The sequence below is a fragment of the Spermophilus citellus genome (genome assembly GCF_964194105.1).
Source record: "Spermophilus citellus genome assembly, chromosome: X".
Lineage (NCBI taxonomy): Eukaryota > Metazoa > Chordata > Mammalia > Rodentia > Sciuridae > Spermophilus > Spermophilus citellus.
Window position 1 is genome coordinate 124,580,045 of NC_138190.1, and position 72,089 is coordinate 124,652,133.

General features: G+C 32.9%; 1 protein-coding gene and 1 pseudogene across 2 annotated transcripts; one reads left to right on the plus strand and one right to left on the minus strand.

The window, feature by feature from the left end:
* Positions 1-6,338: 6,338 nt before the first annotated feature.
* LOC308639713 (actin-related protein T1-like) lies at positions 6,339-7,472 on the minus strand (the record flags this gene model as incomplete). Its single annotated transcript, XM_081277970.1, has 1 exon — positions 6,339-7,472. The coding sequence occupies one exon, from the start codon at positions 7,470-7,472 to the stop codon at positions 6,339-6,341; it is 1,134 nt and encodes a 377-aa protein (XP_081134096.1).
* Positions 7,473-16,887: 9,415 nt separating this feature from the next.
* Positions 16,888-45,670, plus strand: LOC308639541 (rab GDP dissociation inhibitor beta-like; annotated as a pseudogene). The gene is made up of 2 exons: positions 16,888-16,940; positions 44,471-45,670. The product of its transcript is annotated as a rab GDP dissociation inhibitor beta-like (transcript).
* The last annotated feature ends 26,419 nt before the right edge of the window (positions 45,671-72,089 follow it).

Here is a 72,089-nt window from a genome sequence, read left to right on the forward strand (position 1 = left end):
CAAATCTTATGTTTTCTGCAACAGACATACTTCAGCAGCAAAGACATTCACAAACTAAAAATGAAAGAATTGAAAATGATATTTCATGTAAAAGAATATGAAAGTAGGCAGGAGTAGCTATTCTCAAATCTGAAAAGTAGATATCAAGCCAGAATTTGTCAGAAGCAAAAAAAAGAAGTTCACTGCATAGTAATAAAGGAAATAGACCACATGCAATTTAATAAACACCAATTGACATAAAAGGACAGATAGACCCTAATACAATAAAATTGGGTGACATCAATACACCACATTCATTAATATATAGGACATCCAGACATAAAATCAGCACAGGTATGACAAAAAAATTAAACAACTCACTTAGTAAAAAGCTACAGAATATTTTATCCAACAACAAATATACTTTTGTTTCAACTACTCAAGAAACTTTCTCCAAAAGAGACCATATATTTAGCCACCAAGGAAGTCATTAAAAAAATGAAAATTTTAATAATTCCTGTACCTTGTCAAATCATAATGAAATGAAAGTAGAATTCAACAGCAAGATAAAGTACAGCAAGAAAGTACAAAAGCATGGAAATTGAATATACAGTTTTTAATGATAAGTGGATCATTGAAGAAATTGGGAGAATTTGGAAATTCTTAGATTCAAGTGAGAATAGAAGTACAGCATACAAGAACCAATGGGAAACAGTGAAGATTGTTCAAAGTGGGGAAGCTATGAGTGCTTACACATAAAAAAACCAAACCAAACCAAAACAAAACAAAAAAACCCATAAAGTTCAGGCTGGGATTGTAGCTCAATTGTCTAGTGTCCACCTTGTGTGAAAGAGGCTCTAGTTTTGATCCCCAGCACCACAAAGCTAAAATAAAGTAGAATAAAATAAAAGAAGATAAAATAAACCCATGAAGATCCAAATAAACAATGTAATGTCATATTTCAAGGTCTTAGAAAAGGGGGAATAAGCTAGTTCCAAAACTACTAAAAGATAGGAAATAATTAAGATCACAGCTGAAATTAATGGAATAGAAAAATTTAAAAAACAATACAAAGTATCAGCAAAACAAAGAGATGGTTTTTGGAAAATATACACGATTGATAACCAGTAACCAAACTGACTACAAGGAAGACCCAGATTAATAAAATTAGAGATTAAAAAATGGATATTAAAACAGACATCCTTGAAATTCACATGATAATTATGGACTATTTAGAAAAATTATATTCCAATTAATTGGACAATCTAGAAGATCTTTTTAAACTTCTAAACACATCCAACTTATCAAAATTGAACAAATGTAATATAGAAAACATAAAAAGTCCAGCAATAAACAATGAAACTGAAGAAATAACAAAGCCTTCCAACAAACAATGTTCTGAATTAACAATAAAAATATAATTAATTAGTAATAAATGTAACTGTTGAGAAGCAAGATTTGTACATGGAATAGTACAAAACACTATTGAAAAAATTCAAACATTTTAATAAATAAAAAAATAAATCCTGTCTACATGGAAGGGAATATATGGTACTTTATGATAACAATAATACTCAAAGTGAGATATAAATTCAACACATTTCTTATTAAAACCTTTGTGATGTTCATTGTATAAATGGAGAGGCCAAGAAACATGAAAAAATGTAGGTAAGGATATGGGAGAAAAGGAACGTTTATAAGCCATTTGGGGACTGTAAATTAATACAACCATTATGCTAAAACCAATACAGAAAATAAAGGCATCTGTCATATAGCCAAAAAGCAGAAAAAAATTTGTAAAAGCAGAAAAAATTTAGAGTACTCACACCTCACAACTTCAAATTGTACTATGATCTATAGTACTCCAAAGTTTGATAATAACATAAAGATAAGCATATAGACCAATGTCATGGAATTGAGAGTCCAGATATAAACCTAATATATTTTTAAAAGTTGTAAAGATAGTACCATAGGAAAAGAAGTCTCCTTGAGAAATGCTATGTTGAAAGCTGTATATCCATAGCAAAAAATAAAATAAAGCTGAACAATTATCTAATACCATTCAAAATTAATTTAAAAAATGGGTCAAAATGTAAATTTAAGAGGTTACACAAAACCACTCTTATATCAACCTTGCATTCCTGGAATAAACCAAAATTGGTCTTGAATAATACACTTTTTATTCATTAATGAAATCGTTATGCTAGTATTATATTTGTGAAATTTTTAATCTATATTCATTACTGCGACATATGAATTTTTATTTATATACTTTCTATGATTTACTAGGGTTTCAAAGTAAATTGTACTCATAATATGGGTTAATGTCTATTATTTTTTCTATTAATATCTGTTATTTTTTTCTGCCAATCATTCCAAAAAAGGGAAATTTTTGAATGATTGATAGAATGTAAGTGAACAAATATCTAGACTGAATACTTATTTTATGAAGGGGTTTTAAAATAAATTTGTATTTTTTATACTATGTAGGAAAGTTTTTAAGATATGTTTTATGTAAATTTGTATTTGTGGTATAAATTATAAAGTTACAGCATGGCCACTGTTTAATTTCTTAATGTGCATTTATGTATTTTTAATTTTTACTTCACATCATACTTAATATGCATTTATAACTTTTTCTCATGAATTTTTGCTTGCTGATTCTGTTTTTATTTTTGTGTCTGTACAAATGAGCAAGTTTTTTTATTAATTTTTTATTTATATATGACAGTGGAATGCATTAGAATTCTTATTACACATATAGAGCACAATTTTTCATATCTGTGGTTGTATACAAAGTATGTTCACACCAATTTGTGTCTTCTTACATGTGTATGTAAAGATAAGTTTTATATAAAGCAAATGAACATAACAGATTTTTTTTAAATTCAGCTTTGTGTCACTATATAGAATAAGAGTAGTAAAAAGTGAATAGCCAGCATCCCTTCCTGTGATTTAAAGCATGTTCTGATTTCAGACCGAGCCTCCCCCCACAAATTATTTTTCTGTGGCAAGGTTTGAATTATGGATAATAATACATGATGAAGCCCAGAAGAGTAAATAGTACTAAGCAATAGCTCAATTAAACCTTAGATTTTTCTGCAAGGTTACCTCCTGAGATCTTGGAGAATACCCCTGTGTGTGGATCATGTTAGACCAGGGATTTTTTTTTCCACCAGGGGACTGGGCCACACAGGAGTCTTTGGACAGTATCCAGGAGACATTTTTGCCAGATGCAATTACTGGCATCTAGTTGGTAGAGGCCAGGGATGCTGCCTAAACATCCTAGAATGCACAGGGCAGCACCCCACAACAAAGAAGTAATGAAATGTCAATGAAGCCAAGGTTGATGTAATTTCCTCTACAAAATGCAGTAAAACATAACTCCAGGAGAGTAGAGAACAATAACAGTGTGTTCATGTGACTGAGTACTTGGCTGAGCTCACTTGGCTAGTCTTAAAAATGACTAGTCCTGCACACTGATCTGAAAAATTAGAATAACAACAGCTACCATTTATGGCAGTGTGTGCCCGAAGCTTGTATACATTGTCTATTCTCTTCATTTTACAAGTGAAGAACTGGGTTCAGAGAGGTAAAGTTAATTTCCCTAGGTCTCACAGCTCTCAAGATTGGAAATAGAGATCAAAATTAAGATTACTTAGTCCTCTCAAGTTACGATTTTGAGTACAATTTCATACTGTCTCCCTTGTGGCATACACCATTCAAAATCTTACTTAAAGTGAAAATTGCTGCATGTCCTATATACCATTGAGCTTTGTTGAGAGTAATTAAAATCATGAATGTTAAATTTGATCAATCTTGGAGTAAGTGGCAGGAGAAGGGGTAAAGGGGGATCAACATTAATTGAATACCTGCTGTAGCTCCAGAAAGTATACTGGTTGAATTTACACCAATTATCTAATTTGATCCTCATAGCAACTCTGCATGGTTGTTATGTTGCACATTTTACAGATGAGAGGGAGGAAGATTAGACTGCACAATTTATAAGTGACAGAGTTGGGATTTGAATTGATGTCCCATGACTAAGTCATTGCCTTGCTATTTGCTGTAAAGATTGGTGGTGAGTTGAGGAGCCTGGTGGTGAGAGTGGAGAGTAAAAGGTAATTTCAGAGGTAATATGTAGTCAACAACGGATTTTGCTGTATTCAGATAGAGACTAGAGAGGTAAATTTCTGTACTTTTCTCAACTGATGAGAATTGTATTCACCATGGAATTTTTTTTAATTTTTATTATTGGTTGTTTAAAACATTACATAGCTCTTGACATATCATATTTCATACATTTGATTCAAGTGGGTTATGAACTCCCATTTTTACCCCGTATACAGATTGCAGAATCACATCAGTTACACATCCACTTTTTTACATACTGCCATACTAGTGTCTGATGTGTTCTGCTGCCCTTCCTATCCTCTACTATCCCCCCTCCCCTCCCTTCCCCTCCCATCTTCTCTCTACCTCATCTACTGTAATTCATTTCTCCCCCTTGTTTTTTTCCCTTCCCCCTCACTTCCTCTTATATGTAATTTTGTATAACCCTGAGGGTCCCTTTCCATTTCCATGCAATTTCCCTTCTCTCTCCCTTTCACTCCCACCTCTCATCCCTGTTTACTGTTAATCTTCTTCTCATGGTCTTCCTCCCTGCTCTGTTCTTAGTTGCTCTCATTATATCAAAGAAGACATTTGGTATTTGTTTTTTAGGGATTGGCTAGCTTCACTAAGCATAATCTGCTCTAGTGCCATCCATTTCCCTGCAAATTCCATGATTTTGTCATTTTTAGTGCTGCGTAATATTCCATGGTGTATAAATGCCACATTTTTTTATCCATTCATCTATTGAAGGGCATCTGGGTTGGTTCCACAGTCTAGCTATTGTGAATTGTGCTGCTATGAACATCGATGTGGCAGTATCCCTGTAGCATGCTCTTTTAAGGTCTTCAGGGAATAGTCCAAGAAGGGCAATAGCAGGGTCAAATGGTGGTTCCATTCCCAGCTTTCCCAGGAATCTCCATACTGCTTTCCAAATTGGCTGCACAAATTTGCAGTCCCACCAACAATGAACAAGTGTACCCTTTTCTCCACATCCAGCACTTGTTGTTGTTTGACTTCATAGTGGCTGCCAATCTTACTGGAGTGAGATGGTATCTTAGGGTGGTTTTGATTTGCATTTCTCTGACTGCTAGAGATGGAGAGCATTGAACAGACACTTCTCAGAGGAGGATATACAATCAATCAACAAGTACAGGCTGCAATTCTTAACATAATGTTTTCTTTTTGAGTTGTTCCCAGCTTTCTTTCCATTGCTACTTGCATTGCTTCCATCCTTCCTCAATAACTTGTGTAAATACTAGTGTTTATATTTGGATGCATTTTTCTAAATGTTTACAGTCATATAAAATAAAAGACATTTATATGTGTATACACAAATAAGCATAGACTTACAAATATATGAGAAAGATCATTGGTTTGTTCATCAAACAGAGTGTATTACAGAAAGTTCTTTACATTTTCCATTTGTCACAAAATAATGTTTTTGGAAAATAATACAAATTAAAGAGATGTTATATTTGTGCATAAATTTTGCAGCAACTGCTTTACTATTAATCATCAACTGTTTCCATTATTCTACTCCTAAAAAGATGCTATGCATACATCTGAAAATGAAAAGTAAAGGAAAAATAATCAAATAGTAGCAGTGATTATTAATGTTTTAATTATTAACTAGGAGCTGAGTTCCTGAAATTAGAGAGCCCTAAAGAAATAATAACCTCAGTGCCCGGCACTCTTTCTCATCTGCTTATCTGCGTGATCTCTTTGATTAAGAGCACTGTTGTCCTAACTCAATGCCAATCCAATGAAGTGGTTTGTTCACCCTAAAAACAGGGTAGCGTTTCTGCTTTGACCTGATTCCTGGCTCTCCCCACTTTCTTTGGCAAGTCTGTCTCCTGTGCACTGGTTCCCTCAGAAGCACCGGTGACACCAATTGTAGTAAAGATTGTAGGGACCCTCATCAACCCAGCTTCTAGGCATGAGGGTCAGGCACATTTGACAAGAACCCCTGAAACTGGCCAAAGCCCAAACACAAACCCCAAGGTTTTCTCTGGAGAAAGCAACTCAAAAGATCCATAGGACAAAAAAGCGGGGTGGGTGGGTGAGAACCACATAAACTTTGACCAGTGGAATGGGCAAGTACCCTGGAGCTACAGACAATAAACTGAAACTGCTACAGGGAAAGTGGTTTATTGAATATTGTACTGAAGGCCAAGGGACCATGTCACCACCAGCTGGTACTGCAGCTGGTACCCGCATTTTGAGGTGTTTGCAGCGTGCAATGTTCTTCAAAAGCATTTTCTCTGAACCACGAATTTGCCAAATTCCTTAAAGTCCTCAGAAGTGACCCACATCTGCTTGAAACTGCTCATAGAAGTCATGATGGATGCACCAATCCACGCAGAGAAACATCTGTCAGGAGAAGCAGTGATCTTGATGGGGGTCCCCCTGAAAGCCATCTCTTCCAGTTCTTTCATGAGCCTTTCCTCCAGCCCGGGGAAGAGCGTGGTGCCTCCAGAGAGCACGATGTCTGCAAAAAGGTTGCTCTGGATGTCAGCGTCGCACTTGGAGATAGTGCTGCAGACCATTTTGGAGAGCCCGGGGTCATGGATGCCCAGCTGGTCGGGCGCAAAGAGGACCTCAGGTACCTGGTATAGATGGTCCCCCATGTGGATGACATTGCCATCGGGCAGTTTGAATTCTGTGAGGACCTCCTGCCGCCTCTTGGATGGCTCTATCTCGGGCTCCAGGGAGATGTAGCAGGACTTCTCTTTGATGCCATCCACCACGGCCTTGTTGAGGATGCAAGGGAAGGTACAGCCTCGGGCTAGGAGGAGCCGTGTGAGGTGCTCTGTGATGTCTCTCCCTGCCACATAGAGCTTGGTGACTGCGTGCGGGAGGGAGTAGCCCTCAAAGACGGGGACAGTGCAAGTGATCCCATCGCCACTGTCCACCACCAGGCCGGTCACGCAGGCCGAAGCATACAGCGCTCCCGCCGCGTGGTTGAGCAGGTAGAGCGCAGGCACACTGAATTTCTCAAACAGGATCTCCGCAGTCTTCTCGCGCGTCTCTCTCGGGTTCAGGGAAGGCTCTGTCAGCAGGATGGGCTGTTCGCTGGGTTTCACCCCCAGGTCCCACTCGAAAAGATGCTTCCAGAGTTTCTCCATGTCATCCCACCTGGTCACCAGTCCACGCTCAATCGGGTAGTGCAGATATAAGGCATCATACCTGTACTGGGCTTCTTCCCCCACAAAGTACTTCTTGCGATTGGCCCTGGCAGAAGGGATGTTGAATTTGGGATGCCCCACGACAGAGTTGATGACTTGACGGGGTCCAATCTCCCCAGACAGGCCTACCTTGCAGAGTCCCGAGCCGTTGTCAAAAACCACTGCAGGGATGTCCAATGTCTGTGGATTAGACATGTCTGCGCCTGGTCTTCCGCACTTCACCAACCCAACACCTCGGCCGCTTGGTGAGATGACTCCACACTACCTCTGGAAGTCTTACAGCCGCGGGATGCTGGACTTCTCAACTTGTCACCCAGGTGAAGCCAGCGGGCTGTCCTCGATCCACCAGAACACCCCGTTCTCAACCCATGAATGTTACCTCCCTTCTGGTGGCCCAGGGCCTGCTGAGGCAGTTTCAAGGATGGTCGCCTGGAGCCAAACAATGTCACCAAGGCAACCGTCCTCAGGCAGCATGGGGGGTGGGGCCTCTGAGCTGCCAGAACTCCCTGCTTGGGGAGGAGTGAAGCAGAACAGGTGAACTGTGCCTACACACCGCTTTGATCAGATGGAGATCCCAAAGCAGGGGTCTAGCTGTAGAAAAAACTGAGGCTGCTTGTCCTGTCGAACAACCTTGCCTGTTTGGGCTTTGGTAAATTGTTAGCACAGTAAAAAGATAATACCTGTTTTACACTTAAATTTTTAAATATATATTCATGATATATATTCATTTATTAATAATACACATTTTCACTTATATTGATATACATGTGAAAATATATTATATATATATATATATATATATATACACACACACACACACACACACACACACACACACAGAGGAATTGCTTCTCAATCTACTTTGGGAAGGAATATAACTCAGACACCACACACTAAAAAAGGAAGTATAAGATGAAAATTTAAATTTATCATGAACTTAGAGACATAACAACATCAATGTGATAACAACCATGTCTGATGGTCTGCTCATACGGGAAAGGGATATGATCATAGAAATAATAGCTTTATTATTCAGCCCCTAATGAAATAACTGGGATAATGCATATCATTATCTCCCTGGAAAACCACTATAAAAATGACAATATATATGAAAAATAAGGTTTTAGGCAATTATAGGAATCCCTATTTAAGCAGAAACAAATAATACTAGTTTTATGACTGTCTAAGCTTACTACCATAAATGAGTCTACAGGCCCCATATTAGAGAAAGGAAGTCATGTTAGAGCCCTATAGTCTTGATAACTTAAGTAGAGAGTTTGGAGCTGAGATGCATAGAGTGTATAAGATCCATGGGGAAAACAATAGATTGATAAAAGCTACATAATTAGAAAGCTCTGAAGAATCATACAAAGGTTTGAATGAAGGTCAAACTGTCCTTGTATGTGAATTAAATTTAAAGGACAGAGATAGAAGCATTGTAAGTACATTTCCTACAGGAACTAACACAAAATAAAATGTATATTTATACAACCTAAAAGAAGAAGCATTTTAAGCTTTAGGGAAAATAATGTTCATTTTAGTAAACTGTATATACAAATAATGCAATGACTTCCACCAATTGAAGGTTACGGATGGGGTTTATGGAATAATGGATAAAACACAAAGTAATTAAACAAAAACAGAAATTTAACCTGCTCTCATTGTAGACTTCAGATGCTATATTGTTTTAATAACTGAGACACAAGTGTATTTTATATTTCTTAATATATTTAGCTTTTTAGTTAAAAAGAACTTTTGATGACTTTGAGATTCAGAAATTAACACCTAAACATTTCTTTGACCTCTTCCAAGGGTGAAAATAAATTATAAGTAAATATTTAATTATTTTTTTCATATAGTTTTGGATTATCCACTGAAATGACAACAAAAAATAAATATGTTATATAAGATTGTTGAGAGCCACAGCCAAAGGGGCCCCAGCAAACTTCCAGCTGCCAGCAAACTTCCAGCTGCCGGCTGATGATTGGCTCACAGCAGCCCCAGCAACATCTAGCTGATTGGCTCCTCTGCGGTGATGTTCATTGGGCTGTTTCCCTGCCCTTCAGACTGCCAGCTGATGATTGGCTCACAGCGGCCTCAGCAACATCTAGCTGATTGGCTCCTCCACGGAGCTGCTCATTAGGGGACTTCTTTGGCTCCGCCCATGCGACCCAGCCAATCAGCCTCAAGAGCAGGAGGATTGTGGGAGGTGGTGAGGTTTGTGTGGGGGTGAGAGGCTTGGGGAAGCCGGTGGTGGCAGTTGGGCTCTGAGGGTTTTTTCCTGAGGAGCTGTTTTGATTGGCGTTTGTAGTTCTAAAAATAAAGTTAGTTTCTTTTGACAAGTGGCTCCTGAATTGTGCCCAGCCAGACTGCGGCATTTGGTGGCTCGCACGGGGAGCGACTGAGGGTAAGTAAACTGTTCGCCCCTGAGGGCAGGGCGAGAGGATGGGTAGCCATTCTAAGTTTCCTCTTTTGTTTTGCTTCATTTTTGTTTTAACTTGCCTGTCCCTGGAGATGAGTGAGACGGAAGAAAAACCGCTCACATCTGAGGAAAAACTATTTGCGTCTGAGGAACAGATAGGGAGAAAGGAGGGATACACATTTCAGGAGGATAGAAAGGCTGATATAATGAATTATTGTTCCATTTTTATTGCATTCTGTCTCGGTTTTGTTTGGCGTCATCTTGTTGGGTTGTATTATAGTAGAAATACGGGATCAGAAATTAGTAAAAAACAAACCAAAAGACTCTTAAGTAAATTGTTAGAGGAAGGAGGCTTCCCAGTAAAATCAAGAGCAGTCAGGGCATATGTTGATATAATACAAAAATGTAGCCCATGGCTTTTTAAGGAGGAGTTGTTAGATATAGCACAATGGAACCATCATGGTGAACCCAGGGACTCTGCCAGTTGGCACATTGCCATTGTGGACGTTCGTATCTGGTTTGCTTAGTCCAAAGCCTTCAGTTCAGACAAAGGTAGAGGAAGGAGAAGACATATTGATTCAAGTAAAAGAGAAGGTATCTCAAGTTAGTCAGAAAGAGGAAAAGATTCAAGTAAAAGAGAAGGTCTTTCGAGCTAGTGAGACAGAGGAAGGAAGTTTAGAGCAGAAAAAGCCATCAGGGGAAAAGTTACAACAGGAGACTGCTAATAACACCTTTCTATCAGAGAGCGTAAGTGTCCAACCAACAGCACCACCTCTATAGGAGACTGCTACTAACAGCATTCTATCACCAGAGGGCATAAGTGTCCAATCAACAGCACCACCTCCATATGCTAGGAGGCTCCCAACCCCCGCAGTTGATAGTTGGGATCCTGAGACAGGATCTCAAGTATGCCCTGTATTTGAGGTAGGAGGGCAGCAAATTTACCAGGGTTTAAATTTCAAAACAGTGAAGGAGTTAAAAGAGGCTGTAACAACCTATGGTCCTCAAGCACCCTTCACTGTAAGCTTGGTCGAATCCATTACCAACTTAAACATGACGCCAGCAGATTGGGCTAATATTTGTAAAGCTGTGCTAAATGGAAGACAATACCTGTTATGGAAGGTTGCCAATGAGGAATTTTGCAAGGAGACGGCTAGGTGAAATGCAGCAGCTGGTTATCCTCAGAGAAATCTAGATATGTTGTTAGGAAAGGGACCTTATGAGGATCGGCAGCAACAAATTGCATATGATCCTGGTGTATATTTACAAATTGCTGTAGATGCAGCTAAGGCATGGAAGACTTTACAAGGACATGGAGGTTTACAAGGTCAATTATCTAAGATAATACAAGGAGCTAATGAACCTTACACTGAATTTGTAGATAGGCTTATTCAAACAGCTACCAGAGTTTTTGGGAATACAGAACAAGCAATGCCATTAATAAAACAACTGGCTTATGACCAAGTGAATCGTTGGTGCAGAGATATCATTAGACCATGGAAACGGGAAGATTTTAAACACATATATTAAATTATGTAGAGACATTAATGAACAAGAGCAAGTCATGGCAGCTGCAGTAAAACAGGCTTTAGATGCCAGAGACAATAATGAACAAGGGCAAATTGTGGCAGCTGCAGTAAAACAGGCTTTATATGCCAGGCCAAGAACATGCTACAATTGTCAACAAACAGGACATTTTAAAAGGAATTGCCCCATAGGAGGAGGGTTTAACAAAACTAGGTATCAAAGGAGTAGAATACCGGGTATTTGCCCACGATGCCGTAGAGGGAGACATTGGGCTAATGAATGCCGTTCTCAAACCACAATAGAGGGTACTCCATTACATTGGGCTAATGAATGCCGTTCTCAAACCACCATAGAGGGTACTCCATTATCAAAAAACGAACAAGGACCAAGTGTTTATGCACAATATCGTGGAGAAAGGCATTGGGCTCCATTGCCAAAAAATGGACAGGGGGCCCCAATGCTCCGGGGCCCCAAACCACAAATATACGCAGCACTGGAGGAACCCAGCAACCCCATCTGGATAGTGACCAGGACACATTGTCCATCAGATCCCTCATCAGACAAACCAGAGGGAGCGCAGGATTGGACATCTGCGCCTCCGCCAGATCAGTACTAACTCCAGAGATGGGAGTTCAAATCATTCCCACAGGGGTAAAGGGACCTCTTCCCAAAGGAACAGTAGGCTTATTATTGGGACGCAGCTCTTCTACTCTAAAAGGACTTTTGATAAGTCCTGGGGTAATTGATCCCGATTATGAAGGTGAAATAAAAATTATAGCCAGTTCTCCAAAGGGTATATCAGTAATTTCACCAGGAGATAGAATAGCACAGTTACTAATAATACCAAACCTACATGATAAATTTTCCAGTCATGCTGTAGAAAGAGGTTCCAAGGGATTAGGCTCCACAGGTGTAGATTGGGCTATGCTTTCTTTAAATTTAGATTCTCGCCCCATGCTAAAACTAAATATTCCAGGACATGAATTTAATGGGCTACTGGATACAGGTGCAGACCTTAGCATCATCTCTCGTCAAGAATGGCCAAAACATTGGCCATTACAACAAGCCACTCAAACGCTTCGAGGCCTAGGAGTGGCGACTAATCCCGATAGAAGCACAATGGTATTAGATTGGAAGGATCCTGAAGGATGTGAAGGAACTATACAACCATATGTATTGGATCATCTTCCCGTAAATTTATGGGGATGAGATGTCTTAGATCAATTAGGTTTGACATTAACAAATAATATCAATCAAAATGCACCCACTATTATGGCTAGACATGGTTTTAGGAAAGGAAAAAGATTAGAAAAACAAGAACAAGGTATAGCAGCACCAATACAAATAGATCAAGGAACAGACAGACATGGGTTGGATTTTCACAAAGGGCCACTGAGACAATAAAAATTACATGGAAATCAGAAAGACCAGTATGGGTTCCTCAGTGGCCCTTGACTAAAGAAAAGACACAAGTTGCCCATGATCTGGTCAAACAACAATTAGTGGAAGGACATATACAACCTTCTGTATCTCCTCATAATACTCCCATTTTTGTCATCAAAAAGAAATCTGGTAAATGGAGATTATTGCAAGATTTAAGAGCCATTAATAATGAAATGGTCATTATGGGACCTGCTCAATCGGGGATTCCTCAATTGTCTGCTTTGCCAAAAACTAGGTATGTTTTAGTTATAGATATTAAAGATTGTTTTTTTTCAATTCCAATTCATCCTGAGGATGGTCCACGTTTTGCATTTACTATCCCTGCACTAAATCATGAAGGTCCTGATCAGAGATATGAATGGAAAGTACTCCCTCAAGGGATGGCTAACAGCCCAACTATGTGTCAAATTTATGTTAACAAAGTAATCCAGCCACTTAGAAATCAAAATCCTGAACTACAAATATTTCACTATATGGATGATGTATTATTAGCACACAAAGCTAAAAACACATTGCTAGAATGTTATGCCACACTTACAAATTTATTTAAAAAATATAATCTAGAGATAGCAATAGATAAAGTACAATTAAATTTTCCAATTAATTATTTAGGAGTTCTATTATCCTCAACCATGGTCCATCCACCAAAAATTCAAATACGAGTAGATGAACTCAAATCACTTAATGACTTTCAAAAGATATTAGGAGACATAAATTGGATAAGGCCTTATCTAGGTATTCCAACAGGAGAATTGGGACCTTTATTTGATATCCTAAAAGGTCCATCAGATCCAAATTCACCCCGAATGTTAACGCCTGAAGCAAGAATGGCATTAAAAATCATTGAAACATATATGGAAAATATGCATTTGGATAGAATTGATATAAGTTTGCCTTTATTATTTATTGTACTACCAACAAAAAAAAAATATTCCTACAGGAGTATTTTGGCAAGAAGGTCCATTATTATGGATACATTTATCTTATTCTCCTAACACTATTCTTACTAGGTATCCTGAGGCTGTAGGACAATTAATACTTAAAGGAATAAAAACAGCAAAGTGAGTATTTGGAATTTCTCCCAATAAAATTATTACTTCATATACTATGAATCAAATTGATGAGTTAGCTAATGAGTTAAATACTTGGGCAATAATCATGTGCAAATCTAATGTTTCATTTGATAACCACTTACCATCTAATCCTTTATTGTCTTTTTGGTCATTGCATCCTGTAATTTTTCCAAAAATGACCAGAAAAACACCTATCATGAATGCTCCAAATATATTCACTGATGGGTCTAATAATGGTACAACAGCAGTAGTTACCCCTGCTCAAACTTTTACATTTTTAGTACCCAATCAGCTCAAAAGGTAGAGCTTAATGCAGTTTTACAAGCTTTTGTGATGTTTAAAGGTTCTGTATTTAATTTGTTTTCTGATAGTCAGTATATAGTTAATGCTATAGTATCCCTTGAAGATGCTGGTAGGATTTCCCCTTCTTCTACTGTTTTCTCTTTGTTTTCCACTATACAAAGTTTAATCTGGGATAGAAAAGATCCATTCTTTATAGGACATATCAGGGCACATACAGGATTGGCTGGAGCCCTTAGTTTGGGGAATGATTTAGCAGATAAAACTACACACGACATACATATTTTCTCTACACTAGAAGAAGCTATAAATTTTCATAAACGCTTCCATGTCAATGCTAATACTTTACAAAAGCGTTTTAAAATAACTAAGGAACAAGCTAGACAAATAATAAAACAATGTCAAAATTGTGTGACCTTTTTACCACAAGTTAATCTTGGAGTCAATCCTAGAGGATTGATACCTAACCATATTTGGCAGATGGATGTCACACACTTGCCAGAATTTGGAAAATTAAAATATTTGCATGCTACAGTTGATACTTCTTCTGGATTTTTGATGGGCTCCCTTCATGCCGGAGAAAAAACTAAAGATGTTATAGCTCATTGCTTACAAAATTTTGCCACTGTGGGCATTCCAAAACAGTTAAAAACAGATAATGCCCCTGGTTATACTTCTACCTCTTTTAAACAATTTTGCTCATCATTTGGCATTACTCATATAACAGGAATCCCATACAATCCACAGGGACAAGGCATAGTTGAAAGAGCTCATCAAACTATTAAAATGTACTTATTAAAGCAAATAGACGGAATTAGGAAGGGGTATATATTCCCCAAAGATAAACTTAAAATAACCCTTTTTACTCTAAACTTTTTAAATTTGGATTCATCAGGACTTAGTGCTGCAGAAAGGCGTACGTGTCCAAAAAATGTACATAAGCCCAAGGTACTTTGGAAAGATATTCTAACAGGACAATGGAAAGGTCCTGACCCAGTAATTGTCTGGAGTTGGGGGTCTGTTTGTGTGTTTCCACAGGAAGAACAGCAGCCGATTTGGATTCCGGAGAGATTAACTAAAGTCCTGACCCAGTGATTGTCTGGAGTCGGGGGCCTGTTTGTGTATTTCCACAGGGAGAACAGCAGCCGATTTGGATTCCAGAGAGATTAACTAAAGCGATTTCTACAGACCAAAAAGAAGATGATTTGGCTCAAATCCATAACAGCTGATATCCAAAACTCCAATTTGGCTATCCTTACATCTGCGACAGAACCAGGAGGCTTTTTTCAATATCTATTTTATTATTGCCCTTTCCCATATCATGAAGTTCTATTTTGTTTTTTGAGCTCATACAGACCTAGGTTAATGTTTTGCTGATCAGTTCTATTTTTTTTTTTTGACTATAGAGTTTTTAAACATTGCAATGGAGATTTCACCTGTAAAAAGTTATAAGGCCTTTAGTATTATGTTATGTGTTGTATGTATTATATTATGTGTGCACACTTGTGTTTTGTGTTATATGTTTGAATGTACGTATGTACCTTTCCTTTTCATTATATTTAATAATTCTCTTCAAGATAATGTAAATTGTTAAGAAAATTGTTTTCTTTTAGTGCCTTCTGGAATGTTACATAATTTTTTCTTTAGCCATTATTGCCAGAATTCCTATCTTCATCCCAGTGCCGGTGAAGACAAAGATAAAACTAATCTACAGTTTCTGCAATAGCCATCACTGAATCGCTTGCAGAACTTGCCTAAACTATGTGTCACTTGTATGCATTGTGAACTCACTTGTATGCATTGTGACCTATCTGTTGGTGCAGCGACTTGTGGTAGTGTTGTGGTATTTTTACTGATGATGTCATTGGTGGTACAATTTTTCCAACAAGAGCCATCAATTGGCTTGGTGTATCTTCCTCCCTTCTGCTTGTCATGACAAAGACCTCTCCACAGGTGTGGCTGTATACTGGACTGGTAGTCAATGACGGGTAAGATCCAATTACAATGGTACCAACCTAAGACAGGAGGCTGATGCCCTGAGGTCAGCTCATCCGAAGACGGGTAAGGACCATATGTACTATTGGACAACCTAAGGCAGGCACGGTCCCTAAGCCACATGCTTGTTGTTTAAACAGAGAGGGGGAGATGTTGACAGCCACAGCCAAAGGGGCCCCAGCAAACTTCCAGCTGCCAGCAAACTTTCAGCTGCCGGCTAATGATTGGCTCACAGCGGCCCCAGCAACATCTAGCTGATTGGCTCCTCTGCGGTGACGTTCATTGTGCTGTTTCCCCGCCCTTCAGACTGCCAGCTGATGATTGGTTCACAGCGGCCCCAGCAACATCTAGCTGATTGGCTCCTCTGCGGTGACATTCATTGTGCTGTTTCCCTGCCCTTCAGACTGCCAGCTGATGATTGGCTCACAGCGGCCCCAGCAACAGCTAGCTGATTGGCTCCTCCACAGAGCTGCTCATTAGGGGACTTCTTTGGCTCCGCCCACGCGACCCAGCCAATCAGCCTCAAGAGCAGGAGGATTGTGGGAGGTGGTGAGGTTTGTGTGGGGGTGAGAGGCTTGGGGAAGCCGGTGGTGGCAGTTGGGCTCTGAGGGTTTTTTCCTGAGGAGCTGTTTTGTTTGGCATTTGTAGTTCTAAAAATAAAGTTAGTTTCTTTTGACAAGTGGCTCCTGGATTGTGCCCAGCCAGACTGCAGCATAAGATGATTACTCTTAAAGGAATTAGCCTCCTAGCTAGCCAAGTGTGTAGGCTTGAAAATGTCAAATGTCAAATGGGTCTCTACATCAGCTTCTCCAACTCTTTGGGAATGAAAACATGTCAAATTTCACTGAAGATGAGCATAGCTATTCTGCGAAAATGGTACACCAAGGCCAAATTCTTTTCAAGGTAATTTTATAAGATCCAAACTCTAAAAATTCATTATAAAACCTAAACATGTAAGTATTTTAAAAATCTCAATCCAAATGCATCCAGAATAAGTATATTTTCCCCTCAATCTAAAAAGTTGACCCATAGTAAAAAAGATAGATTAAGTAGTAAAACAATATTTGGCCTCATCTGACATTTTCAATCTTCACATGTTCAGGCATGGGATAGTGGGTTAGTGAAGTTATAGTATTTTCTTTTTGTTATAATTAGTAATGTTCCTTAAAATTGTAGCAGAAATTATTCTTTTGTCAAGCATCAATTATCCTTTGACCTCATATCTACAAAGCAACTGTACTTTGTGAGGAAATTACTATTTCCCTATGAATTATCTTTTTATTGAAATTTCTTCATATTTTTTTTTCTTAAAAGCTTTTTAAATAGAGATTTGGTAGAGTGAATGAATAGGATGAGATAACATTTGTAACTGGTCACCAATTCTGTCACTGTCTTCTGCTGAGTTCAAACATTAGTAGTGAAGTCTTCTAACATAATTGTATACTCCTGATTATCACAGAACATATGTCACTGCAAATTTTTATTTTGCAGCAAACTATAATTATTCATGTACAAACTTGTTCAAATGTATGTCTTCTTAGAAATGTAAAAAGGATAAAAGTAACAATATCAAATATAATATGCAAATAAAAGAAAGAAACCCTGTTATTTGAATAGATGAATATTGCTTATTTATTATTGAAATGGAATATTTATTTTATAGAAAGGCTAGAAAGGTATTGAATATATTTATACTGTGAAAATATAATCACAGGTTATTTATAGCTCAAAAACGTTAGCATTTACCCAGAATTGAACACTATTTGCCCTAGATCTTAAAGAGTCAATATTAATTTGGATTTAAAATGTAAAACTCAAATAATATAGAGCATTTATTATCCAAAAACAGGATAAGAAATTCATTTCATTAAAAAAATCTTCTTTGGACTAACCACTATTTTAACCACTGGTTTTGATCATTAAATGTTGTTTTTATGTCATGAAGGATGGACTACTAGTCATGATCTAAAAACATCTAGTCACCACCCAAAAAGAAGGTGATGAGGGTATAAGATAAGAGTAATAAATTACCATAGTAATCCTTATGAAATAATCTTAAGTATTCTACAGAAATATAGCAAATCCACCTTTCCCACTTTCTAAAATTGTAACTTTTCAGAAACATTGAGTATGAAGTTAGTAATGTGTCCATTTTTCTGGAAAGGCTGTTTCATAATCCACAACTGACACAGGATTTGGACCAAGGAATGATTCTCTAATAAGGATGATGAGAAATAGCCTCTACCGCTATTACTTTTATGATTCACCCCATTAGGTGAAGTTGTCTTTAAGTCTTCCCATAATTTTTTTTACTTCTTATAAAATATTTTTCATATTACTATGCATTGTATTTTCAAAATTGCAGGAAGACAGTCTCACTATTGCACAAAAATACATTTCATATTCAATTTTATCCAGAAATCTTGCTACATTTATATTAATTATAATCATTTGTTTGTACATCTTTGTTTTATGTAAAAGTACATTATTATCATCTGTGATTAATTAAATTTTATGCCTTCTTTATGTTCCTTATGCTTTTCATTTTCTTAATTTACAGCACAATGATAAATAGGAATAATGATAAGAGGCACATTTGCCTCTTTCCTGAAATTAAATAAATGCTTTCAGTTTTGTTGTATTTATGTATGATAGTTACTGTAGGGAATTTTTTAATTTATCCATTATAAGTATATAGAAATTGCCTTTCATTTCTACTTTACTAAAAATTTTTCTGATACTTTTGCATTCACCCCCATCTAAGTGCCTGATACCACAACATGGATGATTCATATATTCATTTATACACACACACACACACACACACACACACACACACACAATATTCATGAAATTTGTTATGAGCTGAATTGTGCCACCACCTACAAATAAAGATATTTTGAAGTCCTAACACCTAGTATTTGTGAATGTGATTGAATTTGAAGATAGGAATTTTTAAACATAAGTTTAAATAAGATAATTGGAGTGCTACCAAATCCAGAATGATTAAAGGGGCGATTAGGACACAAACATGTAGAGTGGAAATACCATATGCAATCACAGAATAACAGCCACCTACAAGCCAAGGAGATAGGCCCAAGTGGAAAAATAAAACTCCTCTAAGTTTAATCTTGGACTTCAATCCTCCAGAAATGTGAGAAAATAATTTCAGTTGATTAAACCACCCAGATTGTGGTACTCCATAACAGAAGTCCCAGAAAATTAATATGGATTTCTTGTGTAAAGGTTTGTCATATTTGCAGCCACATCAATGTTTATAGCAGCTCAACTCACAATAGCCAAGCTATGAAAAAAACCTAGGTGTTCTTCAAAGGATGAATATATAGATAAAATGTGGTATATATACATAACGGAATATTAGTCATAAAGAACAATGAAATAATGGCATTTTACAGTAAATGGATGGAATTGGAGATTTCATGCCAAGTGAAATAAGCCAATCTCCAAAAGCAAATGTTCTATCCAACTTGTGGATGCTAACCCAAAACAAAGGAGTTTGGGGAGGGGAATAATAAAAATCCATTGGATTAGACAAAGGGAAACAAAGGAAAGAGAGGAGGGCAAGAATAGGAAAGACAGTAGAATTAATTGGACATAACTTTCTTACCTTTGTATTTGAATACATGACCAAGGTAACTCTGCATCATGTACAACCACAATAGTGAAATCCTAAATAGAATAAGTTATACTCTATGTATATATAATTTGCCAAAATACATCTTTTTCATGTATAACTAAAAAGAACAAGTTTAAAAAACAATTTGTCACATCACCCTATTTTTAAAATTAAACCACTCTTTTATACCAAAATACTCAATAAAAATATCAATGTTGCACTTTACACTCAGAGACCCTACTGATAGATAGCCATGGAAGTATTCTCCCTTTGGGAGAATAAATAATATGCAGGTTTGTTTTCTTAAGAGATGTGATGATATATGTAATTCTACTATTTGATGACAAGTATTAGTGATTCACCATTATTGCTGAAATCAAGTACTATAATCCTTGCAACTTTGTCCCTCCCTTTGAATCTCTTTTGCATGTTTTGCTTTCTCAATGATATTTTATAGTTACATTGAATGATTCTGTTCATTCTATAGAATATTTGGAGAAAATAGTGTGAGAAGAGAGTAGAGGGAAAGGTATAAATTGTTGATAGAAAAAAAAACACAAAGCTAGAATTGTGTACTCTGAAAGTGTCCTTCAGAAGTGAAATGGAATTAATAACTTTATCAAACAAAACTTAAGTAAACGTAGGTCTGCCTCACAAGCAATATTAAAAGAAATTCTTCTTCTGAAAGAATATGATATAGTTCAGCAATACTAGAGGCATTACAATACCAAACTTCAAATTATATTACATAACTTTAGTAACAAAACTTGATGATTCTGACATAAAAACAGACTTATAGACTGATGGAACATAATAGAAGACTCAGAGATGAACCCACACAGATACAGTCATCTGATCCTTGACAAAAGTGCCCAAAACACACATTGGCAAAAAGAAAGTACTCTCAAAAAATGGTGCTGGGAAAACTAGATATCCAAATGTAGAAGAATTAAACTAGATCCTTATCTCTCATCCTACACACAACTCAACTCAAAATAGAACAAAGATCTAGGAATTTGACCAGATAATTTGCAAATTATAGAAGAAAGCACAGGATCAACATTCCAACATATGGCACAGGCAATGGCTTTTTAAATAGTATTCCTTAAGCTCAGGATATATTGCCAATAATTACTAAATTTAATGGCATCAAATTAAAAACACTTTGGCAAAAAAGAAACAAGCATAAAGAAAGAACCTATAAAACAGGAGAAAAATTTTTCCAGATACTCTTCTGACAGAGAATTAATATCTAGAATATATAAACAACTAATAACAACACCAAAGGGTATATAATCCAATCAATAAATAAGCAAATGAATTAAACAGATATTTCTCAAAAGAAGTACATGTGGTCAACAAATATAAGAAAAGATGCTCAAAATCTTTAGGGAAATGCAAATCAAAACTACATTGAGATTTCATCTTACTTGAGTTGGGATGGAAGCTGTTAGGAATAAAAATAACAATAAATACTGGAGAATATGTTGGAAGAAGGAAACACTTGTTACATTATTGTTGATACTGTAAATTAGTACACCCATTACGGAAATCATCTTGAAGATTCCTCAAAAGCCTAGGAATGGAACCACTGTATGATCAGGCCATATGACTCTTCAGTATTTATTCTAAAGAAAGAAAGCATACTATATTGATGCATATATACTCAGGTTTATAACAATAAAATTCATAATTTCCAAATTATGAAACCAATCTAGGTGCCTGTCAATGAATGAATGAATAAGGAATATATATATATATATATATATATATATATATATATATATATATATATATAAAATTAAATTTTATCCAGCCATAAAAATTGAAATTATGCCATTTCCTGGTAAATTTATGGAACTGGAGAACATCATACTAAGTGAAATAAGTGAAACTCAGAAAGTGAAGTGTGATTTAGAGCAAAATAAGAAAGAAAGAGGAGAGATTCCCACTAAAATCGGAAGGGTATCAGTAGACTAGAAGAAGGTGATTGAGAGGTATAGAGCAGGCAAGAGAAAGATGAGGTACTAGACAATTAAATTGACCAGATTATACTGTCATAGTACATTTATAAATGAATATGTAACAATGAATTCTACTGTTATGCATAATTATGATACATCAATAAAAAGAAAAAGAAGTATAATTATTTTTAGTATATTAATGTTACATTTTGTAACTTTGCTGAATTCATTTTATTCAACAGAACTATACAATTTCTAATTTTTATTATAGAATGCTTATTTGTTTATTTCAAATATTCTATTAATTTAACTTTCATTCCTTTTTTACTTTCAAGGTTTATTTTTTCTCATTTTTGACTTCTTTGAAGTTTTAAAGGATTTTTTATTGTTTGGGAATTTCCTATTTAGGAATAGTCTTGCTGTTGGGCTGGGGATGTGGCTCAAGTGGTAGCGTGCTCACCTGGCATGCATGCTGGCCCAGGTTCAATCCTCAGCACCTCCCCCTCCCTCCCTCCCTCCCCCCCCACTCTCTCTTTAAAAAATAATTTAGAAATAGTCTTGCTGTCTACACATAAAGACAGATTTATTCTTCCCTTCATATCTGGATTCTTTTCACTTCTTTTGCTGGCTTCATTGTACTTGCTAAGACTTCTAGTCCAATGATAATAGAAATGGCAAGAGCAGATATCCTTGCCTTTTTTTCACATTTGAGGGAAATGTGATATTCAGTCCTTTATTTAGTAAGTATTATTATAGCTGGGATATTTTATAAAAATCACTATATTGGGTTGATAATGTTCCCTTCTATTCCTAAGTTGTAAACAGCTTTTAATATAAAAAGTGTTTGAATATTATCAAATTATATTTTCTGTTTCCATTAAATTTCTTGCACATCATTCTATTAATATGAAGTACACTAATTAATTTTAAATGTTAAATTAATCTTTTATTCCTGGGATTCATCCATATATATTGGGTGTATAAGGGTGTATAATCCTTTTTATACAGTGCTAGATTGTATTTGTTATTTTTATAAGAGCTAAGAGCATTATTGAGATACAATTCACATACAAAATCTCTTCATTTTTTTTAAAATTTTTTTATTGGTTGTTCAAAACATTACATAGTTCTTGATATATCATATTTCACACTTTGATTCAAGTGGGTTATGAACTCCCATTTTTACCCCGTATACAGATTGCTGAGTCACATCAGTTACACTTCCACTGATTTACATATTGCCATACTAGTGTCTTTTGTATTCTGCTGCCTTTCCTATCCTCTACTATCCCCCCTCCCCTCCCCTCCCCTCCCCTCCTCTCTCTCTACCCCCTCTACTGTAATTCATTTCTCCTCCTTGTATTATTTTTCCCTTTCCCCTCACTTCCTCTTGTATATAATTTTGTATAACCCTGAGGGTCTCCTTCCATTTCCAAGCAATTTCCCTTCTCTCTCCCTGTCCCTCCCACCTCTCATCCCTGTTTAATGTTAGTCATCTTCTCATGCTCTTATTCCCTACTCTGTTCTTAGTTACTCTCCTTATATCAAAGAGGACATTTGGCATTTGTTTTTTAAGGATTGGCTAGCTTCACTTAGCATAATCTGCTCTAATGCCATCCATTTCCCTCCAAATTCTATAATTTTGTCATTTTTTAATGCAGAGTAATACTCCATTGTGTATAAATGCCACATTTTTTTATCCATTCATCTATTGAAGGGCATCTAGGTTGCTTCCACAGTCTTGCTATTGTGAATTGTACTGCTATGAACATCGATTTAGCAGTGTCCCTGTAGCATGCTGTTTTTAGGTCTTTAGGGAATAGACCCAGAAGGGGAATAGCTGGATCAAATGGTGGTTCCATTCCCAGCTTTCCAAGAAATCTCCATACTGCTTTCCAAATTGGTTGCACCAATTTGCAGTCCCACCAACAATGTACAAGTGTACCCTTTTCCAAACATCCTCGCCAGCACTTGTTGTTGTTTGACTTCTTAAAGGCTGCCAATCTTACTGGAGTGAGATGATATCTTAGGGTGGTTTTGATTTGCATTTCTCTGACTGCTAGGGATGGTGAGCATTTTTTCATGTACTTGTTGATTGATTGTATGTCCTCCTCTGAGAAGTGTCTGTTTAGGTCCTTGGCCCATTTGTTGATTGGGTTATTTGTTATCTTATTGTCTACTTTTTTGAGTTCTTTGTATACTCTAGATATTAGGGCTCTATCTGAAGTGTGAGGAGTAAAAATTTGTTCCCATGATGTTGGCTCCCTATTTACCTCTCTTATTGTTTCTTTTGCTGAGAAAAACCTTTTTAGTTTGAGCAAGTCCCATTTGTTGATTCTAGATATTAATTCTTGTGCTATGGGTGTCCTATTGAGGAATTTGGAGCCCGACCCCACAGTGTGTAGGTCGTAGCCAACTTTTTCTTCTATCAGATGCCTTGTCTCTGGTTTGATATCAAGGTCCTTGATCCATTTTGAGTTAACTTTTGTGCATGGCGAGAGAAAGGGATTCAGTTTCATTTTGTTGCATATGGATTTCCAGTTTTCCCAGCACCATTTGTTGAAGATGCTATCCTTCCTCCATTGCATGCTTTTAGCCCCTTTATCAAATATAAGAAAGTTGTAGTTTTGTGGGTTGGTTTCTGTGTCCTCTATTCTGTACAATTGGTCCACCCGCCTGTTTTGGTACCAATACCATACTGTTTTTGTTACTACTGCTCTGTAGTATAGTTTGAAGTCTGGTATCGCTATACCACCTGATTCACACTTCCTGCTTAGCATTGTTTTTGCTATTCTGGGTCTTTTATTTTTCCATATGAATTTCATGATTGCTTTCTCTATTTCTACAAGAAATGCCATTGGGATTTTGATTGGCATTGCATTAAACCTATAGAGAACTTTTGGTAATATCGCCATTTTGATGATGTTAGTTCTGCCTATCCATGAACAGGGTATATTTTTCCATCTTCTAAGGTCTTCTTCTATATCTCTCTTTAGGGTTCTGTAGTTGTCATTGTATAAGTCTTTTACCTCTTTTGTTAGGTTGATTCCCAAGTATTTTATTTTTGGGGGGGATATTGTGAATGGAGTAGTTGTCCTCATTTCCATTTCAGAGGATTTGTCGCTGATATACAGGAATGCATTTGATTTATGTGTGTTGATATTATATCCTGCCACTTTGCTGAATTCATTTATTAGCTCTAATAGTTTCTTTGTAGACCCTTTTGGGTCTGCTAGGTATAGAATCATGTCATCTGCAAATAGTGATAATTTAAGTTCTTCTTTTCCTATTTTTATGCCTTTAATTTCTTTCGTCTGTCTAATTGCTCTGGCCAGTGTTTCGAAAACTATGTTGAACAGAAGTGGTGAGAGAGGGCATCCCTGTCTTGTTCCAGAATTTAGAGGGAATGCCTTCAATTTTTCTCCATTCAGAATGATGCTAGCCTGTGGCTTAGCATAGATTGCTTTTACAATGTTGAGGTATGTTCCTGTTATCCCTATTTTTTCAAGAGTTTTGAACAAAAAGGGATGCTGTACTTTGTCGAATGCTTTTTCCGCATCTATCGAGATGATCATATGGTTCTTATTTTTAAGTCTATTGATGTGGTGGATAACATTTATTGATTTCCGTATATTGAACCAGCCTTGCATCCCAGGGATGAATCCTACTTGATCATGGTGTACAATTTTTTTGACATGATTTTATATCCGATTCGCCAGAATTTTATTGAGGATTTTTGCGTCTGGGTTCATTAGAGATATAGGTCTGTAGTTTTCTTTCTTTGAAGTATCTTTGTCTGGTTTAGGAATCAGTGTGATGTTGGCCTCGTAGAATGAATTTGGAAGTTCTCCCTCTTTTTCTATTTCCTGAAATAGCTTGAAAAGTATTGGTATTAGTTCCTCTTTAAAGGTTTTGTAAAACTCTGCTGTATACCCATCCGGTCCTGCGCTTTTCTTAGTTGGTAATCTTTTGATGGTTTCTTCTATTTCCTCAATTGATATTGGTCTGTTTAGGTTGTCTGTATCCTCCTGTCTCAATCTGGGCAGATCATATGACTTAAGAAATTTATCGATGCCTTCACTATCTTCTATTTTATTGGAGTATAATGATTCAAAATAATTTCTGATTATCTTCTGTATTTCTGAAGTGTCTGTTGTGATATTGCCTTTTTCATCCTGTATGCTAGTAATTTGAGTTCTCTCTCTTCTTCTCTTCATTAGCATGGCAAATGGTCTGTCGATCTTATTTATTTTTTCAAAGAACCAACTTTTAGTTTTATCAATTTTTTCAATTGTTTCTTTTGTTTCGATTTCATCAATTTCAGCTCTGATTTTAATTATTTCTTGCCTTCTCCTTCTTTTGCTGTTATTTTGCTCTTCTTTTTCTAGGATTTTGAGATGAAGTATGAGATCATTTATTTGTTGTTTTTTTCTTTTTTTAAGGAATGAACTCCATGCAATGAATTTTCCTCTTAGAACTGCTTTCAATGTGTCCCATAGATTCCGATATGTTTTGTCTGTGTTTTCATTTATGTCTAAGAATTTTTTAATTTCCTCCTTAATGTCTTCTATAACCCATTGATCATTCAGTAACCTGTTGTTCATTCTCCAAGTGATGCATGATTTTTCCTTCCTTCTTTTATCGTTGATTTTCAGTTTCATTCCATTATGGTCAGATAAGATGCATGGTATTATCTCTTTTTATTTTGTTTTCTTTTTGCGCTGGGGATTGAATCCAGGGATGAGAGGATGCTAGGCAAGTGCTCTGCCACTGAAATTAATTCACTGTGTTCTAGTGTATACAGAATTGTGTAATACCAATATCAATATCTTGTTTTAACACCACTTTAGCCTCATTTCAATTGGATTATTTGTCTTTTATGATTGAGTAATAAAGAGTTCTTTTTTATATATCCTACATAAATCTCCATATAATATATGTATTGCAAGTGATTTTTACCTTTCTGTGGATTATCTTTATGCTTTCTTGATGGAGTTCCTTGAAGCACAAAAGCTTTAATTTTGATGAAATCCAATTTATTCTTTTGGTTTTGTCACTTGTACTATTTCATTTTAAGAAATTATTATATACTCAACAGTGATGAATATTTACTCCTATGATTTCTACTATTTTCATACTTTTAGCTCTTATATTTGAGTTTTTCATCCAGTGTGAGTTAGCCTTTTTTATTGGAACATTATAGTTATACACAGTAGTTCAGTTCATTGACAAAATCATACATGCATGAAATTTGATTTCAACCCTCATATCCCCATTTTATTGCCCTCCTGCATCTCCCTATTCTTCCTCCCCCACTCTGCTGCTATTCCTTATGCCCATTTATTTATTTATTTATTTTGGACTGTTAATTTCTATGTATATATAAAGGTGAAATTCCCTGTGATATATTTATGTATGCATATAACATGATTTTGTTAAAGTTATTCCATAGGTCCTCCGTTTTCTTTCCTCCCCCCTACAGCTCTATTGAGTTAGCTTTTGTATATTATGTCATATAATGATCCAATTTCATTCTTTTGTATGTGGATATATAAAACTCCATCCATAATTGTGGACCTTTGCATCATCCTTGTAGGGTTTTTAAAAATATCTTTTGCTGAGGGCCATTGCCAAGTAGAAATGACACATCGAAATTTCCTTGCCAGCGTACCCCATGTTAAATGGACTTGCGTTGGAATTTCGCTGTTGACATTGCATGTGTGTTTGAGAAAGGTGACCCTGCTCAAGGATGAGGGTGGATCCAGGATTAGGGTGTATCCTGCAGGTTTGAGGAAGTATCCCGCTCCTTGGGTTTAGGGCATTCCAGGTTTAAGGCAAGTTTAAGGCATTCCCAGTTTAAGACAATACGGGTTTTAGGGAAGTTCGAGGTTGAAGATTATTGCTGCTGGGAATAGGGCGTTCCTGCTGCCTGAGCTCCCGTTGAGTTCTCGTGAGATTCAGAGAGTATTTGGAAAAAAGCCTCGTGGAGTAGGTGAATTGGGCAGCAGCTGAACTGGGATTTCCCCAGAACGTGTGTGTAGAGGCTGGTGTGAGTTCGGGAATAAAGAATTGCTGTTTGAATCTACAAGGTGTGTGGTGGCTCGTGATTCTGTGCCCAGCCAAGACATTGGCAATCTTTATTTTTATGTGGTGCTGAGAATCAAACCCAGTGCCTCATGCATGCTAGGCAAGCACTCTACCACTGAGCCACAACCCCAGTCCCTCTTGTAGTTTTTAACAATATTTTTATTATAATCACAAATGATTAGGATACTAACAAAATTGTAAAACTTTTGCATCTGATATTAGTATATGTGCAATTGCTTTCACTTCTTTAGAATTTCCTGGTACATGTTAGATTTTGATCTGTTTATTAAACACATTGTTAATCTTCATGCATCTGGTAGTTACTATATACATTTGCTAGCCTTGTTGTTATTTAATTTTTCATCTGAATCTTCATGAATTTTCTTATAGTGTTATTACCTTTGTAAGCTCATATTCATTGGCCTATTAATAGGAAGAACATTTGTGTCAGATGTCTGGAGACAATAAAACTCTGGAAAACTTCATATGAAATGTTTATCTTGCAATGTTTCATAACATTTAGGCATTCTTAATTTGCATTTAAACCCTAATGAGGAACATATATTTGGTCATAGATTTTCAGGGTAAATTATTATAATTTCCATCAATGCTGAGCCTTAAAACATACAGAAAATACTACTTTCTTTAAGACGTGGCACTATTAGAAGTAATATATTTAATTTAGTAATTAGCTCTGTGAAGAGGATTTCAAGGCCCCTTTGTGTGTTCTCTAAGCTTTCTGCCTATAACAATTTTCTCTTGAAACTCTGACAAGTAACTCTAAATTTCACATGGGTCAACAAATGTACTTCTGTGTTTTCTGCTTGTAGTGTTGGGTTTAATTTCTCATAAAATATTTTACCATATTAGGTATGCATTTTTATTATTATAAAATATGCATAGTATAAAATTTACCATTTTATCCATTTAAAGTCTATAATTCTAGGCACTAAATACATTAGCATTGCTGTGAAAACATCAACAATTATTTCCAGAATTTTTCATCTTCTCCTATTGAAACTTAGTATACATTAAACACTAACTCCTAAATCTCCAGCCCCAGCCCCTAGCAATCAAATGTCTACTTTCTATGCCTATGAATTTAACAATTCTAGGTTTGCATATAAGTGGATCATATGATATTGATCCTCCTGTGGTCATGTTATTTCATTTAGCATAACGTCTTCAAGGTTGATACATATTGTAACATATGCAGGAATTTCTTTCCTTCTTAAGTCTGAATTGTATTCAATTTTATGCATACATAATATATACAATACCTATTTTATCCATCTGTTTATGAACTAATGGATTGTTTACACATTTTGGTTACAGTAAATATTGCTAATGTAAACATGAATTTACTAATATTTCTTTGTGTTCCTGCTTTCATATTTTTTGACAATAGCTGAAAGTAGAATTTCTGAGTTCAGATGGTAATTTACATTTGTAATTTTGTAACTGTCACACCTTTCTCCACAGTGGTTTCACCAGCAACATAACACATACAAAGGTTCCAGTTTCTCTACATTCCTGCTAACATGTGTTTTGTTTAGTAATAGTAATTCTAATGGGTGTTAAGTTATATCTTATAGTTTTAATAGTTTTAATTTTTATTTCTCTAATGAATGTTTTTCTAATGTAATGTTGAACATTGTTTCTTGTGTATATCATTGGTCACTATCATAATATCTTTGGAGACATGACCATTCAAGGCTTTTCACCATTTTTCAATCAGTTTTTTTTTTGTGATGTCATGATATAGGAAATGTGTACATACTCTGGATATCAATTCCTGAGCAAATGTATTATCTGCAAACATCTTCTGTTCTTTTGGTTAATTTTCACTGCGTTGATAGTGCTATTTAATATTAAAAGTTTTCTTTTTATTTTGATAAATTTATCTATTATTGCCTTTGCCTTTGGTATAAAATTCAATGAATTGTTGTTACATCCAATGACAAAACTTGTTTCCCATTTTTTTGAGTTTAATTACTTTTATTACTATCACACATTGGATCTATTTAAGTTTTATATATGTTATATGGTAAGGTTCCTATTTCACATTTCTATATGTGGATGTTCACGTCTCCAAAGTCATTTGTCAAAAAGAGTGTTCTTTCACTATCTGAGAAAGGCAAACTAAAGTCAACAACTACTTTTCTAGTAGTCAAATAACTCAGAAGAACGTAGATAAGGGATGGAATTGCTTTCTATCTTTTAAAAAATATTTTAGGATAACTTTAGTGTAGAGTGACTTACAGACACCATATAGTTTTTTTATTGCTAAGGAAAAGTTAGTGGTAAATATAAATTGTTAGAACTGCTCTTATTTGCCTTCTTCTGAACCCATTAATTATAGCAGTGATAATTTTATTTAGACATTTTACTTTTTATATTCCTGTATCATATTCTTACTGAAGAATGGGATGGGAAATTTTGTTGAAGTTATTAGTCTTTGTGATAGACTTGCTTCTGAACTATTCCACATAGATGATACAATTATGCATCCTACACTTGAATGAATTGTGTTTATTATATTTTATGGATAAACATGATGTACCAGGCCCCAATATGTACATAGGTTGCAAGAGAGACACAATAAATATGGAAGAATCATTATAAGTCTATGCCTACAATTTTTAGAATAGTTCAATGCTCTTTTGTGTTCAGATCAAATTGATGCTCATATTTTAAATGCTTCTCAAGGAATAGATTTAGCTCTATAATTTGTAAATAACATATTATGTTGGGTGCATCAGAATTTCTCAGGGTACATTTGAAACAACAAAAATAAAAAATAATTCAAGGAAAGAACAAAAATAGTATAAGGAACAAAAGCCAGCAGACCTATTTATTCAGAATCTCAGAGAGAGTAGACCCTGTGAACCTGTAATTTAATAAATTCCTAGAACTATCTTGATAATATGCCAAGTATTGGAAGTACTTATTTAAAGACTAGAACTTGAGAAATGGGAAGATCTAAATGAATGTACATTATTTTCTGGTACTCACCGATATCTTGGTAATAAAATGGATTTGAAAGCAGGAAGATAAGAAGAGTTTCAACTATAATGGTAAAGATAATGAAAGTGATACCATGTCAGAAAAATGTGACTATTTTGAATATTGTAGTAGATAATAAGTTGTACTTTCAACACCCTACACTTCAGTAAAATGTATTCACCTCCCCGTTTCCAGGAGTATTATCTGCTTGGAATTCACAGCTGAATCTCTCCCCAGGAACTGTCCTCAGTTAAAGGTTGATGACATGGTTAAGATTGTGCTGACTCCTCAAGTACAGTTCACATCCAATGAATGACTAAAGGTAAAAGATTTCCACAGTGGGAGTTTGTTGCCCTGGCTCCGTATACCACAGTTCAACTTAGGAATATGTCCAATTTTTATTCCCTCATTCCCTCCCAACTCTTGGCTCCCAATAGCACTCACAAAAATACTTCCTGCATGCAAGTATCTCTCTTAATGTTTTTCTCCCAGGCTCCCAGGGAACATAACATAAAAGAATTTTTCCCCTGAGAAGTCTGCAGAAGCAGAACTTAAAACTTGATTTTTATATAAATCATTCACAACCCCAGTGTCAAAGAAGTCTCCACAAGTAGCATCTGACATGTTATGGAGTTTTTACATTTTTAAATCACCATTGTTGAGTTGTAATCAGACACACCAATGAGACATAATACACTGCATGAATATTATATCTCAGAGATATGAGAGATTTGGAAAAGTATAATTTAAAAGTTAATGGAATTTTATGGCTCTTGCTAAGTGACATAAGTCCTCTGAAGAAAAATGGTGAAATGTGATAACTCAATAATACCAGGCAAAGGGCAAAATCATTAGCATTTTTGATTAGCATATAAGGAAATGCATTTATTGGTAACCAGGCAAAATTTAACTACAAGGGTAGTGGAGTTCCAGGCTTGTTTGAATTCTCAGTGCATGCATGACATCTATGCCACTGTCAAGGCCGTGACTAGGAAGAAGAAGAGCATTGAGATATAGGACAGAGGTATTCAAGGAAATGAACTTATAATTTTAGAATTTCCATTTTGCAACTTAAACCTCTGTTTCTATAGAGATGTTTCATTTTTCAGTGTTAAATGGTAGCAACATTAAGACAATATTGATATTTCTGCACTGAAAGACTACAAAGGTCCTTTCAGGATTGATCTATACCACTGCTTTAAGCCACCAGGTAAATAACTGTAGTCACATCATGACATCATTTATCCAGGGAAGGGTTGAACATACTAATACATCCAAACCTAATTTTGTAGAAAATTTGAATAAATCAATAGGACCAGAAAATTATTCAAATTTGTATTTTCTTCTATAGACAAATAAAATTAATTTGTTCTTTCACCAATTAAATATTTCCACCTCATTTGCAGGCCAGATATTTCTCCCTACTCACAATAGCACAATATTATTTAAATATTCATTCTTTGTCTTCTTTATTGGCAAAGAATTCAAAATAAATTGTGTTTAGAAAGCTCAGTGTACTTTAAGAAAAACAATTCAAAGAAATTATAAAAACAGTAAATTTTCAAGCCTAAAGATTTAATGTAGAAATAAAAATTACATAAAAAACAATTAATAGAGTGAAGAGACACTGCATGGAATGGGAGAAAGTATTTGCTAACCGTGTATCTGAAAAGGAGTTAATGTCTAAAATATACAGGAAACTCAAACAACAGTAAGAAAACAAATAACCCAATATAAAAAGTGGACAAAGGACCTGAGTATACATTTCTGAAAAGAAGATATATAAATATTTATATATAAATATATAAACATTTAAAAAATGTTCAGTATCACTAATCATCAGGAAAATTAAAACCATAATTAGGTATTGACTCAGACATTTAGAATGGCTATTACCAAAATAATAAAGATAATTAATGTTGGAAAGTATTTGGAGAAAAGGAAGACTTCTACACCACTGACCAGAATGTAAAATAGTAGAATCTTTATGGAAACCATTTTTAAGGTTCCTCAAAACATTAAAAGTAGAAGTAAAATATGATCCATCAATCCTATTCCTGGGCATATATCCAAAGATTGTTGAAGAGATTCTTGCACTTCCATGTTCACTGTAACAATACTCACAAGAGCTCAGATATGGAATCAAACTAAGTGTTCATCAGTAGAAGAATTAATAAAGAAAATATAGTATATATGCACAATATAATGCTATTTCTACTGAATAAAAGATATCCTATCATTAGCAATAACATGAATGAACTTAAAGGACAATATTTTAAGTGAAGTTAGCCAGAAATAGAAACACAAATATTGTACAATGCCACTTATATGTGGAATGTAGAAAAGTCAAATATAGAAAAAGAGGTAAAATGGTGATTACCAAAGGATACAAGGTAGTAAAATTGGTGAGACACTACACAAAGGACATCACATATCAATTAAACAGGAGGAATAAGTTTAAGATGTCTCTTGTACATCATGATGAGTATAATTAATAACAGTATATTGCATATTGGAAAATCAATAAGGGAGTAGATTTTTAGGTTCCTTCTAAAAAATTAGTATGTAAGTTAAAGCATGTGTTAACTGGCTTTAGATGACATTTCCACAGTATAGACATATGTGAAATCATCATGTCATACACCACACACACACACACACACACACACACACAGACACACATACACACACACACATGATTTTTATTTGTCAATTTAAGAAAAAAAAGAAATGAAGAAGATTAAAAGGGGATAAAGAACCTCAATAAGTATTAATCAAAAAAAGATGAACGGTCAATAAAATCAAAAAAGGTATTCAACATCACTAGCAATTACAGAAATACTAATTGAAATCACAATGTGATAGCCTTTCACACCTATTAGGATGGCTATTATGAAGGATCAAACAAACAAAAAGCTACAAAACAACAAGTCTTGGCAAGCAAGTGAAGAAATTGAAATGTTTTTGTGTTCCTGGTAGTAATATAAAATGAAAAAGCATACAATAGGGAAAATGATATGGTGGTTTCCCCAAAGTTAAACATATATTTATAATATGATCTAGCCATTCCATTCCTGGATATATACACAAAAAAGTATAAATAGAATTTAAACATATTTATATAGCAGAAAATCTTTCATAATAGCATCAACCTAACCCTAATCCAAATGTTCATTGATGGACAAATGAATAAACAAAGTCATGGTATAAATACAGTAAATGCATATTATTCAGTATTAATAAGGAAGGAAACCTGGCATATGCCAGAAAATAAATGATTTTTGAAAACAAAATGGTAAGTAAAAAGAACAAAAGAATACAAATATTATATGATTACCTTCATATGAAGGGTTTGAAATATGTAAAATCACAGAAATTGAAACTAGAATCATGTTTTCCAGAGACCTGAATAATGGATAATGGAAATACAAGCTTTAACACAAACGGAGCTTCAGTTTGGGAAAATTAAGTAGTTCTGGAGATGAATGGTTGTGATGTTCACACAATGAAATTTGTGATAATTTTTATATAAGTAAATTTTAATACTTAATGCCACAGAATTGTATATAATACTCCCTCTTTACATGTGGTTCACTTTCAAGTTTCAGTTACCCACTGTCAACCGGAGTTCAAAAATATTAAATAGAATGTTTCAGAAGTAACAATTGATAAGTTTTAAGATTCCAAGTATTCACCATTCTGAGTAGTATGATGAACTCTCACACTATCCTTCGCTGTCCAGCATGAACATGATTCATTCCTTTGTCCAGTGTATTCTCCCTGTAAGTGTTACCAGCCTGTTAGTCAGTCAACATTCTGGTTCTTGAATCAACTGTTGCAGTATTGCAGTGCATGTGTTCAATCAACACTTCTTTTACTTAAGAAGGGCCCTAAAGCACAAGAGTAGTGATGCAAAGGAGTCACCAGGACATAAAACCTGAAAGGACAGGTTAACTCTGGAACTACATAGCAACACTGCACAGTATATAGGAAAAACAGAGAGGAAAAAAATCATCATTAATGGGATTAGGCAACAATTTCTTGCTTGTGACACCTAAAGCACAGGCAATAAAAGGACAATCATTGTAGTGAGAAGTCTGTCTACGAAAATTCTATAACTCACATATCTGTTGAAGGATTAATATCCACAGTGTAGAAATTACTCCTACAACTCAGCAACAAAATAATCAAATAACAAATTTAAAAATGGGCAAAGAGTTTGAATATACATTTCTCCTATGTGGATATACAGATGGCCAAAATGCAGATGAAAAGATGCTAACTACACTAATCATCAGAGATATACAAACCAAAACCAAAATAATATCACTTAACTCCCTTTATATTGGCTCCAATTTTGAAAAACACAGGAAATAAAAGTATTGATAGGGATGTAGAAAATGTTACATTTTCTAATTCATTAATATAAAATATATATTATATTTATTTACATCTTCTTTAGCTCATTTCTGCAATGATTTCTAGTTTTTAATGTATAAATCTTTCACCTCCTTGGTTAGTATCTATGTATTTTATTCTTTAACATGCTGTTATACTGGGATTCTCAAATACTCTTTGTGAGGTTGTAAAAAGGTGCACTTGTTATGGAAAACAATAGCAGTTGTGCCAAAACACTGAAGAAAGAACTGACCTATTATACAGAAAACCCACTTCTTGGTATATATCCAAAATAATCGAAAGCAAGTTTTCACAGTATTATTTTTACACAATGTATACTTAGCATCACTGTTTTCAACAGCCAAGAGGTGGAATAAAAATCAGTGTCCATTGACAAATGAGCAAATAAACAAAATGTCATATAGACATGCAACAGAATATTGTGTATCATTAAAGAGTAATGAAATGTTGCCACATGCTACAACATGGATGAATCTTGAGAATGTTATGCTAAGGGAAATGGGTCACTCCACCAAAGAATAAATACTGTATGATTCTTCTTATATGGGGTAGCTGAAGTAGTAAAATTTGTAGAAATAAAAAATAGTTTTATATCTGATTGTCCATTCCAATTGTGTAGAAATACAACTAACTTTTGGATGCTTGTTTTGTTTCTCACAACTTAGTTCAATCTATTTGTTAGTTATAACAGCTGTGTGTATATGTTGAAAATATTTAGTTTTCTACATATAAAAACAAGTCATTTGTGGAGAGAGAGAATTCTATACTTTTTGTTCCAATATTGATGACTTACTTTCACTGTCTTGCCAAATTTGTTTGGATATGACTATAAAAATTATTCTGAGGTAAAGTGACAAAGCATATTGTTTCGCCTTGTTTCTGATCCTACAAACTTTGGGTCTTTTACCATTGAATATGATGTTAGCTATGAGCTTTCCACACATAGCCTTGATTATATTAAGATAGTTTCTATTCCCAGTTTGATGAACGTTTTTATCATGAAAGGGTGTTGATCACTGTTAAATGTGTTTTCTGCATCAATGGAGAAGATGACGTGTTTTTGTCCTTTATTCTTTTATGTGATATGTTACATTTATTGATTTTTGTATGTTTTATCATTATTGCATTTCAGGAATAAATTTCCCTTATTCATAATGTCTATCTTTTTAATGTATTGTTGAATTTCATTTTTAAGAATCTTATGAGGATTTTTGCATTAATATTCATCAGGAATAATTCATAGTTTTATTCTAGAGTCTTTGATTTTAATGTTAAGGTAATAATGGTCTCAGGGAATATGCTTGAAAATTCATTGTACTCCAGTTTTGGGGATGAGTTTTAGAAAGATTGATGTTCATTCTTCTTAAAAATATGGTAGAATTTTCCAGTGAAGCCATCAGGTCTAAGACTTTTCATTATTTAAAGGATTTTAATTCCTGATTCAATCAACTTACTATTTATTAATATATTCATTCTGTATTTCTTTATGATTCCTTCTTTGTAGGTTATGTGTTTCAAAGAATTTACGTGTTTCCCCAGCTTATTATTTATTGAGCATACAATTGTTCATAGTATTCTCTTATAATTACTTCTATTTCTGTCATAAATTGTAAAATCTCCTTTTTCATTTCTTATTTTAATTGCTTGAGTTTTCTCTCTTTGCTTTCATAGTTTCTCTAAGTGTTTGTAAATTTTGATGACTTAAAAAACTTTAAATTTTATTGGTTGTACATTGTTTTTATTTATTTCATCAAATTCTGCTTAAAATCTTATTGTATTATTCCACTTGTTCTTAGTTCAGTTCCTTAAGTTTGAAAGTTAGGATATTAGCGAACATCCTCCTTTAAACTTAATTACTTCTTTAATAGCCCATTCTCCAAATACAGCCACACTCTGAGACATTGGGAGTTAGGGCTTCAACATATGACTTTGAGGAGACTGAAGTCAGTGCACAATATTTAATTAATGTTGTTCACCTAACAAAAAAGTTACATACATGTAAGTTATACACAAAACTTCATTTATTTAAATACATTTCTTAATTTATACTTATTATTATTTTTATAATAGAAATACTTTACTGTTACTTAAAGTTTTAAATTTTCTACTTATCCTAAGCCTAAATCTAATAAATTCTACTGATTTCCTCCAAAGTATAAGAATCACTGATTTAAAAAATATAAAATGATTCTTCCATTTAAATGTATGAAGAGAATATGCACTGAGATTATTGATCTACTAATTGTTTTTAAAACATTTTAATGGATATATTACAAGTGTTTAACCTCATGTGCTTTAACAGTACACATTATAGTAATAACACTTCCTCACTAGTCATAGAACGCTCATTCACAAAGCTGAACCTTGAAAATATTTAAAATATGTTGGATTTAGCAACCCAAGTGATAAACAGCTCTGTATTATACTTGCTTTATGCAGGTCTTGTGGATCTTCATACAGAAAGATTACCTAGTAAAACATGGATATGAAACAAGAATCCAAAGCCTCACTGACATTTTCTCAGTTGTGACTATTTCTAAGCAAGTAGGTCATTCTATAATGGTGATGCTTTCCTTCCATAAAATGGATATGTTAAACTGTGAATACTCTTTGAAGATAATATTTTATTTCTGTGGCTTTAAAAATAAATGAAAAAAAATGTGCTGTATTATCATTTTTCTTTGAAAAGAGTAGGCCAGACTGCCACTCAGAATTTTTAGAATATGGAATAGGATCACCTTTTGTCCATTTCTTATATTTAATAGTACAGCTGAATATGAATAATCTAAGATTTAATTATATTGGTTATTTGGGATGAAAGAATATTCCATGGCATCTCTGAGTTTATTTCAGTAAGCCAAATAATTTTATAATTGCATATTAAATTAATTAGTTCACCCCTATAATTAACCCTTCCAATATATTTATGTAATTATTTGCCATTGGTCCTTACATGATTGATATATGTATATCTGAAAAAGATCTACAACTAGGAAGAGATTATAATCCAATTAGAAAGTAGTCATATGAGTAAGAAAAGTATGATTATACAGTAACATGTACTTGTAGTGTAAATGATGCTGTCAAGTGCAAAAAAGACTGATACTAAGATAATGAATGGAGTAAGATGAGGGTTGTCAACTCTGATGGAAGTAGTAATGTTCTAAATTGTGTCTTAAATAGTGGTTTAGAAAAGACATGAAATTAAATTACCATGGAGGAAGAAGGCATTTTCAATGAGTGCACAATTGTGAGCTAAAGCTTGAATATTAGAATTAGAAATATATGAGATATTTCAAAAGGTTTTCTTGGTTATGACAGAGTCTTACATTTCATGTGTATTAAAACAAAGTTTGAGGCCTCTGACTAATTAGCATATAAAGTCAAACATTGTAACAAATGAATAACCAAACATAGCTACAAATTTTAGAGGGATTTGGGAGCTGAGGCACTATAAACTCAAAAAGTTTCACTGATCACTATGGTTAAATAATGTAAAAATTTATAACTACTATTAATTAGTTCACTTGTACATTAAGTTCTTTGCCTTTTTCTCCTTGAAAAGAAATTGTGAGTAACTAATTAATCTGTAAAGTTCATTATGTAGGCGATATTGCATATGAAAACAATCAAAATGACTATTTCAAATAAATGTACTTTACTATGTAATAAAATTTATAGTGACAACACAATTTCCTAAATGTAAGCATTTAATAGTCAAAAAAAAACAAAAACTATTTTTACTTGTCATGAAATGAAATAAGAGGTGATAATAATTCTGTTAATATCATCCATGAAGATATATCAGCTGACTATTTCAGACCCCAAAATGCGGTGCAGATTTTTAAAATCCAAATTGCTGTTTAAGTTCTTTACCAAGAAAATTTAAATGAGCTTATATTCATGTGCATGTACATTCTTGACATTAGACACCTACATTTGAATTTTATTGAAACAAATAGTTTGCTTTTGGGTAGAGGGAAAAACAACAGAGGACCTTTGAATATGAAGATTCCATTATATCTTTATTCCTGGTCATTGATGTACTTCTCCTATCATTGAGTTATAAGTTTGAATCAAATGGCTTAAATTTTTGCTAATTCCTAAAAATAATTTTAGTTTTTTTATGAAAATAATTTCCTAAATATATAAGAAATATAGATTTTGCCTTTTCATAAGGACCTAGACTCATTCAATAATTTATTACAATGACTCAAGTATTTAAGGTAGAATATTTTAAAAAACATTTTTCATAATATAATTTAAAATTAGTCTCTGGTTTCATCTTTTTAAAAATTAACTCACTTTATCTTTAACTATAAATTCAACATACATGATAATATGACTTTAATAAAATGCTAGACATCTGATAAACAAGTGGAATTAACATATTGATATATTTTACCTGAAGTGTCCACGTTGTTTTAAACAACAACCCTTTAAATGATTGTTTGCCCTGATTAGTGTCCATTTGAATATCACATATCAGAGGTTCGGGTTGTGGCTCAGTGGTAGAGTGCTCGCCTAACACCTGCAAGGCACTGGGTTCGATCCTCAGCACCACATAAAAATAAATAAATAAAATAAAGGTATTATATTCAACTACAACTTAAAAAAGTTTAAGAACAGAATATAACATATCAATTGGAATATCTCAAAATAAAGATATTGTAAGTTACATGTCTAATACATAATATACTTATAAATTTTTATAAATTAATTCATAAAATCCACATAAGTTTATGATATGTCTACACTTAGTATCTTTACTTTTTAAAAATGGGAAAGAATGCATACTTGGTTCATGATTGAAAAAATAAGTCAGTACTGATTAATTAATTTAAACCTAAATTTAATTTAAACCTAAAACTAATTGGTTGAAAATATGTAAATTAGCTTATGAATAATCTGGAATGTGCGAAAATAAACAAAGGCATACTCAGTTTCTTCCAAAAAATACCACCTGGGATGGTATTAATGGTGCCACTTTCAATGGATATTCACTGCCTCCATTTACTCTATTGTCCATGGAAACTCAAGGATATGCCACTAGATTCTCCAACCACTAACAACATGATTGATTTCTAATTGGGCCATGATATTTGTATCAAAGTCTCATTCCATGTGTGTTCCATAAGTTTTCTGTTGATGGTATCATATCTGCTGTCAAATTTGATTTCCTATTGGAAACAGAAGCTCCAGGAGTTCCACAAAGATAAATGCAAAGAGAATACAATGCATGCTAAGAGATATCACAGAGAAAATGCTGAGAACTAGAAATATCTTGAAATCAGAAAAACAGTGAATCATTCATTATATACATCAAAACATAAATGTGAATAAAAGCTGACTCCTAATCAGAAATAATGGAGGCCAGAAGACATTGGAATGATATATTCGAAAACCTAGAAGTAAGTAAACAAACTGTAAAGAGTGAATCATTTATTCAGAAGGGTGAACTATAACATTTCAAGCTAAGCAAAACCAGAATATTTTTGTTAGTAAATTTACCTTAAAACAACTACTGAAGATTTTTTTAGTTTGAATCCTTGACATTAATTCAGATACACAAAATAAAATAAAGAGCATCAGTATAAGTAATAAATAAAATATATATTTATATTTATTCTATTTTTATCTTGACTGATTGCAAAAGTAATTATATGCAACAAAATGTATACAATTATATTATTGGACCCAAAACATATTGGAATGTGTCATATCCAACAATGATATCACAAAGGAAGTAAGTGCAAGCAGAGCTGTGTTAAAATAAGAAAATGACACAAGGTGGTAACAAATCAACAGAAAAACATAAAGAAGACTAGAAAAAGTAAGTATACAAACTCCTTTAATAAAATATGCTTTTAGTTTTCCTTTTATCTTCTTTAGTTCACTTAGAATTTTACAAGAAATCATAACAATGTCATGCTTGGTTTTAAAATGTATAGGTATAATATGCACAACAAAATTGAAGGCTGAGCACTAAAGGAGTAATATTTCTATTTCTTACTGAAATTAAATTAATATTAATCTGATAGATTCTGATGCACTAGTATGTATATGTGGTAAAACAGAGTAAGCAACAAGAAATTAACTCTAATAACTGTAAATAATCACTGAAGGAATGAAAATATTACACAATAAAATATTACCTTGATGCAAAAATGCAGGAAAATGCAATAATAAAAATGAATTTATACATATAGAAAATGAAAATTATAATTTTAGACATATATCTATCAATAAAATTAAATGAAAATGGATTAAAAACTACAATCTAGAGTAGATTTTAAAATTCCACAATCATGTTAAACATAGGAGATACATTTTCCCTAAAATTTACAGTTTAAAAGAAAAAGTATAGAAAAAATAGCATGCAAATGGTACCATAATTTAAGTGGTTATACTAAAAAAATATTATGTCACTACAGATAAATATATTTTAAAAGAGCAAAATAATGAATATTTCAGAAAATATAATCATAAACACATATATCTCACCATATATATGTAGATATATAGATATGCACATACACCTAATAACAGAACCCCAAAATACATGAAATAAAATCCAAGAGAATAAAAAGGAGAAATAAACAATTCAAAATTAATAGAAGCTTGAATGTGCCATTATTAATCATGAAAAGAACATGGCAGAAGATGAACAAGAAACCTTTTTTAGTCAGATTTTCATTGCAGTGACAAAATACCCGATATAAACAAATTAAAAGGAAGAAAGATTTTACATCATGGTTGTATAGGTTTCAGTCCATGGTCAGCTGGCTTTATTGTTTCTATGCCTGTTGGGAAGCAGAATATCATGGCAGAAAGCTGAGGCAGAGGAATGCTTCTCACTTTATAGCATTCAGGAAACAGAGTGGGGAACTGAGGAAGGGGCTAGTGCCAAAATACAGAATTCCAGGGCATACCCCTATACTTCCTCCAATGGGTTCCACTGCATATAGTTTCCACAATCTCCCAATAATGTCATGAAATTTTTAATCCATCAATATATCAACCCACCAATGAGGTGAGGGCCCTCACGGTCCAATCCCTTCCCAAGAGCCCCACCTCTGAAAACTACTCTACTGGGAAAAAAGCTCTTAACATATGAATCTTTAGAGGACATTCCAGATTCAAACCATGAGAGAAACAGATGTCTTGTACAATACTATACACCAACTAGACCTAATGAATATGTATATGCCACTTGCAACAGGAAAACAAATTCTTTTTTTAATTGATTTTTTTAAAAAAATAAATGACAGTAGAATGCATTACAATTCTTATTACATGTATACAGCACAATTTTTATATCTCTGTATATAAAGTATGTTGACACCAATTTGTGTCTTCATACATGTACTTTAGATAATGATGTCTATAACATTGCACCATCCCTGCTAACCCCCTGTCCCCTTCCTTGCCCTCCCACCCCTCTGCCCTATCTAGAGTTCTTCTATTCCTCCCATGATGCCCCTCCCTATCCCACTATGAATCATCCTTCTTATATCAGAGAAAACAGTCAGCATTAGGAAAACACAAATTCTTTTGAAGTGCAAACAAAACATTCTCTAGGAGAGATCACACACTTGGCCATAAATAATTTTCAATAAATTTAAAAATATAAAAATCATATAGAGTAAATGCTCCAATGAAAGTGAGTGAAATTTGAAATTAAAAACATGAATTTGGAATATTCAAAATTATGTAGAAATAAAAGAATACAGTCCTAAGTAATTGAAAGAAGAAATGACAAAGATAATTTGAAAATACATTGAGATGAATGAAAATAAAGATACAACATAACAAAACTGACAGGAGGCAGAAAAAAGAAGTCCACAGAGAAAAATTGAAATGGGAATTTCCTACATTAAAAAGAGAAAAAAGATCTAAAAGTAACAGGCTAACATTATGACACTGAAGAAACAAATGTAAACTAAACTCAAAGTAATTGAAATTAACCAGAGAACAGAAAAGCAGAAAAATGATGTAATTAAAAGTTGATTCTTTGAAAAGATGACAAAATTGATAAAACTTTATTTATATTTGTAAATAGAGCAAGAAAGAATCAAAGTACAAATTTTGCACATGAAATGAAAGAGTGGGCATTAATAATGGTCTTAGAGAAATTTTTAAAAAATTATAAGGGAATACTAGAAATAGAAATAAATCAACTAATTAATGAGTTGAAAAGGCACAAACTACCTATAGTGACTCAGAAAGAAAAACAAAAGCTAAATAGACTTATAATAATTAAAGACACTAAAATATCAATTAAAAAAAAAAACTCCTAAAATAGAAAAATCCAGGCCATGTGACTTCACTAGTGAAATTTAACCATATTAAAGATAACTAAATCTAATTCTTCACAAACTTCCTCATATAATGGGATAGTAAGTAATGTTTTGCAACATGCTTTATGAGTTGAGTACTAATTTAATGTTAAAATCAGAAAAAAAAAAACACAAGAAAAGAACATGACAAATTAGTAACTCTTATGAATAGAAAGGCAAAAGTCGTTTTAAAAATACTTGCATACCAAAACATTTATATATATATATATATATATATATATATATATATATGTGTGTGTGTGTGTGTGTGTGTGTGTGTATGTATATATATGTATGTATATGTATATGTACATATACATATACATATACATATACATACATATATATACATACATATATGTATATGTATATATACAAACACATATTACATACCACAAGCAATTGGGTTCTATTTTAAAAATTCAAGGTTATTTTAACTTTTCAAATCATTGGTGTAATATACCATAGCAACTGGGAGAAAAAGGACCAAAATACTATTGCAATGGATGTAAAATGTACATGACAAATTCATTAATCCCTCATGAAAAAAAAAAAACAGTCAATGAACCAGAAATAAAAAGCAATTTTCTCAACCTGATAAGGTTCATTATTATGTCTAAAACTTAATAGTCATACTTTATCATGAAAGTTTACATGTCACTCCCCTAAAGTCAGGCACAAGTTAAGGATATCCCTTTCTACAACCTCTATTCAACATTTCACAGGAGATTCTAGCAGGGCAGTTAGACTTGCAAATAATAAGTAATGCAGATGAGTTTATCTTACTTAAAGAAAATCAATTATATATCTCTAAGATGAAAATGAGTGAAATCAGTCCACAAAATTTGTTTTGGTACCAGCCCTCCCCTCCCTGCCCAGCTGTTCTCTTTCTTTGCCTCATAATCAGCTCCATTTTACCTCTTCCAGTATTCCTGGTTCCTTAGGGCCCCAAATGGCCTGAGCACTTTTCTGTTTCCTTAGGGTTTTTGCGTGTATTCTGTCCAGTATAATGTCAGTGAATGGAAAAAAAGTTTTTCACATGCATCAAAACCCACATTATGGGGGGTAAAGTGCTTCTATAACACCACTGAATCAGTATCAGCATCAATGGGGAGAGGAAGAGACTGGAATGTTGACTTAATTTCCAAGTTCCTCATGGCTAATGATCAGCTGGTTAATATGCTGCTTTATACAGAAGTGACTCTCTATCTGGATTTCAAAGTGACCCGAGGAAGCTTTGTGTATAAAGGAGGAAAACATACATTTTAGTTATTTCCACTGAAACAGAAGCCCTGGTGTCTAGCTTAATGGAACCGTTTGAAAAATGTCACTTCAGAAAATTCCTAGTCATATGTTGCCAACTTTGATGAAAAAGATTCTATAACTTTTGAAAGTATTGATCCTAAGAACACCATAATTTAAGATTTGTATTAGAAATCTGATTTGGGCCATGACATTATGGATTTTACTGGTAATACTCCTATACTTTAAAGAAATGATGACTACTTAGATCAAACATGTTGTGAAACCATTAATAGAATTAAACTTTACAGTGAGTCTTTGGCAAGATATGGCAAAAACTCATACCTTTATCTACTCTATGGCCTTGGAGAACTGCCACAAGGATTTGCAAGGCTGAGTGATATTTATGGAGGTACTTAGATTTTGAATAAACAAATTCTAAGAAACTGTCATGCAAAATGGAAAAGAGGTTGTTGTAAAGTCTGAAGGAGAGATTGCTCACTGTTAGCAGCTCATTTATGACTCCAGCTATATAAACGATCTGGTAGAAGAAGTAGGCCAGATGATCAGAGTTCTATGCATACCTTCAGCCTCCCCATCAAGAACACCAAAGATGCCAACTGTTGTCATATCATTATTCTACAGAACCATGTCAATAGAAAATCAAATATCTATGTCTGCATGACCTCCTCTGCACATAATGTGACAGCACAAGGGAAGAACACTGTTATCATTAGTACAACTGTGGAAACTAAGGAATGTGAAAAACAAATCAGACCAGCATTGGAGCTCTTGGAACCAATTATACAGAAATCTGTTAGCATCAGTCACCTTCTTGTAGCAAAAGATTTTTGAAAAGAGAGCCAGATCTTTATCTCTCACATATATGATGACACAACTCACTTTGGGACAATCTGTCATGACATTAAAGATATCTAGTCAGATATCTCAGGATGACAGAATCTGAGACTGATTTGAGGAAATGAAGTGCAAGGAAAATGACATCAACAGGGAAGACTAAGAGCAGTACATGTTAATATCTAATTTGGATGAATTTAGAATTTGATAATACATATCATATGAAATCAATATTATAAGGCCTGTTTTTGTAATCAAAATTGAGAGATTGAAGAGCACAGTGACAGTAAATATAGTTCCTTTTCATCTTTCTAATACCACATATTAACTTGTTTTCATGGAATGGTTATTCAGAATTAGCCAGTTACCATATTCTCTTCAATTTCACTGAACTGGCTTTTTTTTTCTAATGAAAGTTTCAAACAAACATTGTCATACCAATATAGTGAACTTTGTACAGTATTTGTATCTTTTACTCAGTGTAGTCTTTGAAGTTGTGTGCTTCTGCTGCCCAAGAGATGGATTCATAAAATTTATGTGCCTTCTTGACATTAAGGAGATTATAAATTGAATATTTCATAGTTTGGGACAATATCCCTATGTTTTTCCCTATAACTACATATTGTGGTGTTAAATATTATGGTAGGGCCCACACAACAGAGCCAAATATTTGGTTTATGTGGGGCATAAACTTCTAATCAAACTCCAGACTTAGGAATTCATTTGGAGGAAGCTAGTATGTGGTGGTTTAACCTAATAAAATTGATGAGAAATAGGGAAAGGACTCTATCATAAAAGAGCAGGTAAAAATGTGGAAGCATCTTTTGTGTCCCAGGTGTGACTTCTTCAATGGACCAAGCTGCAATGCAGTGCGGATTTGACAGAGCCTCTACTTCGATGATGTTTATCCCAAAATGGTTCCAAATTATTTCTGTACTACAAAATAAGGCCAAACTCTGGAACCCACAAAAATTATTCTGCTCTTTTTCAAGATTGTTTTTACTATTCTGTGTCCCTTATATTTATATATTAACTTTAGAATCAAATTATTAGAAATTATGAGGAATATATTAAAATTATTAGCTATAATATACAATTATAGCAATGTTAAAAGATACAAAATTGATAGCAATAATTCAAAAATGAAATTAAAAATTAATTCTATTTATAATAGCACCAAAAGTTAAAATACTTAGAAATAAATTTAACAAAAGAAATGCAAAATTAATACCATGAAAACTACAAAACATTTTTGAAAAACATTAATGAAAATCAAAATAAATGGAATGCAATTGAATGCTAATTAGTTAGAAAAATTAATACTGTTAAAATAGTAATACTCTCCAAGTTAACTTCAGGTTCAATGCAATCACTACTAAAACACACACTGCATTTTTAAGTAAATAAATTATCTGATTTCAAAGTTTCTTGCAAAGTGACATTAATGAAGACAATTTGGTAATTTGATTTCATAAGGATAGACATGTAGGGCAATGGAACAGAATTGAGCACTCAGAAATGAATGCTCATGTTCATGGACAATTGATTTTAAAAATGGTTGCCAAGAAAATTCAATTATTTGCTCCAAATTTGCTGATACAATTATATATCCACATGTAAAATAATTAAGATGGACAGTTTTAGTCAGCTTTTTCTTCCTATAACCCAAAGACCTGACAAGAACAACTTAGAAGAGGAAAAGTTACTTTTTCGCAAAATTCCAGAGCTTCAGTCCATAGTTGGCTAATTCTACACATCTGGGACCAAGATGAGGCAGAATATAGTGGCAGAGGGTGAAGTAAAAGAAAACTGATCAGGACATCACAACCAGGAAGGTGGGGGGAACATCCCCGGTGACCTACTTCCTGCAGTCATACTCTACCTGCTTATAGTCACCACTCAGAATAGTAGTAGATTAATCCACTAATTATGTTATAGTTCTTTTTTTAAAGAGAGAGAGAGAATTTTAATATTTATTTTTTAGTTTTTGGCAGACATAACATCTTTGTTTGTATGTGGTGCTAAGGATCGAACCCGGGCCAAACACATGCCAGGCGAGTGCACTACCACTTGAGCCACATCCCCAGCCCATGTTATAGTTCTTATAATGCAATCATATCACCTCTGAACATTCCTGCACTTTTTTACTTTCAGGGGACAGCTCATATCCAAACTGCAATAGACTCCTACTTTAAAACATATACAAGAATTAAAATGGATGACAAATATAACCTCTAAATCCATACAATTCTAGGATGATAGATCTTGAGCATGCAACATTTTCTTAGATATAACACTATAAACAAAAGCAACAGAAGAAAGAATTCATATGCAAGATGACATCAAAATTACAACCCTCTGGGCTCCAAATTCCACCAAAAAGAAAATGAAAAGACAACCAAAAAATAGGAGAAATTATTATAAATCATATATCTCAAAAGATAATTAGATAATTAATAGACATTTTTCCAAGAAAAATATACAAATGGACAATAAGAACACGAAAAGATGATCATCACATTGTGCATCAAAAACACACTGGAGCTGGCCATGGTGGTGCATGCCTGTAATCCTACCAGTTCAGGAGTCTGAGGCAGGAGGATCACCAGTTCAAAGCCAACCTCAGCAATGGTGAGGTGCTAAGCAACTCAGTGAGGCCGTCTTGAAATAAAATACAAAATAGGGCTGGGGATGTGGCTCAGTGGCCAAGAGCCCCTAGGTTCAATCCATGGTACTGCCTGTTCCAAAAAATAACCACACACACACACACACACACACACACACACACAAAAATGGAATACCACCTTATACCTACTAGGATGGCTATAATCAAAATACTGATAATAACAAATATTGGGATGGATGCAGAAAATTTCTAGTAGGAATATAAATCATACAACCATTTAAAGGAAGCCCATCTGTCAGTTCCTCAGACTTTAAACAAAATTACAATATAATCCAGAAATTTCTTTCCTAGGTACATAACCAAGAGAAATAAAATTATCATTATTATACAAACACTTGTATAGGAATGTTTGTAGTATTATTGATATCCAAAAAGATATGTTAAGCAACAGATATATTACAATTTTGTAATTATCTATACAAATTGTAAAGATTTGTAATATATCTATACAAATAGTCAATTATTTAATTTATAATTTTTCTTAATTTTAATTTTTATTTTTTAGTCATATATGACAGCAGAATGTATTTTGACATATAATACATACATGGAATGCACATACATTAATCATATTGTCTATTCTATTCTGCTGCCCTTCCTATCCTCCCTACTCTTCCCCTCCTCTCCCATTTTTTCTCTCTATCCAATCTAATGTGACACATTTTTTTCTTTTTCTCATTACAAAATCATATATGTATTCTGTATAACAATGAGGTTCTCCTTCCATCTTCCATCCAACTCCCTTTCTCCCTCTTTTTTCCTCCCACCTCTCTTCCCTATTTAGTGGTAGTCTTCTTTTCATGCTCTTCCTTCCTATCCCATTTTGAGTCACCCCCCTTATATCAGAGAAGACATCCGGCATTTGTTTTTTAGGGATTGGCTAACTTCACTTAGCATAATCTGCTGTAATGCCATCCATTTGCCTGCAAATGCCATGATCTTGTTATTTTTTAGTGCTCAGTAATATTCCATGTGTATAAATGCCACATTTTAATCCATTCATCTATTGAAGGGCATCTAGGTTGGTTCCACATTATGGCTATTGTGAATTGTGCTGCTATAAACATTGATGTGGCTGTGTCCCTGTAGGATGGTTTTTTAGGTCTTTTGGGTATATTCCAAGAAGGGGAATAGCTGGGTCAAATGGTGGTTACATTCCCAGCTTTCAAAGGAATCTCCATACTGCTTTCCAAATTGGCCGCACCAATTTGCAGTCCCACCAGCAAAGTATGAGTGTACCTCCCCCCCCCCCCAATCCTCACCAGCACTTACTATTGTTTGACTTCATAATGGCTGCCATTCTTATTGGAGTGAGATGGTATCTTAGAGTAGTTTTAATTTGCATTTCTTTGATTGCTAGAGATGGTGAGCATTTTTTCATGTATTTGTTGATTGATTGTATATCCTCTTCTGAGAAGTTTCTGTTCAAGTCCTTGGCCCATTTGTTGATTGGGTTATTTGCTTTTTTTGTTGTTTAAATTTTTGAGTTCTTTGTATACTCTAGAGATTAGAGCTCTATCTGATGTTTGAGGGGTAAAAGAAGAAGACCTTAGAAGATGGAAGGATTTACCTTGCTCATGAATTGGTAGAATTAATATTATTAAGATGGCTACCAAAAGCACTTTACAGATTCAATGCAATTCCCATCAAAATCCCAATGACATTCCTTGCAGAAATAGAAAAAGCAATCATGAAATTCATCTGGAAAAATAAGAGACCCAGAATAGCTAAAGTAATTCTAAGCAAGAAGAGTGAAATTGGTGGTATTGCAATTCCAGATTTTAAACTATACTGTAGAGCAATAGTAACAAAAACAGGATGGTACTGGAACCAAAACAGGCTGGTAGACCAATGGTACAAAATAGAGGACACAGAGACAAATCCACAAAATTACAACTACCTTATATTCGACAAAGTTGCTAAAACCATGCAATGGAGAAAGGATAGCATCTTCAACAAATGGTATTGGGAAAACTGGAAATCCATATGCAGCAAAATAAAATTGAATCTGTTTCTCTCACCTTGCACAAAAGTTAACTCAAAATGGATCAAGGAGCTAGGAATCAGAAAAGAGATTCTGTGTCTAATAGAAGATAAAGTTGGCCCTAATCTTCATCACGTGGGGGCAGGCCCCAAATTTCTTAATAAGACACCTATAGCACAAGAGTTAAAACCAAGAATCAACAAATGGGACGAATTCAAACTAAAAAGTTTTTTCTCAGCAAGAGAAATAATATGTGAGGTGAATAGGGAGCCTACATGCTGGGAACAAATTTTTAATTTATAATTCATAATCACTATAAAATGCTACGACATGGATGGGCTTTTAATATTAAGTGAAAAAGCCAGTCAGAAAGGATAATAAACTGCATGATTGTATTTATATGAAATTTACATAATAGACAACTCTATAGAGACTGAGAGTAAATTCATATTTTTCTAAGACTGAGCAGGTTGAGGGAATGAGAGTAAAGGCAAAGGATTGTGGCATTTGGCGGGAGATGAAATATTCTAAAATCCAATGTCATGATATTTGTTCAACTCCATATGAATTGTATTTTAGTAAAGGTGTTTCAAAAAATCTGTCCTCTAAATAAATATCTTATGGTTCCCATCATCATCTTATCATAACAGGGCTTACAAATTTCCCTACTACAAATTGTTTGATGAAATAGGTTTAATATGATTGAACCTGATATAAAGTCATACATATATTGAAACATCCCATTATGCCATTTATATGTATAATTTGTATGCTTTTATGGGCTACTTAAAATAAATTTAATTTCAATTGAAAAAAAGATTTAATAGTATTCTGAGTAGTATGGATATTCACATTAACTTCATGGACCAGAACACAATATAAACTTTCTGTGAAGTCTCTGGATAGATGATTCTGTTAATAACAAAGTATTTTTCTTTTCTTGGCCTCAGTGGGTTTTTTTTTTCAGTAAAACAGTTTAATTACTTATGCATGTTTTCATAAATAAATCATACAAGATTTTGTTCTGTTTTTCTTTCTTAATCTAACCAGCATATTGTCTCTCCTGTAAAATTAGTTATCTCTTAAACATAATTTTTCTATATTTTCACAAGATTCTAGTAATCATGCATTTGTGTTCATCCTGAAGCGATACATCAGATTTCTATAAACTGGAATATAAAATGAGTCCAACATACTTATTTTTAAAGCAAGATTTGTAGATCACGACTAGTTTTTTGGAGGATTATTTTTAGAAACATCTTTGAAGGGAATCAAAACCAAAGTGGTAGCATCTGTCTCTAAGATACCTATAGGAAATAGATTCCCTTTTAACATATTTTCAGGAAAAAATTTAAGAACTTTATAAAATATTGTCAAAATTATCACATAAATAGAACATTCAACAAATATCATATTAATTTTCTCTGATTTATGCCCATGGAAAATTTTCAGATTACATTTATTACCTCAAGATCTCTACAGATAAAACATCAGACTCAAAACGTTATTTAATTCCAAACCTCTAAATCATGGAACTCTTACATAAACCTTGCCAAACACAAAAGTAAAGACTATTAAAACTATTGTATTTATTTGAACATACACAATAAAACACTCTACTATAAAACTATCACAGTAGAATTATTGACACCAGCAATTCACATTAAAATACACTTAATGTTATGGTCACCAAAGTTATCAAAATATAATCATCAAGAAATATAATATCTACAGGGAGATTTTTGGCTCCTATCTATGGCCCTTGTCCGTAAGCAGTAATGGATTATTTTTACAAGAATCAATTCAACAGCAACCATGACTATAAATATCAACTTGAAAGAGTCAATTTTAAATATAGCTATCCTAATGGAATGCTTTAGATGCATTACTATATTTTTTTCTGAAGACCTATTGATTTGACTTCCAGATCTTTGAATGTACTGCATAATATGGTCACTAGTTAAATAGTTTAAATCTTATAATCATGGAATGATAGGATGTCATTTAGGTAGGAACTTTACCATAGAGTTTGGTCAAATAATCTTGAGGTACTTGAGAAAAGTAAGTGGGAATATAAAAGATGACTTAAGGCACAGTAAAAAGCAATTGCTAACCAACACCGCAACATTCTTAAAATACATTTCTTGTCAAATTAGAAATATAACCTAACATCATATGTATGGCTTAATGTAAGTTTTATACTTAATAATTTAATGCAGATGTATGGTCAAATTTTTACCAGGAAAAAATAGTGACACAATAGAAACAAATAATGATTATTTTACATTCATACTGAATTGATCTAAGCTTCTGACTTAATCCCAAGGGCCAGTTATACTGAAATCTTCTGCTGATATTATAATAATAAGACCAAATGGTAACTTTTATCACATAAAATTTGTTCAGATATTTCTCCCATTATTAATGGGTTTATGTCCAAAACATATAAGAAGTTTTTAAACTCAGTAGCAAAAAAAAAAAAGAACTTGATTGAAATATATGTAAAAATATTTATTAGTTTTTGTATTTCTCCAAAGATATACAGATGGCCACCAGGTATATGAAAGGATGCTCAACATTACTAATTACAAGAGAAGTGTAGATCAAAACCATAATGAGATATAAAAAAAGGAAAGAAATAACAAGTGTTGGGAAGGATGTAGACAAAATTTTAACCCTTATATACTATTAGTGTGAATGCACCTGCTATGGAAAAGAGTACTGGTTACTGCTTCTGGGTATATATGCAAAATACTTGAAATCAGAATATCAAAGAGATAGATACACTCCAAAGTTTTATTGAAGCATGATTCATAATAGATAAGAGATAGAAACGACACAAATGTCCATTCTCAGATAAAGAGATTAATAGACTAAAATGGTGGTATATGCATAAAATATAATATTATTAAATTTTTACAAAGAAGGAAATCATGACATTTGAGACACCATGGATGAATCTGGAATACTTATGCTAAATAAACTAAGCCATCCAAGAAAGTTAAACATCACATGATTGCTTTTCATTGAGGTATCTAAAAGAGTAAATTGCATAAAACCAGAGAATAAAATGGTAGTTACCAGGGATTAGAGGGAGGAAGAAATGGGGAATTATTTGCTACAAAATGCCTATAAACTTTCAGTATGCAAGAAGAATAGTTCTAAGACAATGCTGCACAATGTAGTACCTACAGTTTTTAATAGTGTTATTCATTTTATAATCTTAACTGAATAAATGTAAGTTCTCTTATTTCCCTCCCCCTTCAAACACACACACACACACACACACACACACACACACGAACAAAATAAAATAATGTTTTGGAGGGATTTGAATATATTTGCTACCTTGATTTCACTAATGGACTCACAGAGAGTATATATTTGTCAAAGTCATCAGAATGCATAAAATTAAATATGAACAATATTTTGGGTATTAAATATACTCCAATAAAGCTTATAAACAAAATAGCTAGACAGAATGTTATATAAAATATTTTGAGTAATTTAGACTTTCAGTAATATATGTATATTTAGGTAATATATAAAATATCCTAATCAATAAAATGAATATATCTATTTTCAAATTTTATGACCACCTATTTTTACAGTTTCATATGTAATGAATTTTAAATATACTACTTGTTTAGATTTAGTACTATAATATGAACTACCCATGCTAACTAAGCTCATTATCAAATGACTTAAATTTTTACCTTCCCTTCTGATCCATGAAATGTGATTAAGAATATTACCCTGATTATATACCATAAAAATATGATTACAAAAATACTAACTGAATATTTTATGAAGACATGCTTTTAGTATCCAAGAATTATATACATATTAATGACATAATGATTAAAATATTGACCCAATTATTAATTTTTTCAGTAGTAAATATTCAGATAATTAGTAACATTTATTTATTGGTTTCCTATAATACTCAAGATGTATATTAGTTTCTAGATATACTTAAGGTAAAGATGATGAATAAATGGCTTGAATTTCAGGGAACTTGTATTTTAATGGATCCTAGAGATAAATAAGGAAGCACAATAGAGTATAAGTGTTAAGTGAAGTATAAGGTGGAAATACAGAACTGAAATATCAAGGCTAGATTATTGAGATTTCTACAAGAGGAATCATCTAGATCTAATTCTGTAGAAAGTATGAATGAAAAAGAATTGAAACAAGGTGTACAAAGACCAGAGAAAGAAAACAAAATACTAAATATTAAGCACCTAAAATAATATTTATGGTTATAGATTAGATACTGGGGAGGGATGTATATTCAATATTGATGTTAATTTTTATTTACTGATATGATGTTTCCCTGATTCTAGTATTATGGAAGCAATTGGAAGTTACATTTTTATGCAAACAATACATTTTAAAGTATTGAATTAGAATAGGCAGATGATTACTTTAAATAATCATTTCATCAAAGTATGTTACTTACAAAGCTTCTAAATGATGGACTAGGTAAATATTTAAAGCAGTTTTATTAAGTATACAAAAATATTCAAGATGACCTAAAATTTAATGCATATTTATGCATATTCATACCATTAAGTTATTTATCGATCGTGAAATTTGTATGTTGGAAATTTAGTCAGAGGTATGGAGCCTGGAAAGTAACAATACTACTTCAAAGGAATTTCTAACCTGAAAAACTATCATAAATAGTGTTGAGGCCAAAGTGCAAGACTACTGCCATAAAAAAGTGAACCACAAGTATAATACCAGTACTTTGTGTTAAAGTGTTGTTGAAACAAAAGTTTTTGCACAATTATCTCTATTCATAAGATAATCTCCCATTGCAGAAAAGGGGGATTATATGCCAATAACATTTTTAAGTTTGAATGAATAATTAAAAATGATTAGTATCTTTATGAAAACAACAGAACAAGATTGGTCTCTCACTAAATCAAGAAGGTAACTTCCTAAATAGAAAATTGCAAATTATGCACACAGATTTAATTGCTGTCTAAATTTGTCAGGATTATAATTGTACTTTCAGATTTAGTTATTCCTCCTAGAAAGTACCTATAAAAGCAAACAGTTTACCAGACACAGGTAATTTATTAACTCTTAAAATTATTAATTATATTACCTAACTCACACTAGTAAACAGAATAAACAGAACAATGCATTTCATAAGAAATCAAATACTAGGTGTTAAAATCAGATATAGAAAGAAGGTTTTCTTTTTAGAAATAATGTCAAGCATGTTCTTTCTATAGAAAGAACATGCTTTATAGAAAGAACATGCTTGACATTATTTTACAAAACATTGAAATCAATCATAAATAAATTATAACCAGCCAATGTACTTACTGCACAGAATTTGCTTATTTTCCATAATCCTGTGTATTAAAGGCCTTTATAATCACAAATTTATGAATATATACATAAAATTTAAATTTGGGAGAGAAAGAAAATATTATTTTCCCTGCAGTGAACTCACAGATAAACTCATCCAAGATAAAGTCTATGATTTATAGTCCTCTATTTTCTTAGGTATGGTAGTTGAACAAAAGAAGTACAACCAGATGTGGCATTATCTATTTGAAATTTAAAAAGTATTTAGATATCTTTAGGATACTTTTGTGAAAAATGAATACAAATAAATGGCATTAGTAAGTATACAAACAATTGGTTGCTTGTGATTTTATTGATTACTTTTTGAATAATAATACAACTCTGATCCATGACTTTGTCCTTAATATGCCATGAAGCATAAAAAATAAAATGTAGATGGATCCCTTATTTTTTAGTGCAAACCAACGAAATAATATTAGCTTCTATTGATGAAGTGAGAAAACCATACATTTCAAACTAGGCAGTTCATACATATTTATTGAGTAATTTTTCCTTGTACAGAATACAGGACTAGGCATGTAAAAGAGGTCAAGTAACTAACAATTAGATTGATGAAAAAGGCATTATATAATATGGGATATTTCTCATGTAAATATAGAGATAATATACTAAGGAATGGCAGAGGAACAGATCAATTACTGTGGCAAGGATACTTTATCATATTACAATATTCATTCTTCTTTTTTTCTGAGGAATACAAATAACAATTTTATTTGGACACATGACTCCCTAAAATACTGTATTTATGAACTTGCATTCTAAGTAAATTTAGCTATACAACCAGATTTTTGAAAATGTGGTTAATGAAAATTTGTATGTGTACTTTCTGGAAACTTTCCACAAAGGTAAAGAGGTGACCTTATCTTTTATTTTTTTAAATATTTTTTTTAGTTGTTGATGGATCTTTATTTTATTTATTTATTTTTATGTGGTGCTGAGCATTGAACCCAGTAACTCACACATGCCAGGCATGTGCTGTACCACTGAGCCATAACTCCAGCCCCTCTTTTTCTTTTTATAGATAGCTAGAATACAGACTTAATAAGTGAAACTTGAGTAGTCACTTTTCACCCCAGAATAGAAGCCATGTATTGGAATTGCAATAGAACCATGTGAAAAGAGCACATTTACCTAGAAATCTCAGAATTCCTATACCATCACTAAATATAAATATTTGGGGTTTCTTTATATTAGAAAAAAATATTTTATATGATAGGAAATAATAAGCTTGAGTTTTTTGTTACAATCATTTCAACCTTATATTAAAGCAGTTTTCAAGTACTTTACAGGCAATTATGCAGATATTTTCAATGTAGCTACAGGAGATTAATTTGTATTAGTAGGTGAAATTTATATGGAACATGCTTGACTGACAGTAAGAATGTTCTCTAATGCAGAGTCTTCTCAACAAAAGAGGCATAGAAGCCAGGCATGTTGGCACATGCCTATAACTTCAGTGGCTCAGGAGGCTGAGGATTGCAAGTTAAAAGCCAGCCTCAGCAACAGCTAGGCATTCAGCAACTCAAAGAGACCCTATCTTTAAATAAAATACAAAATAGGGCTGGGGATGTGGCTCAGTGGTTGAGTGCCCCTGAATGTTCAATCCACAGTACCCACCCCTCAAAAATAATATATCTTTTTAGCTACTGATATACAGATATTAGTGATAGTGTTTGTAATATGTGTTTTAAAAGTCCAATTTAGAAAAAAATCTAGAAAAGATGGGCACATTATTATAAAAACCTGTTGAAAAGCATATGTGAGCAAAAGAATAAAAATAACTATAACAACAACAATAATGGTAAATAGTTATGTGTCTAAGATCTGGAAGGAAATGCGAACTCAATGTTTTAAGAACCTATGATTCTAAGAGATATAAGTGGCAAACATATTGATAAAAGACTGTAGGATGTTCACATAGCTAAAGAGGACAAAAAGAGGGTAGTATGCTGGGATCAGTAGCACATGCCTATAATCCTAGTGGCTTGGGAGGGTGAAACAGGAAGATCTCAAATTCAAAACCAGCCTCAGCAAAAATGATGGGCTAAGCAACGCAATGAGACCCTGTCTCTAAATAAAATACAATATAGAGCTGGGGGTGAGGATCAGTGGTTGAGTGCCCCTGGATTCAATCCCCGGTACTAAGTAAATAAATAGTTAAATAACTATAAAAAGAGGGTAGTACTGAGGATTGAAATGGGGAAAATTATATTATATACATTGATAAATATGCCAAAATAAACTCCATTAGTATGCATAATTACAAAGCACTAAAAGTAAAAATAATTTTTAAAAATATAATTAAATCTAATCAAGAAGACAGCACTATGGCAAATTTCTCATGTTTTATAATAAGACTATAAAGATGTCCATCCTACAAAGGAAATAATCCTTCCCTTTCAATGAGGGGAGCACAGTACCAAATCATCTCAAACTCCATAATTCAATTTAGGTAATTAGAGATTACAAGTGCCCCAGGGATTTCCCAGAAGCAAAAGTAAATTTCTCCAGAGGAAAAAAATATTCTTATTTGACCTGAAATTAGTGTTATAATAGTTTTTTATGTGTAAAATCCTAAACTAAATAAAAAAAACTCAAAATAGAACACAAAAAGTTTGTAGCTCAAATTGTAGAACATACAGAAAGAAACAGTAGGAAAACAGTTTAGAACACTGTCTTAGCAAAGTATTTTTTAATGTGACCCCAAAGAAAAGAAAAAATTGAGTCAGGAATGGTGGGATATGCTTGTAATCCCAGAGATTTGGAAGGCTGGGTCAGGAGCATCTCAAGTTCAAGACCAGCTTCTGCAATTTAGTGAGGCCCCATCTCATAAAATAATAATAAAAGAATAATGATGATGATGATGATGATAATAATAATACCTCAAAAGGACTTGAGGAGCTGGGATGTAGCTCAACTGGTAACAAACCCTGGGTTCAATGCCAAGTACAAAAAAATATAATTCCCAGCAAAAATTGATAAATTGTGTCACATAAAACTAAAAAAAATTGATAAAGTATTACATAAAATATAAAAGGAAACAATTAAGTGAGTGAATATGACAAATTTACAGTACAGTAGAAAATATCTGTAAATCTTTATGTGAAGAGAGATTAATTTCCAAAATATATAAGGGACTAAACACCAAAAATATATCTGATTTTAAAATGGGCAAAAAACATGTTAGACATCTCTCAAAAGACGGTATACAAATATCCAAAAGTTATTTTTTAAAAGTGCTCAATATCACTAATCATCAGAGAATTGCAAGTCAAAATGGCAATGATATCCCACCCCAGTTAGAAAAAAAAATACAAAAAAAATGCTGATAAGGCAATGAAGAAATGGGAACTCTTATACACTTGTGGTAGAAAGGTAAATTAGTAGAGCCTTTATGGAAAACAGTATGCAGTTTCCTATAAAAATTAGAAATTAAACTACTGTATAATCCCACAATTCCAATATTTGTATAGTGGGATTAAAATGAGTATTGTAATTTTAAAATCAGCCATCTTAATATTGATTACAATACTAAATACACTCTCCAAGATATGAAATCAACTTGGATGTTCATCAATGGATAAAAGGGTAAATATACTACTGTACAGATCCAAGATGGCAGAATAGAGGAGGTCCTGTTTCTGGCTGCTCTGTGGCATGAAACCAAGAAAGCATACAGATAGCTTCTCCACAAGGTCTCTCCTAGATGTAATACAACATCTCAGAGAGTGTGAGAAGACCCCTATACAATGGATTTTTGCAGAAATAACCAGCGCTGCGATCACCCACGCAGAAATGAGAGCCTCTGTGTTCGAGTAAGTCTCTGGACTCTGGACCCAAAGCCAGCAGTTTTAGTTAATGTAGAGATCAAAAATGGCTTAGCAGAAATGACATATCAGTACCTCTGCAGAACTCCAGAGTGTGCTCCGCTCTCATGCACGTCACTCGGTTGCTACCTATCAACAGCACAAGGCCATTGCCCGAGTAGCTCCCTCCACATCACCAGATATCCCGGCACTGGAACAGACCAACTCCATCTTGGAAAACAATTTCTCACCATTTTTTGGAGGGTGTAGCTATCAGATTGAATCTCCATTTGAGCAGGAGAGATCTTGGAACCCTACAAGAGCACTACAAATCTATAGGGTAAAAAAATATCACACCAGATCCACAGAGCTGGAAAGGAAGACACATGAGCAATATGAAAAAACAAGGGAAGAAAGTACCACAAACAAAGACAACACATCATTAAAAGCATTGGCAGAAAAAATGACAGAGAAAGATGTCAGGATATACATGAGTAAGATGTTTTGGGATCTCAATGAAGACATAAGAGAACAAATACAGACATTGAAAGATCACTTCGACAATGAGCTACATAAACAAATGCAAAAAGCAAAAGATCACCTCAAAAGGAAGATAGAGGTTATAAAAAAAAGAAATCCTTGAAATGAAAGAAATAATAAACCAAATTAAAAACTCAAATGAAAGCATCGCCAACAGAGTACACCACTTAGAAGATAGGACATCAGACAATGAAGATAAAATATATCATCTTGAAAAAAACATAGAACACACAGGAAAAATGATAAGAAACCATGAGCAGAACATTCAAGAAATATGGGATAGAATAAAAAAGAGCAAATTTAAGAGTTATTGGGAAGGGCTGGGAGGCGCTGGGATTGGCTCAGAGGTAGAACGTTTGCCTAGCATGCGTAAGGCACAGGGTTTGAACCCTAGCACCACATAAAAATAAAATAAAGGTGTTGTGTCCATCCACAACTAAAAAATAAAGTGTTAGAAAAGAGTTATTGGGATAGGGAAAGGCATAGAGGTCTAAACCAAAGGAATAAAGAATCTATTCAATGAAATAATATTAGAAAACTTTCCAAACATGAAGAAGGAACTGGAAATCCAAATTCACGAAGCTTACAGGACGCCAAATGTACAAAACCACAGGAGATCTACACCAAGGCACATTATAATGAAAATTCCCAATATACAGAATAAGGAAAGAATTTTAAAAGCCACATGAGAAAGAAATCAGATTACACATAGGGGTAATGAATTAGAATAACAGCAATTTTTTCAACACAGACCCTGAAAGCTAGAAGATCCTGGAACAACATATTCCAAGCTCTTAAAAATAATGGGTGCCAACCAAGAATCTTGTATCCAGCAAAATTAAACTTTAGATTTAAAGATGAAATAAAAACCTTCCATGATAAACAAAAGTTAAAAGAATTTATAGCTAGAAAACTGGCACTACAAAACATCCTTGGAAAAATATTTCATGAAGAGGAAATGAAAAACAACAATGAGAATCAGCAGAGAGAGGTAGTACATTAAAGGAAAAACTAATCAAAGAGGAAAACCAAGTCAAGTTAAGTAACAAAAATGAAATTATACTCCAATAAAAATAAATATGGCTAGACATACAAACCATGTCTCAATAATAACCATGAATCTTAATGGCTTAAAATTACCAATCAAAACACATAGACTAGCAGATTGGATTAAAAAAAGACCCAACAATATGCTGCCTTGAGGAGACTCATTTGATAGGAAAAGATATACACAGACTGAAGGTGAAAGGTTGGGAAACATCATACCACTGCAGAAGCAAGCAGGGGTTTTCATATTCATATAAAATAAAGTATACTTCAAGCCAAAGTTAATCAAAAGGGATAAAGATGGACATTAAATACTGCTCAAGGGAATCATGCACTAATAAGTCATAACAATCATAAATATTTATGTCCCAAACAATGGTGCAGCTATGTTCATCAAACTCTTCTCAAGTTCAATAGTCAAATTATAAAAATCTCTGGGACACTATGAAAGCAATACTAAGAGGAAAATTCATTGCATAGAGTTCATTCCTTAAAAGAAGAAAAAGTCAACAAATAAATGACTTCACACTACATCTTAAAGCCCTAGAAAAAGAAGAAAAAAATCAGCAGAAAAATCAGTAGAAAGCAAGAAATAATTTATATTAGAGCTGAAATCAATGAAATGGAAACAAAAGAAATAATTGAAAAAATTGAAAAAACAAAAAGTTGGTTCTTTAAAAAAATAAATAAAATTAACAGACCTTTAGCCATACTAATGAAGAGAAGGAGAGAGAGAACTCAAATTACCAGTATACATGATGAAAAAGGAAATATCACAACAGACATTACAGAAATACAGAGGATAATTAGAAATAATTTTGAAATCTTATACTCCAATAAAATAGAAGACATTGAAGGCATCGACAAATTTCTTAAGTCATATGATTTGCACAGATTGAGTCAGGAAAATATAAACAATTTAAACAGACCAATATCAAGTGAAGAAATAGAAGAAGCCATCAGAATCCTACCAACTACGGAAAGCCCAGGACCAGATGGATACACAGATGAGTTCTACAAGACCTTTAAAGAAGACCTAATACCAATATTCTTCAATTTATTTTAGGAAATAGAAAAAGAGGAAGTAATTCCAAACTCTTTCTATGAGGCCAATATCACCCTGATCCCCAAACCAGGCAAAGACACATCAATGAAAGAAAATGAATATATCCGAAGAATATAGATGAAAAAATTCTCAATAAAATTCTGGCAAATTGAATACAAAATCATATCAAAAAGATTGTGCACCATGATCAAATGGGATTTATCCCAGAGATGGAAGGTTGGTTCAACATATGGAAATCAATAAATGTAATCCATCACATCAATAGACTTAAAGATAAGAATTATATGATCATATCTCAATAGTTGCAGAAAAAGCATTTGACAAAATATAGCACCCCTTTATGTTCAAATCACTAGAAAAACTAGGGATAAAAGGAACATATCTCAACATCATAAAGGCTATCTAAGCTAAGCCTCAGACCAGCATTATTCTAAACAGAGAAAAATTGAAGGTGTTCCCTCCAAAAACTGGAACAAGACAGGGATGCCCTCTTTCAGCACTTCTATTCAACATAGTTCTTGAAACACTGGCCAGAGCAATTAGACAGACAAAATAAAGGGGTATGTATAGGAAAAGAAGAACTTAAATTAGCACTATTTGTTGACAATATGATTCTATTCCTAGAAGACCCAAAAACCCCACCAGAAAACTTCTACAACTAGTAAATGAATTTAGCAATGTAGCAGGATATGAAATCAATACCCATAAATAAAAGGCATTTATGTATATCAGTGACAAAGCCTCTGAGAGGGAAATAAGGAAAACTACCCGATTCATAATAACCTCAAAAAATAAGATACTTGAGAATCAACTTAATGAAAGAGATGAAAGATCTATACAATGAAAACTACATAACTCTAAAGAGAGAAATCAAAGAAGACCTTAGAAGATGGAAAGATCTACCTTGCTCTTGGATAGGCAGAATTAATGTTATCAAAATGACCATACTACCAAAAACACTATACAGATTTAATGCAATTTTGATCAAAATCCCAATGGCATTCCTCATAGAAATAGAAAAAGCAATCATGAAATTCATCTGGAAAATAAGAGACCCAGAATAGATAAAGAAATCGTTAGCAGGAAGAATGAATCAGGTGGCATCACTATACCAGAACTTAAACTAGACTACAGAGCAATAGTAACAAAAATAGCATGGTATTGGCACCAAAACAGACTGGTAGACCAATGGTGCAGAAGAGAGGACACAGAGACTCATCCACAAAGCTACAATTATCTTATATTTGATAAAGGAGCTAAAAGCATGCAATGGAGGAAGGATAGCATCTTCAACAAATGGTTCTGAGAAAACTGGAAATCCATATGCAACAAAATGAAATTAAACCCCTATCTCTCACCATGCACAAAACTCAACTCAAAATGAATCAAGGACCTAGGAATTAAACCAGAGACACTGTGTCTAATAGAAAAAAAAAAAAAAAAAACGTAGGCTCTAATCTTCATCATGTTGGATTGGGCCCCAACTTCCTTAATAAGACTCCTATAGCACAAAAATTAAAACCAAGAATCAATAAATGGGATGGAATCAGACTAAAAAGTCTCTTCTCAGCAAAAGAAACAATCTGTGAGGTGAACAGAGAGGCTACATCCTGGGAGAAAATTTTTACCCCTCACACATCAGATAGAACATTAATCTCTAGGGTATATAAAGAACTCAAAAAGCTAAGCACCAAGGAAAAAAAACCAAATAACCCAATCAACAAATGGGCCAAGGACCTGAACAGACACTTCTCAGAAGAGGATATATAATCAATCAACAAATATATGAAAAAATGCTCATCATCTCTAGAAATCAGAGAAATGCAAATCAAAACTACTCTAAGATATCATCTCACTCCAGTCAGAATGGCAGCTATCATGAAGACAAACAACAATAAGTGTTGGAGAGGATGTAGCGAAAAAGGTACACTCATACATTGCTGGTAGGACTGCAAATTGGTGCAGCCAATATGGAAAGCAGTATGGAGATTCCTTGGAAATATGGGAATGGAACCACCATTTGACCCAGCTGTCCCACTCCATAGTTTATACACAAATGACTTTAAAACAGCATACTACAGGGACATAGCCATATCAATCTTTATAGCAGCACAATTCACAATAGCTAAACTGTGGAACTAACCTAGATGCCCTTCAGTGGATGAATGGATTAAAAACAATGTAGCATATATGCAAAATGGAATTTTACTCAGCATTGAAAGAGAATAAAATCATGAAATTTGTAGTTAAATGGATGGCACTGGAGAAAATAATGCTAAGTGAAGTTAGCCAATCCCAAAAAAATAAATGCCAAATGTTTTCTCTGATATAAGGAGGCTGATTCATAGTGGGGTAGGGAGGGGGAGCATGGGAGGATTAGATGAATTCTAGATAGGGAAGAGGAGTGGGAGAGAAAGGGAGGGGGCAGGGGATTATCAAGGATGGTGGAATGTGATGGACATCATTATCCAAAGTACATGTATGAAGACTCAAATTGGGTGTCAACATACTTTATATACAAACAGAGATAAGAAAAATGGTGGTATATATGTGCAGTAAGAATTGTAATGCAAAAAAAGAACAAAGTACATGTATAAATGCATGAATTGGCATGAACATACTCTATATACAAAGATATGAAAAGCTGTGCTCTATATATGTAATAAGAATTGTAATACATTCTGCTGTCATGTATTTAAAAAAATAAAATTATACACACACACACACACACACACACACACACACACACACATATATATATATATATATATACACATATATACTACTATACACACACATAATGGAATATTGCTTATCCATCAAAAAACAATGATATTTTTGTTATTTGCAGTCATATAAATAGAACAGAAATAGAAATACCACATGTTTTCATTTATATATGGAAGAAACATTGTTCCCAAAGCAATTGAACAGAATAGTACTTATGAGAGCCTGGGAAATGTGTAGGGAAGGAAGGCATGTAAACAGGATGGCATACGTGTGATATACTTGGATAAAAATACTATCTTCTAAATGTTTTATAGCATAATAGGGTAGCCATGGTTGATGAAAACTGTGTATTTAAAAATAGGTGGCAGAGAGGATTTGGAAATGTTTCTAGTACATGGACATAATAGATGTTTGAGATAATGGGTTGTGCCAATCACACTGATCAGATGATTATATAATGTATACATGTATCAAAGTATCACCCTTTACCTCATAAATATGTATAACAACTCTCTGTCAATTGAAAGTAACATAATATTTTTCAAAATGTCATTATCGCTAAACAATTATCCCTAAAATCTGTAACAGAAACTACATCATAAATACCATAAATATATCTACATATATAACACTAGAACTGTAGCACTATAACAATAATATGATAACTAAAATGTATAACTAAAATTGTAGCACTATCCTTATACAGTGACTGTAACTACATAATAATGACAATAAAACTATAAGTATACCTGTAACTAGATTGGAGGCTTAAGATTCTAAAACAAGTATAATTTAAATTAACAATAAACTTATAGATATGGTAATACAATCACTATTACTGTAACAGTATATATAACACAGGAATTATTACACTACCACTATAAGTATAGCACTAACACTCTAACTATAAGAATAACAGTTCAATATGATACTTTTTATTGTAAAATATAATAATAATCTATAAATATTAAAAATAATTCCATCATTAGCAGTATAATATACTTGATCTACAACTATACCACTAGAATTATAATGCTTATGCTAGAATTATAATACTTGAACTATAATTCTATTATCACAATTATGATGACAGTGATATAATTATAATGCTAAACTCCAATGCTGTAAACAAATTCTGTAAATATAACTTTAGAATACTATATCACTAACCATGTAACTATAAATAACTAAATATTACTGTAAAACAATTGTAATTGAAATATATAATATAAAAATAAAACTTTAACAATATAACTATAGGTATAACACTAATGACAGTGATACTTATGTCATTAAAATTTTTACATTATTGCTATAAATATTATAATTTCACTATATATATATAGCAGTATACCACAGCTATAGCATTATAAGAATAAATCACTAGAGTTCCTAATAATAACTTGATAAGAGTAAATTTCACTATAAAATAATTATAGCATGATGATTAGAATTATAATCTATAATAGGAAATATTAAATTATAATTCTTTCACTCTATAACTATAATTATGGCATTATTACTATATCAAAATTATTTTAATTATATTAATACCTCTATCACTATAGAATAAATTTTTGATGAATTTACTAACTCTCAATATATACTAAGATCAAAATTATAACATTATAATCATATGTAAAGTTTATATTTATAACAATATATTGTATTCCCACATTGTTAGTATAACATTATCATTATTACTTCAGCAATAACCTGTAATACTAACACAGATTTCATGTTAGAGATTTATAATTATATTTCTATAATTACAATCCTAAAATTATAGTATTGTGCTATAATGTTAATATTATAGCTATCATTATATTGAGAACATGATAACTATAATAGATTTCTGTGTATAACTGGAGCAATAACCCTATAACTTTATAACATTATCATTATCACTACACTTCTAACACTGTAAAATATAGCACTGAAATTATATATAACTATAATTCTAATTATAGCATTAAAACTAAAGACTAGTACTAGATTTATAATTAATGCATATAAAACATAATGATAACCTAACTATGATGGAGCAGTAAGACTATGGTTCAATAAGCTAAATATTACTATAACAGTGAAAATATAATATCATAATTTCATTAATATGTCTACTGTGAATATAGCCCTATAGTATAACATTAAAGCATCTTATAGTATAACAATATAGCTATAATGATAATTACAATAAAAGTGCAATCACTATGATGTATCTACACTCCAATATTGCTCTAACTATATAACTGTAGTTATAATTATAACTATAAAAGTATAACTATACCATTGTAATTATACATATAAACCATTTTAATTATACCTAAAACATTATAAATAAACCCAGAACTCTATAACTATAATTAAACTTGACAATTATAATACTATAACGCTCCAACACTAAGCTATACAACATAAAAGGTATGACTATCACAATATAACTATAACGATAACATTGTAACTATAATCAAACTATTAGCACTACAATCATCAAATTGAAACAAAACTATAAAAATATAATTATAATAGTACAATTACACCATTATAATAATAATTATAATTCTATAAGTATATCATCAATATAATATTAATACTATAACTTTATTAATAATTCCATAACAATATCTCTATCATTATGTTTTTTATACTAGCAGTATACCAATAACTACAGGATAAAAACTATAACTGTGAACACAGATCTATAATAATATATATATATATAATTCTGTAACTATAAATACTTACTAAGAATTGTTATTCCTTAACTAAAATGATAAACTTTTAACAATACGATGATTCTATAATTGAAACACTAAGTATAACTAAAACTCTATAACTATATTAAAATGTATAACAATATAACAACTTAACTCTGACTATAACATTGTAACTAAAGCGGTATAACTGTAACACTACAATTTTAACTACAATACTACTTCTAAATCAAACCAATGATAACAATATCAGCTTCATAATGTTAACAATGTACCTATAACCTTAATGCAATAATGCAACACTACAACCATAAAAACAATTATAAGTCTATAACACGATCACAGAACATTATATTGAAACTATAACACACTACACTACAATTATAAAACTAACATTGCAACTATAACTATAGAACTATAAATGTAACCATAGTACAATACTGGATCATTAGTACTACCATAGTGATGTAACTTTATATAATTAAAATTATAATTACCAATATAATTAAGACATTGTCACTGCAAATAAAACAGTAAATTGATTAACCATACAATTATAACTGTAACATTACCATTATAACTGTAAAACTCATTAAAATAGAATATAACTACAACAGTACAATTATTACTTGTAACACTGTAACTTTAAAAGTATTACTATAATTCTTTAAATATAAACCTATAATTCCATTTCTAACAATTTAAGTAAGGTTCACTATAACTATGTAACTATAATATCATATCTCTGGTTCTATAATTATTAATATAACTATTAGTCTATTACCATGCCAGTATTATACTTCTATGATAATTATAACCATATAGATATAACTATTAGTCCAACTATAACTATAAATTTAACTCTATCTGGATGTGGCTCAATAGTAAAGTGCTTGCTTAGCTTGCAAAAGGCCCCGGGTTCAATTCCCCACACTGCAATAAATAAATCAATTAATTAAACTTTGCATCTGTAACAGTATTCTAACTATGTGACACTATCATTATAACTTCTCCTCTGACTCTACAATTCCATCTTTATAACTTATTCTGAAGTTATCTTTAATTCTTTAATTCAATTTCTTAATATCTAAATTTACACAAAACTATGCACTATAAGTATATATACATACATATATATTTGTATATATATGTATGTATATATATATGTGTATATATATATGTGTATACATACACATACACACATACACAAACAAGAGCACAAATATTGGTATTTAAATATTTTCCAGATAAAGGGATCAAGGACCATAGTTTCTCAAAAACAATGACTTACTCCATTTTTGACATAAGCAGTATTTGATTTATAGCTGTAAATTATTGTCATATCAAATCAGAAAATTTCAAATATTATTTGAGTCGAATCAAGCCTTTAGCCCTTTCATGTGATTGATAGAAAGTATGAAGGACAGAAAAGCAAGTTAAACATTGTAATAAAGAAGCAAACCATCTTATTCAGAATGTTGGTCATTCTGAATCACTAATGTTAGTAAATTCAGTAAATGTTATGGCAACAAAATTAAGTGGCCTCTGTTCTAAATTAAACAAGGCATAAGAAACACAATTGAGCACATTTTGTGGAGAAAATTTGAATTTTATTTCAAACAAGTCAAGTGAAATTAATAATTTGAGATTATAATGGAAATTTGAATATGGTTTTGGTATTAGATAAAACCAAGGAATATTTTTTAATTTACTATATGTTGTTATCGACACAAAGATGTTATAAATAAATAAAATTTCACATTTTTAGAGATGAAATGCAAAATACTTATAGATAAATGATGTTAGGTATTTTCCTTGACATTCTTCAGGGAAAAATAAGTCAATGAGAGCTGGCTGGCAAAATCTTAATTTTCTTTTCCTTATTTTATTTTATTTTATTTCTACCAGGTATTGCATCTGGGCACACTTAATCACTGAGAAACATCCCTAGCTCTTTTTATTTTGAGACAGGGTCTTACTAGGTTGCTTAGGGCCTCACTAAATTGATGAAGGTGACTTGGAACTTGCTTTCCTTCTGTCTCAGCCTCCCAGGCTGCTGGGATTATATGTATAAGCCATCTTGCCCAGCCAAATCTTGATAATCTTGATAATCTTAGATAACTGTGTTTATCACAATGTTCTACACATTTATGTAGGTTTAAAAGGTGCTAACATTAACATTTTTGAAAACAAAACATTACGGTATTCTGAACAACTTAATGAGTATATGTTTAATTTTTTTTATGAAAAGAGCAATGTTCAAACAAATTAATAATCAAATTATACTTCCCTAAAGGTGATCTCTCCTGTTCAGTCAGGTTCATGTTAAGGAGTCTAGACACCATCTGATTCTCCAATTTTTTTTTTCCTTCTGGACATGTTCTTATAAGATAGATAAGAATAGGTCAGTGTGATGGGCTGGATATAGTCATAGTGTCAGATGACTGAGAGGGTTTATTCAGAAATTATTTTCATAGTTTGGAGGATTCTTCCCCCTTTCTTGTACCTGTATTCAAATCAAGTCTGTTAGAAGATATATCTTTCATAAAAGAAGTTTGTTATTCATTTAAAAACAAGTTCTGCTTTAAGATTCTTAAAATTTGTCTCAAGTTGACCTACATTTCCTTCTGGAAATTCCTTGGTCACATTGCATCATACACCTGGGGTAAATATAGTGTTGGCCCAGTGAGACAGTTCTGTTAGTGTTATGGCTATCATTAATCCTATAGTAAAAATATTCCTCTTCTAAAATATTTTGACAGACCCATGAACAAATATGAAACATGAAAAATAATTTCATTATTAAATAATAAAACAGTAGTCAAAGTAGTTTTCTACAAACTGAACTTCAGGCTTAGCTGTCTCTATAATGAATTCTAACAAATAAATGGGAAACAAACAATTTAGTCTTAAACTTTCCTGTACAATAGAGATATATCCACTATTCTTCAACTGATTATAACTTAGGAAAACATTAATATTTATCAAGGATATTATAAGACAAAAAATCCAGACTAATCACAGATATTGACACATCAATAGACAAACTGTGTTAAGATGAATGCACACTTTTTAATTTATGATGAAGTTACATCCTGATAAAATAATTATAATTTAAAAATATTATAAGTATAAAGTTCATTATTTTTGGCTTGATCCCCAACATGGCAAAGAAAGAACTCAATACACCTGATCTTTCAAACATCATAGTTTAGCAACCAACTACAATATCAGTTATTTATCTTTCAGATCTGAAAGTTATTTATCTTTCAGATCACATTATTGACTAGGAGCTACTGCCCCATGTCCCAAAAAGTGTATTGTTAGACACATCAATGTTTATAGCAGCTCAATTCACAGTAGCTAAACTGTGGAACCAACCTGGATGCCCTTCTATAGATGAATGGATAAAGAAACTATGGTATATATGCATGGTGAAATATTACTCAACCTTAAAGAAGAATGAAATTATGGCATTTGCAGGTAAATGGATAGAATTGGAGAATATCATGCTAAGCAAAATAAGCCAATCCCCAAAACCAAAGGCCAAATGTCTTTTCTTACATGTGGATACTGATCCATAATGGGGTGGAGGGTGGCAAGGGAAGAATGGAAGCACATTGGATTGGGCAGAGTGAAAAAGTAATAAGCAGAAAATAAGAAACTGACATCAAAATCACCAGTATACATAGTTAGAAGTTAAAGGATGAAACAAGATATATCAATTAGAAATTAATCAAGCATGAACAGCCATATTAACATCAGATAAAGAAAACAGAGCAAAGATTACTACTAGAGACCAATAAGAATAATAAATACTAATAAAAGAATCAATCTATAATGAAGACATAATGATCTTAAATTTGTGAAAACCAAAGAATAGAGCCTCAAAATATATGATATGAAAATGGAGTAAAAGAAATAGGCAAATCCACAATTTGTAATTGATGATTTCATCTCAGCAATTGATATAACTATTAAACAAAATCAGCAATGTTATGGAACAGCTGTTCAAATCCATCAACCAACAGGAATTATTTGGCATATATAGAGCACTCCAAACATTAGAATGCACATGAGAGGGATTAAGTGTAAAGAACATCTACAAGAACCTATACCTAGGGAGCTGGAGTTATGGCTCAGCAGTAGAGTGCTTGCCTAGCATGGGTGAGGCACTAGGTTTGATCCTCAGCACCACATAATACTAAATAAGTAAAAATAAAGGCATTGTGTCCACCTACAACTATATTTAAAAAAACCTAATGACATATGTAAATGTGAAAAATTAAATATTTTGCTCTTATAATCATGAATGAGATAAAGATGTCTAATTTCTTCACTATTATTCAATAAGAGTAAATATCTCATGATTCTAAAAGAAAGTTTCAATATGCTTTTAAATAAAAAACAAAAATATGTACATGACAGATAATGTAGGGCTGTACCTGGAATTTTACTCACAGCAAGAAAAATATATAAGTCATACAGATGAGTAAGGAAAAATGAAACTAACACAATTTGCTAATGAAATGATTGTTT